This window comes from Schistosoma haematobium, chromosome ZW (assembly GCF_000699445.3).
Source record: "Schistosoma haematobium chromosome ZW, whole genome shotgun sequence".
Taxonomy (NCBI): Eukaryota; Metazoa; Platyhelminthes; class Trematoda; order Strigeidida; family Schistosomatidae; genus Schistosoma; species Schistosoma haematobium.
Genome location: NC_067195.1, coordinates 51,253,151 through 51,325,239, shown reverse-complemented (window position 1 = coordinate 51,325,239; position 72,089 = coordinate 51,253,151). Strand labels below are relative to the sequence as shown.

At 36.1% G+C, this 72,089-nt stretch overlaps 2 protein-coding genes across 6 annotated transcripts; one reads left to right on the top strand and one right to left on the bottom strand.

Annotated features, from left to right (window-relative positions):
• Nucleotides 1-25,498: 25,498 nt before the first annotated feature.
• On the top strand, nt 25,499-36,323 carry PPP1R7_1 (Protein phosphatase 1 regulatory subunit 7). 2 transcript variants are annotated; one of them, XM_051211684.1, is made up of 3 exons: nt 25,499-26,215; nt 28,817-29,128; nt 35,693-36,323. In XM_051211684.1, exons 1-3 carry the CDS (start codon nt 25,943-25,945, stop codon nt 36,089-36,091), a joined length of 984 nt encoding a protein of 327 aa, XP_051071773.1. In that variant the 5' UTR covers nt 25,499-25,942; the 3' UTR covers nt 36,092-36,323. The 2 variants fall into 2 exon arrangements, with proteins under 2 accessions (XP_051071773.1, XP_051071774.1); XM_051211685.1 differs by lacking the exons at nt 28,817-29,128; nt 35,693-36,323 and adding an exon at nt 29,846-30,438.
• LSM1_1 (SM protein) lies at nt 30,876-48,969 on the bottom strand. 4 transcript variants are annotated; one of them, XM_035730803.2, is made up of 4 exons: nt 38,504-41,493; nt 38,399-38,467; nt 38,250-38,365; nt 30,876-31,323 (listed from the first exon to the last, which is right to left on the bottom strand). In XM_035730803.2, exons 1-4 carry the CDS (start codon nt 38,559-38,561, stop codon nt 31,150-31,152), a joined length of 417 nt encoding a protein of 138 aa, XP_035585579.1. In that variant the 5' UTR covers nt 38,562-41,493; the 3' UTR covers nt 30,876-31,149. The 4 variants fall into 4 exon arrangements, with proteins under 4 accessions (XP_035585579.1, XP_051071770.1, XP_051071772.1 ...); XM_051211683.1 differs by lacking the exon at nt 30,876-31,323 and adding exons at nt 36,910-37,172; nt 47,914-48,081 and having other exon boundaries at nt 38,250-38,467; nt 38,504-38,561; XM_051211682.1 differs by adding an exon at nt 48,883-48,969 and having other exon boundaries at nt 38,250-38,561.
• Nucleotides 48,970-72,089: the final 23,120 nt, after the last annotated feature.

The window sequence follows — 72,089 nt, the reverse complement described above, 5'->3', positions numbered from 1 at the left end:
ACCAGTGATTACTTTGTGATTCCCATTTTCCTAGACCTAGTATTTATGTTCAATTCACATGTTTGTAGACAATTTATTTTTCATAAAAAAGGGTCATATTTCATTAGCATTACAGATCGACACCGATTTTAGTTGACTCTCTAGCTAATTTTGTCTAAATATGTTACATCTCTAACAATATGTATAAACAATAATTTAAGAAAAACATTATGTATTCTAGAAACGCATCTTTGTTTTACTGTGTATAATTGAGTGAAACTACCATTTGATTAAAATTAATGAATATTAGTTGTGTTTGCCCAATAGGAAAGAATTCAAACACTATAGTCATTAAATGTCCACCCAATCAAATTAACTTTTATACAGTGTTAGAAGTTAATACCACTAAATATTGAATATATTCAAAGAGGGATGGTGACTATCAGTAGAATCCAGAACGCGCGTTAAGTTGTGTCTGCATCCCAGAGTTGATGTTCACTTCGGGACTCGAACCAAGTACCGTTCGTTTTAAATGCCATCGCGTTATCTACTTAGATACTGAGTCGCGATACCCACCTGCATGTGCAATGGGGTGAAATTTGTAAATTCACTTCGTATTGTTTGATTGTATCTTCTCATTGTTGTTTAGGACTGCAATTGATGAGCTTGTTATTAGTATATGTGCATCCTGTGCGGATTGCCTTAATTAACGAGCATTATAAGTAAAGATGGATGGTGGCTATCAGCGGAATCCAGGACGCGTGTTACGTCTTATTTGGGACTCGTATAAACAATATATTAATTTTAATTTTTGCCCTGAAAAAAAGCATAAATTAATATGAAAATGAATAGTGCAGAGATGTTATCGTTTTTTTTCATGTAAAAGAATTGATAAATAAAACGTAGCTAAAAAAGGATAATGAAACTTTTCATCAACATTTGATAATTTGGTAAACAGATTGAATAAAACCTACGAATATACATAAATCATTGTGTTTTGTTTAACATTGAATATGAATACAAACTATTTCATATTAAAGTGATATGAAACTCGCCAAATATACCATAATATTGAAAAAAACACAGAAATGAATGATACTTAAATCAAGCACGTTTGAATAATGTACATACATGACACTCTATTACCGAACATATAATGATAACGAACAAAAACGGTTAATAGTGAGATAGAGTAGTATGTTTACCAATTACTCAAGGTGGATAAGTGTCAGATTGATAAGCTGACCATTAGGAGAATGAAATAAACATCACTTTCTGAATGGTGTCAAGAAGTATTATGTAGCACAAATAAAATTCAAACGAATCATTATTAAGACTACTATTACTGAGATTTATTACAGAAAACCACTTATAAAATGACAGAATTTTCTGCTGTAAACTAGCATTCACAATGATCGGATCATTAGACTTTGGTTAAGACCTATGGGAGCTATGTAGATACTGTTCCCAGATCTTATATAATGTAGTCTATTGATTAAAACTGTTACTTGTATGCATTTATTTCCTAATTTTATAATGTTGTCTATTCCGTAGTTTGAAATTAACTGGTGCCTAACATGAGTAGTAAACCGATAGGTGTAGTAGTAAATATAAGAATAATACACAGAATCATAATATGAACAAATCAGTTGTCATAACACTTAGGTCGAACTAAAAGTACTACTCATTCAAATGGTAATCAATAAAAATTACGTAATGGTAAATACAGGTGAATAGTTCTTTTAAGTATACAGATATGCGAGAAGAGGGGAGAAAAAACAAGGGGTAGCACGGACTAGGAATACTATATGTTAGATTCCTTTGACCAAGAAAAGGATGACATAAATTACAAACATTTTGAAACACTAATATTAGAACTGTTAACATGAACCCTTATAGCTTCCGTTCGAGAAACTCGGTGTTCATTAAATAACTACGAATGCTTTGGTTCTATCTACTACATGAATAATAATAGACGAAATATGACAAAGGGTTCTGTGCACTGATTCTGCATAACCTTCTCCAAACCGTGAACGGAGAGATTCGTTAGTTCAATAGCTAATTTGTCTAGTGGGACGTCCGGTAGAGCTTTCTGCACTGGTACAGCTGAATTAACTAGTACACATAAATGTGATAAAACCAGGTAACTTACCCTTAAGTTGAGGAACTATTATTGGCTTATTGGGCCTATTGATAAAAAAGAATAGCTGTTCTGAAATTCCTTTCCAATGATCTAGTTAGTCTGTCATCTAGCATATGTCACCGTTGAAATATAACTTTAAGAAAAGTGGTTTCTAATTTTCTATTCACTAAGAATATATGTTTCTTCAGAAAATCCTATGGGTAACTCATCGTAATCTATATATGCCATAAAAACCCTATTTCTTTGTTTACTGTCCCATTTGATTAAAATGCATCTAATTAAATCAATTTAGTTTTTAAAGTTTTAGTCTGTTTACAATGTCAATGAAATTATTCATCTTTATAATTACAATATTTGATACTGTGGTTATTTCCTTACGAATAATTTGTTTATTATGATTAATTATGTAATACTTTTTTTCATTATCATAACTGACCCCTAAAATCATTATTCTCAACTTATGAAAAAAACTATTTAAGAATATAAAACAAAATCATACACTGTGTTCTCGTTTTAATCTAAACAGAGGACAAGAGAGTAATGACTTTATTGAAACAAAGTTGCAGGAGTGACATCCAAAACCTTCAAATCTGGTTATCAGAAACTGATATCAGTTAGGTGATTATTAAAAAAAGAGTTGGTTAGGTAATTTTAGTCATCTGTTCTGTCTTAGTTTAGCTGTACACATAAGTGAACTCGCACAGGAGGAATGTGCTAATTAGAACTGTTTTAATTTTTATACGAACTAGGAATCCTTGAAGCAGTGCAATTTAAACTAAACAGAACTGTGTGAACACAACCGAACGTATTGTATTTAGAATTCGAAATCAGGCACACATCGAGTGAAAAAGAATCATTAGTTCATACAAACACCACAATGAAACATAAGATATTCATATTTCATTTAGAGCATGTTGGCTATGGATAACTATGTCGAAATATAATGGTTTACAGTTCTGGTTCCGATGATTTTCTTTTCATACATTGAAGTTATTATCCAGCATCACTGATGATTACTGTCTCATGTGACTGAACTAAACCAGATATGAATTCTCAAAAGAATTTCAGAAACACTAAAGAACGTTATATGTCATCAAGAAAAATGAGGTCTCTATGAAAAATCAACAATTAATTATTTAAATTCAAGTTTCCGAACACAATATATGTGGTTAGTAGCTTAAGTTCTTACAATGTACTTAGTAAATGGGTCACTTCAATCATTTTTTAGTTACCGAAATTACATTTACCATACACCCGGCAATCTTATTTATTTATCCAAAAGAAAGCTGTTATTAATTATTCTTTCTAAGAAATATATTTTGGCATTTGTTTTCCTGTTCGCAGTTTAAGATTAGATTTCTGGGGACTGAAAAGGGATAGGAAACTCAAAGTTTAAGTGTTCAAATATCATTATTACTTTCTGATTACTGTTTTACGACTCAGTTCAAGCTCCCTTTGTGTATTCAAAAACAGTTGTTTTTTTCACCTTAAACCTACCCTGGTAATATTAGCTTATTACCCTGGGTGATTAGTTTTCAAATTGTGTTCACATTATTATTATTACTGTTATTTATATCCCTGTCTCCTCTTCCCCATTTCCAGTTTAGTTGACCTTTCATTTTTATATATATAAATGTTCTTAGTGAGTATGTGTGATCAGAGTGTTCGAGATGTATTGCACTAAAATGTCACATAGTTCTGATAATCTTCGTCATATTATATTATCGCAATTATTGTTAGTTTAATGAGCTTTGACAAGGCACTGTATGACTCGATGTTAATATTCATCTGTAAACGATACCACGTCAGACAACAGCCAACGGTAGTAATGAAAGTTGCGCTACATGGGATCTATAGATATTTATTTCATACACATAGTTCCCTTTATCATTTTGAGAAGAGCAAGAACAAAGATTTTAGCAGAATAGCATGAATTCATTTTATTTCGTAGGTTCTCGTCAGCTGCTTACAACCTGTGATATTTAAAAATCATAATTACATAATGGGTTTAAATTACTTACTGAATATTGTAAATATATACCTAATGTGAAAGAATATTCTGCAAGACTAATTGTGACAACAGTTCAAAAGTGGGTTAGAAACAAATGATTACATAAAGAATAAGCATTGATAGGAATATAGTGAGTAGAGTTCAGTTGAAAGATTATTCATTTGAAAGATAGTTGAAAAAATAAAATAACATTAATGATGTAATAAATGCAAAAGAAAGAAAAAAAGGAGAAAAAGATTTTAAGGTGCAGTGAAGGAATATTTGTCACCATGGCAAGGAAAGATTAACCACCGTCTCTTTTTGAATACATAGGTCAGGTTTTTGACGCCTGATAGCAATGGCTTCAGCAAACTTCAGATGACTGGAGTTTAGCTGCCTACTAATCACCCTAAAGGATTGTAAAGTATCCACCTGATGTCCTGTATCAAGGAGATGTTTGGTGATTGCACTGTTCAGAGTCTTTCTTTCCCTTGTTCTAAGACATTTTGGAACATGCTCAAAAAATCTAAGATATGCTCTCCTTTCAGTTCGGTCGATGTAGCTGCTTTGGCAGGTACACGTAAATTTATAAATACAGTTGGCGGTAACATGAAAGGGTTGCTTGTCGATCTTTGATTGGGTTATTGAACATGTTGTTTTATAGAGAGTTAAAAACTTTAGCAGCTGGATACGTTCTGGCTAGAGCAGCGTTCAGTCTCCTGTTGATTATTTATGCGACGTTATCACCTTTAAAGTTAAGATTTATATATACTGGCTTTTTATTGACCGTAGTTATTTCCGTCTTGTTTTCTTTGGACTTTTTATATTTGTTAATAAACCTTTGTGGATAAAAGTTGTCTTTTAGACACTTTTCTACGTTCACTAATTCTTCTTCCAGTTTGTCGTCGGTACATATCTTTTTAACCCTGTAAAATAGTGTTCTAACCAATGCCTTCTTGTAACTAATTGGACAAAAACTATTGAAATTCAGGTAGAGGCCATTCCAATTACTTTTTCTATAAACTGATCGTTGGACTGTCCCATCTCCCCTGCGTTTTATGGCAACATCAAGAAAGTGGAGCATGTCGTTCTGTTCGTGCTCCATATTGAAATGTATGTTAGTGTGAGCGTTATTGAAAAGTTTCAGCAGGCGGATTGCATGCTGTTTATTGTTACAGATAATAAATGTGTCGTCCACATATCTGGAGTATTCCGTTGTTTCACTAATTGCCTGTTTAAGTACCGTGTTTTCAAGATAACCCATAAAAATATCTGCCATAATTGGACCTATTGGGCTTTCCATTGCTACGCCATCGATTTGGCGATATATGGTGTTGTTGAACTGGAATTGAACATCTGTTGTGCACATCAGTAGTAGTTTTTTAATTCTGGGGCTGGTAAAGGTAGGAGGTCATAATTCTGACAAATTATATCAATAGTTTCAAAAAGTGGTATATTGGTGAACAAGGATGTTACATCAACAGAAACCATGAACTTGTCGGTAACATTCGTATGATTTAGTCTATCAGCGAACTGGAATGTGTCTCTTAGCGTATATGTTACTAAACTCCGACGAACCGGTTCTAGTTTTTCTGCTAACCAGCGTGCAACTTTATGATACGGTGAGTTGATCATTGATAGGATAGGTCTGAGTTGAAACTCATATTTGTGAACTTTTGGTAAACCATGCATATGAGGTAGACGTGAACCGCGTGGTCCTAGATCGTTGTAAGTAGAATTATCAATCATTTTCTTTTTTAGGAGTTCTCTAAGCATGCCTGTGATTTGTTTCTCTGTTGAATCAGTCAAATCTTTTATGGATTTATCTACCTTGAACCTCTGTTGATCGTCTAAGATTGACTTCATCTTAGTGACATAATCAGCTGTACTCATTAGGACGACACCTGAACCCTTATCCGGTTGTAAAATCATCACCTCATTATTTTGCTTGATGTTTCTTAGGGCTATTAGATGTTCTTTGGATAGAATATTCGACTTTGGCGTCGATGACACGAAGTATTGGTTGGTAATATCAACTAACTTCATTCATTGGCTGCATATCTTTTAACTGGTCAAACAGATTTTCGAATTGAGCTTCTGTATCAATCCTGTCAGTATTTGTTTTTGGTATATGAAAATTGAGTCCCAGTGATAAGGCTTCTGTTTCTATACTGCTAAGCTTCGTATTTGATAAGTTATAGATAAACTTCAAAGGGTTTTCCGGAAACTCTAAACATAGTTGTTCTTTTATCAGAGTTTTCGATAGAGATTTATGAAACTTTTGAACTGTTGTCACAATTAGTCTTGCAGAATATTCTTTCACATTAGGTATATATTTACAATATTCAGTAAGTAATTTAAACCCATTATGTAATTATGATTTTTAAATATCACAGGTTGTAAGCAGCTGACGAGAACCTACGAAATAAAATGAATTCATGCTATTCTGCTAAAATCTTTGTTCTTGAGCTTTTCAAAATAGATATTTATATAATAAGAATAATATAACAAAATCATTCAACCATTTATTAATAATGAACTATATGTAAGCCTCAAATTTTTAACTAAGAATAATAAATATGGTAATTTGTTTGTATCTTTTTTACGATTATGAACTGTAGTAATTTAATAGTTCAATTCATGAATCGATTAAAGCTAGGCCACCATGGAAAACCTGGAAGCACTGGACGACCGTTTCGTCCCAGTATGGGACTCTTCAGCAGTACGCATCCACGACCTCGCATGCGGGATCCGAACCCAACATCTTAGGTCTCGCGCACGAATGCTTAACCTTTAGACCACTGAGTTGACCAGCATCCAACGGTGTTAATGTCTAACTTCATCCATGAATTACTAAATCTCCACAAAACCCCCTTTCTGATAATAATCACCATGCGCTCACTAATGACTGGCTTCAAGAGGTATCTCCTGGAGATTTAGTGAGAAGCCCTAACCAGTGGAATTCAACCGGGTCTGTCGAAAGGCAGTAACTCACTAAAGACAATGATGGACAGTGGCACAATTTCTTGGATTGGTTGAAATTAGACTGATAAATTATAAACTGGATAATATTTGACACTTTTCACTATATGAAAGTCATGTTTTTACTGAAGATTAATTATAAGTGGTAAAGCGATTTCAAAACTTTTAAACATAAATCATATTTCAAACATAAAGTTTAATGTAATTGATATATATATATGCTATTTGAAGCATACAGTCTACTTGTTACACATTAATAATAATGTTGATTGAAAATCAAATAATAATGAAATTTATATTGCCGTTAAGAAATAATCATTAAGTATCTTGGATTTTCGAATAATCATTACATTGAAACCACAATTGTTTTAATGATCCACTTTAATCATTCGAATTTTCGTCACACTTTGTCATAAATCCACTTAATAATATACTTTTGCTTTGTCAACTAATAATTTTTCAGTGCAATTTTGTTGGTATTTTCGTACATCCACTTATAATTACTAAAAAAGAGAATGTCTAGACAGTTTGTCACACAAAATTGAATAAGACTAAAATATGTATTAATGTGACTTTTCGTATTCATTATCAAATTATTATCATTTATACCTTTTATTTAGAGTGCAATTTAGCTAATAAATTGTTAGTTCAGGATGTTAGTGATATAGTTGCAAGTTAACACTCAGTTTTTCGGGCTGTGACTGACATTTTTTTAGAACTGAATTCAACAAGGAGCACCAACTTACTTAAGATTATGGGCACTTATTACTAATGAGTGCCGATTATCATAGAAATCGGGTCCTGCACCTCCTATTGACTATTGTCAGTCATTTAACATCTCAACATAGTACTCGCTATAGTGAAGCACTTCGACTGATAATTACATAACAACTTGATAAAAACAATTCGATCAACACTGAGAAACTAAACAAACATTTTATCAATCTATAATCATTGATCAATCAATTGTAAGGCGGCCTGCTTAAGCATCTGGGCTACCTGTTCCTGCCATCCAGATATTTCAACAAGTTATCTATTTTTATTTGTTTTAATATATCAATATGTTTATTAATCACATAATGTATTCTGCTGCGTTTCTGAAAAGTGTACAACCTTTCGTTGTCAAAGTTACAAAAAACTCAATAAGAGACAATGTGGTTGCTGGCAATATACAGCGAAAAGAATGCACATTATTCAAATGTTCATTTACTGAACTGCTAACATCTAACTGGCGATCACTCAATATTTATCTCCAGGACCGACCAAGAAGGAAGAAACGGGAACTTGTTGAAATACTTTACGCTTAGAATCCTATATTGTACCAAAATCTTAATATTGAATAAAGCTGATAATAATAATAAATGATTACAAGTAAATCTTAACAAGAATTAAAATCAGCTGAAGAACTAGTGAATAAACAATTGGCACAGGATTTCCTCTCCTGCCTAGCTTTTGACCGTTCAATCGTGTTTTAGGAAATTCAACACTTTTACCGCATAGCTGATTTCGAATTAAATTTTTAATATTTTTGATTTGATTGCAAAAAATTACAATATCACATCCTGATCAATATCATCGAGTTACTGCTTAACTCTACATTTCACTACCACATAAGTAGTAAAAGGAGTGAACAAATATAATCATATATTCAATGAAAATTTGTTCATCTAACCTATTATCATCATTAATATACGTCTTATACACCTCAGTGATATTCCAACCGATTATTCAGTGCTCTAAATGTAATAATACTATGAATTAAACTATAAGAATATAACAGTCACCTTTGTTCTGTCGATAAAAGGTCCAATAAATGTTTGAATTTTTTCGTAAACTTTTTCAGCTAAGACAACAAGTACTCCCTAAATTTCAGTGTTAATCTAAGGCGGCCTGCTTGAATATCTGGGCTACCTGTTTCTACCATCTAGACATATCAACAAGTTGTCTGTTTCCTTGTTTTTTTAACAGGTCATTATGTCAGTTAATTGCATAACCTATTCAGGTGTATTTGTAAAATGTTTACGACGTTTCACTGTACAAGTAACAAAAAAGGATAATCAGAGATATCGTGATGGCTGGAAATATGCATTGAAAAGAATGTATATTGTTTAGATGTCCACTTCTGAAATGCTAATATCGAACTGGCAATGATTAAGTATCGATCAACAAATACGAAACGGGAACTCGCTGAAATACTTTGCTCTGAGAATTCTATATTGTACCAAAAATAGAATATTAAACAAAGCTCGCGCGCGAGACCGACAGGTCCTGGGTTCGAATCTCGGGAGTCGGGATCGTGGATTCGTGTTGCTGAGGAGTCCCAAACTAGGACAAAACGGCCGTCCAATGCTTCCAGGTTTTCCATGGTAGTCTAGCTTCAATTGGCTCATGAATTCAACTACTAAATTAAAGTATTTGTAAAAAACTACATCAAGTAAATTTTCTTTATTATCTTTACGAATCAGTTTCAAAGTATTAAGAATTAGTGTACAAAATCATTTAATCACTTAGTTGTACTTCATTATTTTAAAGAGAATCATACAAGTATACTTCTAATGTGTTATAAGACAAAGGAGGGTGTAGGAAGTGAGAAACATATGGTTAATATTTTAAAATCTTAGTGAATATTCAATTGACATTGTTTAACCGCATTTAATTAGAATAATGAATATTGAATTTAAAATTTTACGTTAGATGTTCTATATTACTAACCATATGTTATTTTTATAACTGTTTCATATTCATAGAATAATAGAATATAATTTATTCAATACTTTAAGTGTATATAAAGTTAGACGGGTTAAAACATGATTTATATAAAGAAATTAACCATTTCTGTCTAGATTTTTATGTATATGTGCAGATAATTCAGTTTGTTCAGTTCAGGTTGATTAGACATAAATGATTATCTTTAAGTATAATATGAACATCTTAATTAATCTTTCTAGTGAGTTCCTGAAATACTATAGGATAATTGAAATAAAAAAGTCCATATGATCCTATCAGTATTATTATCGTCAAACAAAATAGTATTGAATTATACTCTGTGAATAATTAGTGTTAACAAGTCAGTCTATATCAAAGAATCAACAGTTGCTCGATTTAATCACTGACAACATCTCTAACATGAAATGGTATGGGTTTGAACTGTATAGAAAATATCAAATGGTCATCCAGTTCCTTCAGCATAATTGTTAAAGACATTATTATAGCAAATGATTTCAGTTGTACAAAAGATCAGTTGTAAAGCAAATAAAGTATAAATGACGAAAGTAACAAAATAATATAGATTCGGATTCTCTTCAGAGGCGTGTAACCTAAAAACAATTAATTATTTAGACAATAATACAATGTACATACTTCAGCGTTATGAATAAGTCTTCATTAAAATTAGTTTTATCATGTGAATATAGATTAGTAGAAAGTAATAATTGTGGACGAATTAATAGGTTTGCTTAAATAGTTATCTGTTCACAGCTTAAATATATGAATTATCTAGAAGGAAAATTGGGTGAAATGTGAGAACAAAAATGAAATAAAATAATATTGTCATATGTTAAGAAATTTCATACACAAAGTTGATTTCATCATCTTGCCCTGTTTCATAACGTCATAGTTATGTAACAAAAAACTCAAATGAAACTGACTGTTTGAGTACAGATCAGATTACTTACATTGTAGAATTATTTACAACTATTGTGCAATCAGTATTCTTTTGTTATAACTAATGAAGTTTTAGTTTTACTCATAGTTAACTATGATGAAAAATGTACTCAGAGCTTTTATTTTACCACAGATTTATGTACATTTCACTTCAGTTGCACAATTGTAAATAATTATTATAAATTTATGACAAAATGAACTATAATAGCTGTATATCCTTTTCAACTTATTACCTTTTAACTAGCCTTGTTCTTGTAAATAATGAAGTAATAATAATAATAATAATAATAAAATCAGTAAGCTCTCAGATCGTAATATTCAAGTCCCATAAGAAAACTTAACAATACATCGAAATAATTTTTTAACAGACAAGATTCATTTTCCATAACCCCAGCACGGATATAAAGAGAGAAAAAAGACTATTTTCATTTCTTGAATCAACTAAATCTAGAATGTAGTAGTTACGACTGGTTATATTTAGAAAATGGCTAAATAGTATAAGGAAAAGATTGAAGTTAAAAATATCCCACATTAGATTTCAATGAATTGTGCTTGTTGCAAGCCTTAAAATTTTGAACCTTTTTATAAGAATTTGCACTGACTATTAGTTTCAAATTAAGATTAAGCAACTATTCGTTAATTCTATAACTTTGGAAGATCCTCTTTTGATAACAGTCTTTAATCAAACCTTATTTTAGAAAACATATTTCACAACAAACGATCAGAAGATTAGTTAGAGCTCAACGTTTTCTGATTATTACAGTCTTATGATGAATTACACAACAGCTTTGTTGTTATTTGGTTAGCTAAATCATAACGTATAATAGTCATTTTATAATTAATTCGATTAAGGAAATGAAAACAGAATAAATATAATTTGACCTTGATTTTAAGGTTAAAGGTCAAACAAAACTAATCTAGTCGTCATTTATAGATAATTTACAAAAAGAGAGAGAGCTGTCAATTTTATTTTTTTAGTGATATAACCTTATATATGACATGGGTCACTACCCAGTAAATTAAGAATAACTTATTTAAAGATAATTTGACTGAACTTCATACAATTTAATCGGTTTGTTGTAAAATCTGACTTCGTATCGAACAATCTTTACAAATTCCTATTTGACCTATAATCTAGTGACAAAATTATGAATATGGTAATAGTGAATCATAAGTTTGTGAATAAGTTTTCAGGTTTTAATATATAAACTGATAATGATGACATAGTGTTTTTGACACATCAATACCTGTCCATCATACTAATATGACCTATATTTTAGAGGGAAATAGTTAGTCAATTTTATAAAACAAAGCGAATCAATAAGATATTTTGAAACATGAATTGCTTGATAGAAAAACATAATAGTATATCCAAGAATTTGACTAATTAGCTAATATGAAAGACGAATAGAGAGAAAGAATAAACCTAAAACATAATGACGGTCAATAATGTGACCTTTGTTTGATGAATAAATAAAAGTACTTATAACCTATCAATAATAATTAATCTTATTCGTTTAACAGACTAGTCAATTATCAAATAATATGTTTAGTCTGAGTTGAAGTAAATAGTAAATTCTCTTTCCTCAACCAACAATAGAATATTCATGTATATATCTGTAATATTTAGCTCCTACAACAAATATCTCTTCCTCATGGCATGAAATATTATTAATATTATCAGTAATAATAAAAATAACAATCTGTTATACATTCAGAGATTATCTCAAATGTCAATGCAACTTTTTGTACATATCATTACCAAGATTTGACTCGATAACATCGAATAAATTGGGTGTTGGGTAGATTGTCATAAATAGAAATAATATATTTCTAATGGTCCCAATGTGTAGAAAAATTAAATTTTCAGGGAATTATTCTCTGAAGAAGTGGCTTACACTGAGTCACGTAACGTCAGAAAATTCAATATGTTAGTACAACTCATTCAACTTCATTAGATTATTTTGTTGATATATCACAAACGTTAAGCTGTTCAACAACCTTGACCACTAGTTTTCATAACAGAAAACTATTCAACTATTCCATTGGATTCTATTAACAGTTAATATAAAAGTACCTATTAAATGATGACTAAAATAAGTCAGTGTTTATAAATGAATAAATAAATAAATATGTATGTATACAACGTGTCATATTTCATAAATTATGTAATTTTGTCACTAGTCTCCTAAATATTTAGATATTTGATATATTTCAAAACATTGTTTACTACTTTTTTTCTTTTCATATTTCATTGTATTTCTGCTGGTGATTAACATCAGTAATTTTTAAATTTCTTTCAAACTGAACAAACAAACAACGACCACCACCACCACCACCACAACAACAACAACACCAACAACCGAGTTTTACAGGGAAATATTATGTGTATCATTTTGTTTTTCTTTTGTTAATTATAGACATATTGTTATATACATAGAATAATTTAAAGCTAAATATAATGAAATCAAAGATACTGGTAGGTTAGTGAAACTTCTGTTATATATAATGAATCTATGCAATACTTATGATTTTCTTGTATATGTATAATGTATAAATAAATTTAATACAATAAAATAACATAAATAAAAGTATAAAATTTATATTATTCAGACATAATATTTATTTATCTATTTATTTTTAGTCTAGTATGTTTCTCATTGTAATTCTATAACAATTAGTCTAGGTGATAAATGAATGAGTGAATGAATGAATGTATATGTCTTTGTGTAAACCTATGATATAGATAGTGTTTATAGATACAACAATTCATATAATTAACGATGTGTAGAGTTGACAAAAACATATGACATTATCTGTACTAATAATCTTTAGACAAATAATAATAATACCACTAATAATAGTGATTATCCTATAACAACATCAATAAAAGGATTTGTTGGAATTATCAGACTAATCAGACATGAACTTTTTGATTATACAATGAGAATGATTATGATTATAATGATGATGATAATAATAATTATTATTCAATAATGGGTTGATTTATAAGGTCATTTTACAAATTGACCCCTATATGATATTTGCAAAGGAAAAGAAGAAAATTATTAAATAAGCAATAAATAAATTAGAAATTATTTAAAAGTATAAGAAAATCAATAAAATTTGTCCTTTATCAATTAAATAAATAAAGAAACTTATTGAACATCATTTTGGAAGAGAACATGAACTCTAATAACGTTCTTGATACATTCAATAGGTTTAGATGGTGGTGCCCGCAGTGTCGAGTCAACTAGACTGGTGGCCAAATTGCAACATGATCGATAGCATTCGATCTGCACTAATAAGGACTAGACAAGCATGATATTGATCACCACCCAGTGATCAATCAATTGTGATTACATTCAATAGGTCTCGTTAGTGTATAAAGTTCACAATAGAATAAAGAGAGAGAGAGAGAGAGCCAAAGTACACGACGAATGAATAGAAACAAAAAAAATGGTGAAGAGCAGTATTAGAACCGACAAGAGGATATACATAGAATACCTATTAGTGACAGCGGAAAAAGTTGCAAGAGGAGAAAATATCAAACAACAATGACACAGCGAAGAAATTAGCACGGAAATGAAGTAAACCAGAGAGAGTGGTCAGGGATAAAGAAGGTACGGAGCACAGAATACAATGAACGGGTTAGATGCAACTAGATGGTTTGGACTTTGCAGATGACCTACCCCTTCTATCACATACACGTCAACAAATACAGGTCAAGACAAACGGTGTGGCAGTAGCCTCTATATCAGTGGGCCTCAACAAACCAAAGAGAAAAATCAAGATCCTCAAACACAACACATAGAACACCAACCCAATAACACTTGATGGAGAAGCTCTGGACAAGGTGGAAAGTTTCACGTATCTGGGTAGCATTATCAATGAACAGGGAGGATTGGATGCAGACATAAAGGCGAGCATTGGTAAATCAGAGATAACAATACCACAGTTGAAGAACATATGGAACTCAAAACAACTGTCAGCCAGCATCAAAGTCAGCATCTTCAATAGGAACGTCAAGACAGTTCTACTGTACGGAGCTGAAATGTGGAGAACTGCTACAACCATCATCAAAAAAGTACAAGTATTTATAAACAGCTATCTACGCAAACTACTTAACATCCATTGGCCGCGTACCATCAGCAACAACCTTCTGTGGGAGAGAACAAACCAGCTTTCAGCTGAAGAGGAAATTAGGAAAAAACTCTAGAAGTGGATTGGAAACACAATGAGGAAATCATCAAACTGCATCACAAGACAAGCCCTAACTTGGAATCCTGAAGGGAATTGGAAGAGAGGAAGGCCAAAAAACACACTGTGTCGGAAATTGGAAGCAAACATGAAAAGAATGTATATCAACTGGAAAGGGTTACCGGGGACAGAGTTGGATGAAGAATGCTGGTGGGCGGCCTATGGTCATCCAAGAGGGCCAACAGGCGTAAGCAAGTTATATATGTATATCAAATGGATAATTATCTGTTATATTTCAGATTCGTAGATTATCTTCACTTTACTATTTCCCTCTTATCTCTAGATCAACTTTCACGTAGTATTTGAAATCTCCAAACACTTTCTTTCCTTTCTGTTCTTCTACAGACTAATATGTTTGCTAAATCAATGTTATTATAAATGTGTGGATTAAATGAATAATATAGCCGAAAACAAGTTTTTTTTCACTGAGTAGTTTTTGTTTCTTTACGAGCCTGATTTGGTTCAAATAAGGCGACTCAAATAATTATTTTAGTTGAAATTAGTATTACACTATGAACTGTCACCAGTAAAACAGTGGTTGAAATCCATGAAACACTAGATCACCGTTTATTCTGGTATATGATCCCTTCGATACAGCTACATACCGCCCCACTAGCTGTGTGATTTAGGATAAGCTGTGCTGTATTTAGATCTGTAACAGAAAGCTAATGGATTACATTTCTAAGTTTAGTTACTTTATTATTATCAACAAATAAAAAAAAATATAAAATACACCGATTTAGAAGTAATTGAGTTAATAGTCAACAATGAACTCATAAGAATTCTCAGCTTATAATATCAAACTGAATTTCACTGCATATATGTGAACAAATTATTTCGATACAGTTGTGGAAAAGAGAAAGGTTTAGTGGATTATCAATAAATGAGATCTCCAAGTGATTTTTTGAGCTATAATACCTGTTATTATCACCATAGCTATATGTTAAACAAAGTTCGCTTATTTTCTTATACAGAATGATTCTGTTTGAGTGATTAGATACTATTAAAGTAGAGCGATATTTGATGTATTTAAGTAGTATTTTATGTATATACGATGAAATAGTGAACGATTAATACACAACAAAATATCTTCTAAAAATGAGTGGATAGTTAAAGTAAGAGTAGTCGAAGGATCTATTTTTAAGGTAGTCCAGGCTTATTAAAACAGATAGCTACAAAATGTACAAAGTATGGTATTTAAGCGTTAATAGTAATGAATGTGATATGATTGAAAGAAAAATCAATTTTCGATTGATTAACTCGTTGTGAGTTTTATTCAACATTACATCCATTCTAATTCAATGTGATGACCATTCAATGTATTATTTGTTTTCTTTTGTCGCATGATATTTTATTCTGTATGATATACGATATTCTTGTATTCCATTGACACGAACTACAATCAGTCTGTGATTTGTTATTACTCTAAGTATTTTCCATATATTTATACGATTGTACAGCTTGATAATAAATTCGTTGAAAAGAGATCCCTTTGCTGAACTTCGTGTTTTAATCCAAATTATTAATCAAAAATGGGTGTAAAATCAATAAATAAACCAGTGTATTTTAGAATAGTTTGATCATCGTCGTCGTGTTTTGGGGCTAATAAATCTTCATTTGTACCAGTCTTTGTGTTCTTGCTTTCGCATCGCGGGAATTGCCTTGGTCCCTCGTTCCGAGTATAAGTGATCAGCGATCTTTTTTCCGGCACAACAATTGCGACGACATAATACAACAGCATGGTAACCAAGCTGAAATTTATATACTACTTTGGACTATTTATAAGTAGTTAAAATATAATACTAAATTACTGCATGCATTAATCCCTTAGATTCATTTTGTTTCACTAAATCTATAATATTTAAGTCAAGAAAATAACGTGACATGTAGCAGATATCATGTTGATTCAGTGCTTTATCTCTAGTATGTAAAGAAATAGTAATGCCAAAGTTTGTAAATGTATTCCACATGGTACTCGAATCAAAGAATAAAAAAATATACTTTTGAAATTGACGGAAGGTAAACTAGTATATTTTATATTGATCACAGAGAAATAAGATATGCAAAGAGTGCTGAATTTCGGAGTTTTAGCTAAACGTTCCTGATCACTATCATCAGAGATTTGTAGTTTTTAGTAAGTAAAAATACAGAATATTAAAGTTACTAAATTCTAGACGCAGTTTATAATATTAAAATTGTTTTGATAAATGTCGTATCGGAAAACAGGTTTCATGAGGTAGTCATTTAACAACCTAGGGTTGCTCACTTAGGTTTGAAAATTTAATAATAATGGGTTTTCGGAGGGTAACGGCGAAGAAAACTATGGCTTACACAAATAGGGTTAATGTAATGTCACTGAGCCCTAACCAAGCCATCCATCAAGTAAATCAGTGAATTCCAAACAGTTTAACTGTTATGCAAGCTCACCTTCTCATATTTATTTTATATCCGTTTTTTTAATGATGATATGTGCGTGCTTTATCTATATGTACTTCCTTACTAGCTTTTATTTTATATCCTGTCGATTGTTATAAATAAGTTGATTCACATTTCATTAAACATCATTGACTAGCAATGGAAAAAATACATTCTATATCCATTTATTCATTCTCATAGTCTGTCTCCCGAAGCATATGCATGAAATATTAATGAAAAAATAACGAACGTGGCAGGATTTGGCAGTAGTGGTGTCCGAATCTTATTTATCTAGATGTCTCCAAAAAGATTCATCAATAAGTCTAGAATAACTGAGCGGAAAGATTTATTTGGATTGTAGTCTGCATCGAAGGTTATACTGTTTTAGTTGAATAGTGACCGGAAGAGCAGTGCCCTAAGACGAGTTGAAATGAGATCTTGCATTTATCCTTAGCCAGGCACCTTTGGTTAGTGATGGCCCCTGTAACACAATATGGTCAGCATAAACGTTGAATGGTTCCAAACCTATTTGTGGAAAACTACTTCCTTCTACATATGCATCATTAACATTATTCGCATTCGACATTTCGTCTTTTTTTACTACCAAAATCGGTAGAGAAAATATGCATGAATGATTTATATTTCGTTCGTCATTACGAATTCATCATTAATAGGTGAGCGCGACGATCGATCATAAGGCATTTGATTACAATTTTAATGCATCAACTGTGTAGCGGTAAATAAATCCCCAAAATAAATAGCTCTGTAAGTTTTCGACATTGGATGCTGACCATATGTTTTAGTGGACTCATCTAGCTGAAGGCGCTCGGTCAGGCATCCGCACCAGATCACGTGTGGTAACGCCGTGCTCAACATCAACCGCAATCGCTAGCCAGATTAGATCAGAGAATTCCGATATATTGGTCATCGCCAAATATACTCTTCCGATCTCCTCGACTCTGTCTTTTGATTTCTCTGGGTGGGAACGAAATATATTAGAAGGTGTTACTGGTAGAAGCGTTGTCAAACACTGAATACCTGTGACAAATCATTGGTGAAACCGACGTGATCTGGTACACCTAATTGCAACTGTGAGTCTGTTCCTTTTTGGGATTTTTATATATCATTGCCTTATTTTTTTATTTTTTTTTAAACATTGTGATTTTTTTTCGTGTTTTTTCCTGGATATATATATTTTCCCCTCGTTCATTATCGTACTTCATACTTCATAATGACTGAACAGACACCTAAAGTACTCAAGCTTAAGACTTTGTCCCCGCCTTCGTTTCAACTGATGCCTTTCTGGCCCGACAACATTGAAGCCTGGTTTTGCTACGCAGAAGCCGACTTCTCCGATCACGGCGTGATCGACATACGTGCACAATTCCTCGCAGTAGTCAAGGCACTACCGCGCGAATTCAACAGGTACGTAACACCTAGTATGTTTACTAGCGATGTTTCCGATCCTTACGAAAACTTAAAACGCTCGATTCTTAAACGAGGAGACCTAACCGATCGACAAAGGTTAGATCAACTCTTCAACAATATCGACCTGCAACACGGTTCTGCGACGGACATGTTGCGACGGATGAGAGAGGTTATAGGCCCAAGAACTTTCGACGAAGGTCTATTCAAACAACTCTTCTTGTCAAAACTTCCCCAACAGGTGCAAGCAGTTCTGGTCTCGTTCCAGAACAACGCCTTAGACGAGCTAGCTGCATCTGCCGACCGCATTTTAGAAATTACGAAATCTACTACCGAGGTATTTTCAGTCAAAGAAAAACCTCAAACGACTCAGAATGATATAAACGACTTATGTCACACACTCACGCGTTATCTTAGTCTTCGTACCGACCGTAAGAGATCGCGCACACCACGTAGAAGCATTTCTCGCAAGCTATCTGTCTCTAGACCACGAGAGACAGATAACCCCGACTGGTGCTGGTATCATAACCAGTATGGAAAGCTTTCCAGAAATTGCAGAAAACCCTGCAATTTTCCCAACACGAAACCGACTGATTCGAAAAGCAATTCGGGAAACTTCCAAGCCTGCACGCGTTAACGGCAACCGTAGCCGGCGAACAAAGCCGTCTGTTATTCGTCACAGATGTGACAACGATAGTTCGCTACCTCGTCGACACTGGCGCAGAAGTTAGCGTTCTCCCAGCAAATCCTAACGACCGGCTTCAGGAATCGGCTTTTAACTTACAGGCGGCAAACGGAAAACCGATCGCTACGTATGGCAAAAGGTACGTTTACCTTAACGTGGGTTTACGCAAACCCATCCACTGGATTTTCGTTGTTGCAGATGTTTCTATGCCAATCATTGGTATGGATCTTCTACAACACCATAATCTGACCATCGACACGCGCAAACGGAGGCTAGTAGACGGGAACACTAATTTGTCCGTTTGCGTAACTTCTTTTACTGGTTGTAGAGTATCCCCAGTCACAGTTAAACATATGATAGACCCACTCTATCAACCACTACTCGATAAGTACCCTGGGATACAACAAACTCAACCGAAACTACCGTGTGTAACCAGCAACGTTACACATCACATCACGACTACAGGACCACCTGTATTCTCTAAAGCACGACGACTAGCTCCTGAAAAGCTAAGGTTAGCGAAAAACGAATTCGATCACATGATGGACTTAGGAATCATACGACCGTCAAGTAGCCCATATGCATCTCCGTTGCACATGGTCCCTAAAAAGGACAGCAACGATTGGCGTCCAACTGGTGACTATCGGCGATTGAACGCGAAAACCATTCCCGATCGTTACCCCTTGCCTCACATTCACGATTTGACAGCTACCTTGAAAGGTACAACTGTCTTTTCGAAAATCGACTTGGTTAAAGCGTATAACCAAATCCCTATGGCTACTGACGACATACCGAAAACAGCTATCATAACTCCTTTCGGACTCTATGAATTTTTGCGAATGCCTTTCGGTCTAAGGAATGCTGCTCAAACATTCCAAAGATTCATAGACGACGTTTTTCGAGGTCTCAACTTCGTACACGCGTATGTTGACGACTGTCTAATCGCAAGTCCGGACAGAGAAACACATCTCAAGCATCTGGATCTTGTTTTCGAACGACTTCAAAAACATGGCATAACTGTAAACGTTCAGAAATGCCAGTTCGGAACCGACTCGTTAGACTTTCTGGGACACACTATCGATGCTCAAGGTATCCGACCCCTTAGAACCAAAGTGGCGGCCATTCTGGATTACCCAGAACCGACCACCGTCAAGCAATTACGCACGTTTAACGGCCTCGTAAGTTTCTATAGACGTTTCATACCGAAATGCGCATTGCCTATGAAACCTCTGACCGACCAACTTCGTGGAAATGCGAAATCCATTAATTTGGACGACACCGCACGAAAAGCATTCTCCACAGTTAAGGAACTGATTGCTAAAGCAACAATGCTCGCATATCAGGACACCCGAGCACCCATTAGCATCGCAGTAGACGCATCCGACTCGGCAGTCGGAGGAGTCTTACAACAATGGGTTAACAACTCCTGGCAACCCTTGGCATTTTTCTCTAGAGGGTTGCTAGACACCGAATCGAGGTACAGCACATTCGGTAGGGAACTCCTAGCTATGTATTGTGCTGTACAGCATTTCCAACACTACATCGAAGGTCGTGAATTCACTCTTTTCACGGACCATAAACCGCTCACTTACTCGTTAAGCTCTCCTTCTGACAAGTACTCTCCCCGTGAGTCTCGACAACTAGACTACATTTCACAGTTTACTTCAGATATTCAACACATCTCTGGAGCAAACAATGTAGTTGCAGACGCTTTATCTCGTATAACTTCCTTGAACAGTTTCCAAGGAATCGACCTTCTTAAACTCGCCCAGCTTCAAAAAGAAGACAGTGATCTTCAGCACGAGTTATCGTCCACAACACTTAAACTACGCATCAAACAGATGGGAACAGGTAAGGAAACCTTACTTTGTGACACATCTGCAGGTAGGGATCGCCCAATCGTGCCGAAACATTATCGACGCAATGTCTTCAACACATTGCACAAACTTTCGCATCCAGGTGTTCGTGCAACCATCAAGCTTATAGCAGAAAGGTTTTGCTGGCCTGGAATGAATAAAGACGTGAGGGAGTGGGCACGCTCCTGTGTAAGCTGCCAAAAATCTAAGGTTATCAGACACAATAAATGTCCCTTAGGCTCGTTTAAAACTCCCGATGCTCGTTTCGACCATGTTCATCTGGATTTGGTAGGACCTTTACCAGATTCAAATGGATACTCTTACCTCCTGACCTGCGTAGACCGTTTCACTCGATGGCCAGAAGCAGTACCTATCAAGGACATCACTGCTGAAACAGTGGCCCGCACCTTCGTCGAACGATGGGTAGCAAACTTCGGTTGCCCTTCAACCATCACTACAGACCGCGGACGTCAGTTTGAATCTGATCTTTTCCGTCGTCTGACCACACTTTTAGGAATCACTCGATTCCGAACGACCGCCTACCATCCACAAGCAAACGGGTTGGTAGAACGTTTTCACCGACAACTGAAAGCTTCGCTATCAGCTGCAAACGTTTCACAATGGACCGACGCTCTTCCACTCGTCTTACTAGGTATCCGCAATGCAATGAAAGCTGACATTGGATACACTGCGGCTCAACTCGTTTATGGAACGACACTTCGACTTCCAGGAGAATTCGTGGATCCTTCATCCTCTTCAATGAACATGGATCTAACCTCCTACACGAACAGGCTTACAAACGCAATGCGTTCAGTTAAACCTGCTTCCACTCGACCTCAATCAACTGATGTTTTCGTTCAGCCTGACTTACGATATAGTACACACGTTTTCATTCGTCGAGACTCGCATCGACGACCATTCGAATCAGCATACGAAGAACTCTTCAAAGTTCTTCAACGTGAATCTAAGTACTATATAGTCGATAAGAACAGAACCAACGATAGCATCAGTATCGATCGCTTAAAAGCAGCGTATTTAGAAGGAAATCCTATCTACGTGGATTTTCCTTCGGTACAATCGAACGACACGACTCCGACACTTATAATACCTCATCCGACAACCAACACACACGATGATACTTCGACAGTATCCGAAAATAAACTTAAAACGACGCGTTCTGGAAGAAGGGTGAGATTTCCAGAACATTTAAACGACTATTGCACGTAAGGCACTTCTCGACATTTTATATTATTTTCTTAAAAAAAACAATTTCAATATGCTTATATATTTTTATTTCTATTAAAAAAAAACAAAAAAAAATTTTTTTAACGCTATTACGTGTTCATGAGTTTATTTTCCGTTTTTTTCCGCCGACATTGTGTTTTTACGCACATACGAGTGTATTTCGACATGCACTTACATTTTCTTTTTCCTTTTCCAGGACGGCTGGAAAAGAACGATGACGTTTATGAGGATCCGAAATTTGCATTGTACATTTTCTTTTTTTACTATGTTGTACCTCCGTCCCATATAGTAAGGAAAGACGACCAGACGCTGCTAAATTTAGTAAGCTATCAGAAGAGTGTTTACCAACGACAAACTCGTTGGGTTTAAACTTCTGGCTGGCCACGTCTTAGGGTCGTCACTGCCCCACTAGGGGGAAGTGGTCTGTAGCGGTAAATAAATCCCCAAAATAAATAGCTCTGTAAGTTTTCGACATTGGATGCTGACCATATGTTTTAGTGGACTCATCTAGCTGAAGGCGCTCGGTCAGGCATCCGCACCAGATCACGTGTGGTAACGCCGTGCTCAACATCAACCGCAATCGCTAGCCAGATTAGATCAGAGAATTCCGATATATTGGTCATCGCCAAATATACTCTTCCGATCTCCTCGACTCTGTCTTTTGATTTCTCTGGGTGGGAACGAAATATATTAGAAGGTGTTACTGGTAGAAGCGTTGTCAAACACTGAATACCTGTGACATCATCAACTGAATGTAACATGTTACAAATTCGAAAGAACTAGAAGCAACTTACAACTTAGTTGCAAATAAAACAGCCTGAAAAATGAACGATTCCGACGCAACCTACGAATTCAACCCAGATGGTAGAGAATAAAAATACAGATAAACTACTAGATATACATGAAAGCACAACACGCCATTTCTAAAAATAATGAAGAGGATTTTAGCGATGCATTAACTATTTTACTCGGTGAAATTACTGTACGCCAGATCGCTATTATTTGATTAGTTAAATTAATCACCCTTAAGGGTGAAGAAATCAAGTTTCGACGATTCAAGTTTCTGCTAGTTAGAAGCATGTATTGATGTTAAAAATTTTGGTAACAGTTTAGATTTAAAGTATTCGGCTATTTCTTTCTTTTCTTATTTGTATCCGAGACCCATATCTTGCCGTAGTTTAAGTGAAAATCCATGGTCTCATTTTAGTTTAGTAATTGATATACAAAAACAGTCGATTGGATTCACCTTTTGGAATCCTGTTTTTCGTGCCGTTTAGTGGGAACGTTTCAGAGCTTTTGCCTTTATTTCAATGAACAGTGAACCTCATGGTTTATCTAGGTATAGCCACAGATTTATTTGAAGCTGTCTAGTTTATGAACGTGTGACTCCAGAACTCATTATCTTCGATAACCCTGAAACTACAGATGGAGAAAATAAATTTTTCTATATCACATATCTACAGTTAGGTTTAATTTAATCTTACCATAACTTTATGGACACAACGTCTTCAATACGTTGCACAGACTTGCTCATCCAGGTGTTCGAGCAACAATCACAGAACAACAATTTTGTTGGCTCAGTATGAATAAAGACGTGAGGGCGTGTCTATGTTCCCCTGTAAGCTGCTAGAAATCTAAGGTAAATAAATTCACCAAATAAACAGTTCTTTTAGTCTTCAACATTGATGCTGACTGCATCAGTTTTACCAGCTACACTTAACTCAAGACTACAGGTCACGCATCCTCACCAGATCACAAACGGGAACGCTGCGCTATGCATCTGTCGGAACTACTAGTTAGCTTAGATTAAGCGATACTCAGTATATATAACTTTCCGAACATATCTTTGAACTCCTTTACTTCCGATTTCTGATTTGACTAGGTTACTATACCTCGATTATAAAGGTTTCACGTGTAAAAGAGTTGTTACACTCCCACAACCGTTTCATCTTTAGAGGTTTCTTCTTCGTTTTAGATTCCTAGAAACTAAGGCAGATAACTTTTAGTGTTATTCCACAATTCATCCTCACCTAATACCTCTTAGATGGAAATCACAAGGAATGGGCATTTCTCTGATTCTGTCCATGTGAAGTTTGAGGCCTTAATGTGAACGCCGTTTATTGTGCGAAATAGACTACTGTGTCACTTTAAGAGACATTGTCTCTTTAGATAAGTTTATGTATTTCCTCGTCTAATGTAGGAGTTAATAAACCGTTATTGAATAATCCTAGACGGCAACAATCTAAGTGGTTAACAGACGAGCGTTATATATTAAGAAGCAGATGTACAATATGTATATCCCAAGGGGAATAAGTTATCCACATATTGTCAATTTTGAGTAACATGAATGACTAATTTCTTCGGGTACCTTTAGTATACACTTCTCATAGGCATCTATACCTTTTAGCAACACCGGTCCCCCTTCCAATTTTGTTGAGAATATAAAGAGTAATTAGGGATTATCGAACAATGGTTATCCAAAAGTACATTCGATTGTATGTCACGGTTAAATGTGTCCATTTACTTCAGCTTCCCTGATAGTCGTTTCAGTATCTGCATAAATAAGATAAACACATTTTAGTGGTAACAACAATTACATGTACAAGTATGCTTTCCTATTATCGGCAGCTGCACCGCTTGTTACCAGGATAGATCCCAGGAAAATAAGGTTCTTACTTTGTACATGGACGTAATGAGTATATGTCATCTTCAACTATTAGAATTATGCTTCTTCTACACTCTGGAGAACTTTCGAAGAATTTTCAAATTCACCTCATATCAAGAATATTTGATAAAGGATTGCCTGACGAGAAGTACCAGTTAGGTCGGCCGAAATACCTTCATGAGTATTTGACGCTACATTAGCACCGAGTAAATGGACAGAAATTATGACAGTTACAGAGAGATGTAATATACAAATTTATCTACTACTAGCTATATTTCAACAGTTATAAGTTCATTCCAGAGGTTTTCTTTATCTGTAAGGTATTTGAAAAACACATGAATATGCGTTATTCGGCGTTTTCCGATAGATACAGGTCTTCTAATCGTAAACATACTACCAAGTTAAACTGGCTCGCAAACGTCTCAGAGACTAAGGATACTTCAAACGTGAAATGACCGCTTTGGGGCGGCTCAAGGTCGCTGAGTGGAAAAGCGGTAATTCTGTACCTTTGCACCAATGTTATGTCTTTTTAACGGGCTGTTATTGACCAGTTGTTTTCTTCACATTGATCACTTAATGTTGCAAGCCCTTCCAGGTCATAGCAATTCAGTATATCATACTTGGTGATTTTCTGATGGATGACCAAAGTAAACCTCAGCTTGAAGACGGGACCGGGGAACAACATCAGTCAGATACTTTCGAAATAGATGAAGTTGATTTGCCTAACGTGAACGATGAAGAAATATACCTTGAACACTGCCGAATCAAATGTATCAGTAAACTAAGTCGGTTCCCAAATGTTCGCTCATTATGTCTTCGAAACAACTTACTGAAAAAGTTGGAAAACTTCGAGCCTATCTCTCAAACCCTTGAAGATCTGGACGTTTATGATAATCAGATCACTAAGGTAAACTTTTCAACCAAATGTGAATGACCATTTTTGTCCCGGTGTATATCGTAACAGTGTGATAGGTCTACCATATACGGCATATAAGTGCTTTAGAATTACTGTCGACTTGTTGGTTAGCAACATATTGGTACCCATTAGTTTATCCATGGGACTGGTCTTCTTACGCGCTGGTTACACAAACGTCTTAACTTACGGTGACAGTGGTTAGCCTAGCATTACCAAATAAGTAATATGTCAGCAGTTCTGATACGACTGAACTAGTTAGACCTTCTCAAAGTAACATGTTTCACCTTGTTATCATTGAGGTAGCTGAATTAACATTGTAACTGGGACTCATTGTCGTTACCCATCCAAGTAATATTAGACAAATATATTTCAATCTGTATTAGAATAGCTTTCTAGGAATCGAAATATGTAGTTTCTCAAAATAAAGGCTGTCATACTGACAACTTAAGTTTTAACAACAGTATCTTGCCTACTAGGAACAACCAGCACCTCTACCAGTAATGAGTATGTTGATTAAATGCTTGATTGAAAGACATGTTATATCCCTAAACAACGTAGGACCTGACTCATATATATCGTCGCAAGTCACCACACTGCAAATCAACGGGATGAAAACTTGGGAGTCGGGATGACATCACTGATAGTGGGGGACTAAATATATAAAATATAGTAAGGAAGAAAGAGACAATAGGAGAAAAAAATGAAAAGTTTGGAATATTATCTAGACTCAGGATTTAGAGGTTAAATAATGAGAGCAGTTACGGTACTGTGACTAATTTCAACTCATTCCAGTCGGGATCTCCAACTATAGATCACATTATTCCTGATCCTAATGGGGAAGTCTGTACTTGACCCTACAATCGATGGACTCATGTTCCATTCGTCTTCCTGAAACGACAATGTGTGATTAGTCTGAGACATTTTTCTAAGACTGTAGATTGTAAGCATGTGTACATTATACCTATTTCCAAACCCTTGATTATTCATTCAACCTTTACTTGCCGGTGTTAAGATTACGTTATTCATCTTTGGGCATCCTTAAATCCCTTGAGTCATTTATATAAATATTCAGGTATGGTAAAGTTAGGTGCATAATGCACTCATCGACTAGGTCTCGTAAACATTTAACAAATAGGTTGCTTGGAGCATTTTACGTATCCTTGGCCGCTGCGCACATTGATACGAGGTGAGTTAAAGTCGAGGCTGATCATGTCAAACTTCAAGTGGTTAAACAAAACAAATTTATTGACTGGCAAGGTCTACAAGACAATAAAAATTAAGGGTTAATTATCGGGTGGTGTAAATGTTTCGTTGTTTATGACGAATGTATTCAACATACTCGTTCTTTTTCCACCAGTGTCCTCAGTATTATCATAACCATCATGCTTACTATTATTTGATTGCCTTCACCCTCACTGTTATGACCTTGGATGTCTGACTTTTCGATCACACGATTTATCTACCAATCCGAATACGACTTATACGAATCTTCACACTAGGCCAACCAATGACGTTCAACCGGTGTGGGCAGTTTAGCGTCCTTATTGGTCCTATGTCCTACGAGCCCTTCCACTTGAGTCCAGAACAAGATACCAGCTTCCGAATCAGAGCAGATCGTTTATTTCAGGCATACTTGGTTTATATAACAATCACACAGACCGCAACGTACCATAAAATAGGAAATAATATTTGTACACAAATAAGCCCAAAAAGTGGCTGTGAATGTGGGAGGCAGTAGTTAATAAACTGAACATAACTTAAGAACCGTAAATCGTACAATAATAAGTTATAGGTCAAAATAAAGCTTATCATAAAAGGAATATAAATATACATAGTGTAATTGTTGAGTAGTTATACAATAAGAATATTTATAGAATATTAGTCCATGAATAGTCCTTGGAATTTACCTGTAATTTAATCTTCACCGGATATAACACTCACCATTATGTTTACAAAGTTTGTCATCATAAACGAATAAAATGAACTCAGACTTAATTGCGATTTTATTTACTTATTTAAACACATAAACATTGGTACAAGGAGGCACCAAGTAGATATGCGCCACATAAATCATTCGATTTGTGTGAGGGTTGTGATACTGCCTGGGTGCCCAAACCGAAGCAGGTGGTTTTCTCAGGGGGCCACACCCCGAGCCTTTGACCTATAGGTCTGACCCACAAGGCAGTGGAGCATCGTGAGGAGATGCAGTCCCATGGTAGCCGGTGACCAACGATTGGTTCATACGCCATTTGTTCCCGCAGGATACTGGAACCCATGTGCTTCATTGGTTTGAAATCCGGTTAAAGCGCCGGACATTTGCTTTTCGTCCTCCCAATTTCGTAAACAACACCCCCACCACGAGAAGGCAGTGGGTAGGACTTCCCTGGCAGGAGCTGTATACACGTGGCCGTGTGAGTGCATCCCGAGAGGGAGGGCGGGCCCACCCACTCTCGGCCATACCAGGGCATTTGGGGGCTAATCGCGATTTAAACTGTTGCAAGTCAAATATATATTCCATAATACAATCATGTAAGGCTACTATAAGCCTTACTATGAAGATTCTTGTAACGCTTCTATGTATCTTATTTTCAGATTGAAAATTTAGAGTGCCTCACAAAACTGACTAATCTTGATTTGAGCTTTAATCGGATAAGACGTATCGAAAACTTGGAGAATCTAAGTAATCTCCGGAAACTGTATTTCGTAAACAATCATATCTCAAAAATAGAGAATCTGAGCAACTTGCAAGACCTAGAATTGTTGGAACTTGGTTCAAACAAAATAGGGAAGTTAGAAAATTTGGATGGATTGAAAAAATTGACTGAACTTTATTGTGGTAAAAACAAAATACCAACAATGGAAAACTTGGATAACTTGACTAATCTAACCATTCTTAGCATTCAGGTGAGTATATTTTCTCATATTACATACGCCAAGATATATTTTGGACTTGAGGTATAGCTTATACAAACTTTAGAAACAAACAATTTTGCTGGTAGGCGCGAAATAGATAAAGTCACAAATACAAATGAAACTGAAGACTTTTAAACAGGTTAGTAAAAATGCAGCAAATCTAGGGTCCGAAAGTGAGGTATTATTGCTGATATAGTAAGGTATTTTCCATAGATAAACAGAACCCCTAGAAATCTGGCCCGTTGTTGTTAAACTCATGTCGGTTGTAGTCGCCACTAATGGAAGATCTGTCCAGCCTTCGTGAGATAGTACAAATTAAGAGACAGCCACCCTAAATAGTACCGTCCGACTTGATCATTGCAAATGTAAGAGTAATAGCTTTCACTCGAAATTAAACAATTTGTCTGATTTTTCCAAAACATGATTAATGGTAGCTGTATGGTTAAGTCCACTTTTAAGGAAACCCTTATCACAACACAAGCAAACAATAGTCGAGCATCCATGAGTATAAGACAATTCAGGTTATGTATACTAAACTTGTAATTCTCAAACTTGTTCTAGTTGACTGAAGGCAAAGCTTCAGTTACTACAAAATAATGTCACAAGGAAGCAGTATTACAAGATTCACTAAGTATCCCTTTAATTGTTATGATTGTCAAACTCGACTAACGTTTTTTGTCTTCATCTTCCATTTAATTAATTATATAGGGTAACAGACTCACCAAAATAGATGGATTAACCAGTCTTGTTAATCTGGAGCAACTATATCTGAGCGAGAACGGGATAACAGAAATTGAAGGCCTTGAAACATTATCAAAGTTACAAATTTTAGACCTGGCGTACAACTTCATATCACAGATTCAAAACATGTCGAATTTGGAAAATCTAGAAGAATTTTGGTGCAATGACAATAAGATATCCGATTGGGAGCAGCTAGAAAAGTTAAGTGTATTAAAAAAGCTGCGAACTTTGTATATGGAGCGTAATCCAATCTATTTTCTAAGCACAGATCGTACAAAACATGATTCTAATTACCGACGAAAAATACTGTTAGCTCTACCGAATCTTCAACAACTGGATGCAAATCTTACAGGGGTTGGGATCTGATTACATCTTTGCTGTAATTGATTTCCCAATTTTTCCTGCGGCTTCAGATCTATTGTTTTTAAGCTTTGCAGGAAATTGTGACTGAATTTAATGTACTTTTTATACATGTATCTGTGTTATATATTAAGATCTTAAAATATGCAACTTACCAAACCAACGTGCTAATAAATTTCCTACTTAGCGATGATTAAAAACACAACAGTCTCTTAGTGTCTACATTTATTCGTCTTTAAAGCAATGTATGCCGTTAAAAGAATGTATGGGTCGTGGCCAGATTCAAACAGAATCCACTCACGGTGAAGATACTTTACTGAAACTTGACGTTCAATGATGAGTGCACTATGCACAACTGATGCAGAGCAATGACGCGCGAAAATCCTTAGTCGAACCCTATATATGTATACCAAGTGACCATCTTGAAAGCAGTAAGAATACATCTAGTTTGTTGTGCTTATTGGCGCACTACAAAGAGGGCATCGTTGGGCTACTAATAAAAAATGATGTAATTAGATTTTAACCATAGTAAAGTAATAAGTACCGTTGTTTCGACAAACATTCACCTTTGTAAACATGAACCGTACGGAACAAGTTTATTTAGCCAAAGTGGGAATTCGATATAATCATTTATTTTGTAAGCAGTATTTTTGCCAATTCCAAAGACATTTAATTTATTGCAAGTATCCTAAACTGATGTAATATCACTACTTGGAGTCATTTAGTCACAAAAACTACTGTACTAATTTATTATTTGAAAGATATTTTTCGTATAACAAATTTCTGCATAAATATGGATATTATTCATAAGCATATGTATAATTGATTTAAGCAATGTTTTATTATCAATTATTGACACAAACTATGCAACTTGCGACAACTTAATGAGCATGGTAGAAAATGTGCAACGATTATGTGTCGTCAATTATATCTAAGAAGTCTGGAAAACCTAATCCACGTATCGCGAATAGTTCAGCTCGCTTCTTGGCTAGTTCTTTGCGCGAGGCTGTCTGTTCTTGCTGGAGCTTATAAATCTCTTCTTCTGAAACTCTTTCTAGCTTCTCGTCGATGTTTATTTCCGGATTCTGTAAAGGAGGGAGAAAAATGCACTTCCTTAACAAATGTGCAAATGAATTCCTGTCTGTTGGGCAAATCGTTTGAGTTCTTAACTTGGGCAACTGGGTTGTACTCGTAGCCCTCACTTAAATTGCAGCTTGGAACATACTACATAAGAGTTCACTTTGTCAGTAACGCTCACCTTGCTGATAGTTTAATAGTAATTGGCTTTGTGCCACTGTCACATATAAACAAAGTGGGTAAGATAAAATGAAATATTTCATTCAGAATGTTAAGCAGATCGGGATCCAAGCAGGCTTTTAACATCCGAGTTGAAACTATTAACCACTGATCTAGACCACAAAACAATTTATTTAACCAAGGCACTAACATGGACCAGTCTTGGAGTATGCGTCACTAATAACAGCATGTAACTGTTCTTACCTATGTTTATGTTCAGGTGACTGGACATTCCTGCGACATTTTAAGTTAACCAAACTATTACATGGCTTCATCAAAAGTTACACAAATGCGTGGGAGATCGACCTATGGAAAGTTCTACTTGCACAAATCAATGGCAGATGTTACTGTGGTTCTTTGTTTTGAGTGATTATGATAAGTTTCAACAAACATCTTTTGGTACCGCATAGATTATTATTATTAACAAACAGACCAGTAGAAACTGTTGAATGAGATTCGGATGAGCATTACTTTTTATACCTATTAATTTAGGCTTATTCCAACAAAAAGTTACTATTACCAAATTAAGATTTTCGTTTATGCGGAGTAAGTTGGGAAATAGTGTTTTTGATCAGCTCTGGCTAGTGGTTATCACTGAATTTATCAGAAAGTCCATCTGAACTAGGAATGCGATTACAGGACGACGAACATCTGTTTATATTCTTAACTATCTAATTATTTGTACACTTCTTATTACGTAATTTCGACAATGTTTTCTGATTATTATTTCAAAGTTGACTTATCTAAGTTGAACCTTATTATGTCGAACTAATATATATATATATATATATATATATATATATATATATATATATATAATTAAAAAGTTTACTATCTTACCAGTTCCCCGATAATTGTAATATTTTCACCTCTAATTAAAAGTATTCCCTGGGGAACGTCACAGAATTTTTCGCCACATGAATACGTTCCACAGCATTATGAAGGACGACGTTGCCTACCGATATATAAATTGGATATGATATCTTACCGAACTGGTCAATTATTCGAAGAAATCCAATAAACACACGACCTCCTCGTTCAATAATCGCCATTTTTTCTACAAAAGATCGTTGGGTCACCAATCACAACGAACTTCCAATATCCTGAATTAGACTAGCAGCTCCTGGATAGTTATTTTCAGACGACGGCATCTCAAAATAAAGTGAATAAATGAAATAGTAATCGGAAGTAAATTAGTGAATTGTGTTACGTTGTGCGACGGTTAGTAGAGAATAAAAAATACCAATAGAGTCACACAGGAGTTTGTATATTATAGTGTACCTGCTTCTCAGGACAAACTGACTATGTATCTCCATTGGGTCATTTAGAGGAAAGATTGAGTGAAATACTTCCTGAAATTGTCTAATTATAACTAGGCGCTATATTAACCTATAAGTTATACAGATAACACTGAAATATTAGTGATGTGGCAAGTTAGCCATCATTATGAACGAAGATATCCAAAAAATTAAAATACAGAAGAGCTATACCACTGAGCCAATAGTATAAGTGTAAACAAACTCAGCGTAACGAGGAGTCTATCGAAACAGGGTTGAGAATTACTAATGGGAGTAAGAGTATTCATCATGAACTGATATCAGTTATGATGCGAGAATCTAAACTCCAAATTAAGTCCCAGCAGTATAATATATCATTTTAAAAAATCTTTACTGTCTCTTGGTAGACTTTGTCGCGATGGACCAACCAGTTTATACTGGCTGGAACAATCGTTCTTTAAGATCCTAACATGCCAAGCAGATCGGCTGAGGGACAGCAAGACTAAAAGTAGCAAATCTAATGTCCGAGGGCGAAGTCGTACTGCTGACCGTAGAGGTGTAACGGCAGTAAGTTGTTTCCCTCAGACAACCAGCGTGATGGCGGTGCTACTTTCCCACAAAGGAAGAGTTGGGTTAGAAAAGGTCAATCATAAAGATGTATACCTCGTCTTATCTCACGAATATCCGTCTCCGTCTCAACGAGTACGGAGCTAGAACAAAATTACTCACAAAATGGTCGTGTGTGACCGGCCTTAAACAGTTGTCCCTTGGGCACTGCGGTCACGCTCTCAGGTCACTGAGACCACCTCTAATCCAAGTTCCTTTTCAGATACCTTGAGAAGAGCCCTTCCACGGTGTGAGCAACCGGGAAGTGATAACCACCCTCATATCTCTAACAGGACTCAAGATCACCGTATTCATAGTCAATTTCCCTCCTCAATTCCTACTATTCCTCCTATCTCGACTATCAACTATAAACTTCCTCCTCAGATGTCACCATGGCCAACGATTCTATTGCGCGAAGTACCGTCCTAAGTCTACTGAAACCTCGCTCAAAACCACACATTAAAGTCTTCAACGTACGTACTTTATGTCAAATCGGCCAGCAGGTCTCCTCAGCTAAGATCGTAGAATCTCGTATGATTGATGTATGTTGTGTCTCCGGAACACACATACAGGATCCTAGTGTGGTCACACACATAACTTCACCTAGTTAAAACAGGGAGCCAACGGGATACACCCTCCGTTTATCTGGCGACTCGACGGAAAGTCCTCGTGGACTGGTGAGTGTAGGTATAGTACTAGGTATGAGGGCAGAAGAAATACTTCTAGAATGGATCAATGTTAACAGTCGCCTATGTGCTGTTCGGACGAACGGCTCCGTAAGAACTCGGAAGGATAGGTATATACGTCAATGCCTTTGCGTCATTTCTGCCAACGCCCAAAATGATTGCAGCCCGGGTGAAGTGAAAGATGAATTTTACAGAAAGCTTTCTGAATTCCTTCAAAAGCTAAACGCTCAGACATAGTACTCGTCTCAGGTGCGTATCTTGGTAGTCTGGTTCAGTTTCTTACGATCACTAATTTTAAGCATAATGAGAGACCCCTGCACCAAACCGATGGTAGACTTAAATAGACCATATTGCCATCAGTCATCGGTAAAAGACCGCCGCTCTTTCTGGAATACATGTTGAGAAACTGACCGTGCCCTAATAAGAGCATGCATTAGCTTGAGCCTCACTGGACGCAGAAAAGCCACATTAAAAGGACCCGTTATGATTGAATTGAGTACCCCGACCGTTGTTGCTACCTTGACGTGGTGGTTGGGCTTGCCTATCGTGATGAAGCAACCGAGCTATACTAGCTGGAACAACCGTTCCTCAAGGTCCTACCATGTCAGACAGGTCGGTTGAAGAGCGGTAAGACTAAAAGCAACAAACCCAAGGTCCGAAGGCGAAGTCGTACTGTTGACTGTACAGAAGTGTGACAGCAGTAAGGTGTTTCCTTCAGACAACCAGCATGACAGCGATGCTGTCTTCCCACAAGGAGGGGTGGGGTTAGCAAAGGTCGACCCTAAAATGCACACCTCACCTTACCTCACGGATTTCCGTCTCCGGCGGTAAGGCCCTTTGAAGAACGGAGCTAACACGTCAAAAACCTCCCACGAAAAGGCCGTGCGCGACCGGCCTCAAGCAGTTGTCCCTTGGGGACTGCGGTCACGCTCTCAGGTCACTGAGACCACCTCTAATCCAATTTCCTTTTCAGGTACCTCCAGAAGAACCCTTCCTCGGTGTGGGCAACCGGGAAGTGATAACCGCCCTCATACCTCTAACAGCACTCGAGACCACTGTATTCATAATCAACCTTCCTCTTCAATTCCTATTATTCCTCCTACATCGACTTTCCACTCTAAACTTCCTCTTTCGGCTTCCTCCTCAAGTGTCACCATAGCCAACGATTCTGTCCAGCCTTCGTGAGATAGTACAAATTAAGAGACAGCCACCCTAAATAGTACCGTCCGACTTGATCATTGCAAATGTAAGAGTAATAGCTTTCACTCGAAATTAAACAATTTGTCTGATTTTTCCAAAACATGATTAATGGTAGCTGTATGGTTAAGTCCACTTTTAAGGAAACCCTTATCACAACACAAGCAAACAATAGTCGAGCATCCATGAGTATAAGACAATTCAGGTTATGTATACTAAACTTGTAATTCTCAAACTTGTTCTAGTTGACTGAAGGCAAAGCTTCAGTTACTACAAAATAATGTCACAAGGAAGCAGTATTACAAGATTCACTAAGTATCCCTTTAATTGTTATGATTGTCAAACTCGACTAACGTTTTTTGTCTTCATCTTCCATTTAATTAATTATATAGGGTAACAGACTCACCAAAATAGATGGATTAACCAGTCTTGTTAATCTGGAGCAACTATATCTGAGCGAGAACGGGATAACAGAAATTGAAGGCCTTGAAACATTATCAAAGTTACAAATTTTAGACCTGGCGTACAACTTCATATCACAGATTCAAAACATGTCGAATTTGGAAAATCTAGAAGAATTTTGGTGCAATGACAATAAGATATCCGATTGGGAGCAGCTAGAAAAGTTAAGTGTATTAAAAAAGCTGCGAACTTTGTATATGGAGCGTAATCCAATCTATTTTCTAAGCACAGATCGTACAAAACATGATTCTAATTACCGACGAAAAATACTGTTAGCTCTACCGAATCTTCAACAACTGGATGCAAATCTTACAGGGGTTGGGATCTGATTACATCTTTGCTGTAATTGATTTCCCAATTTTTTCCTGCGGCTTCAGATCTATTGTTTTTAAGCTTTGCAGGAAATTGTGACTGAATTTAATGTACTTTTTATACATGTATCTGTGTTATATATTAAGATCTTAAAATATGCAACTTACCAAACCAACGTGCTAATAAATTTCCTACTTAGCGATGATTAAAAACACAACAGTCTCTTAGTGTCTACATTTATTCGTCTTTAAAGCAATGTATGCCGTTAAAAGAATGTATGGGTCGTGGCCAGATTCAAACAGAATCCACTCACGGTGAAGATACTTTACTGAAACTTGACGTTCAATGATGAGTGCACTATGCACAACTGATGCAGAGCAATGACGCGCGAAAATCCTTAGTCGAACCCTATATATGTATACCAAGTGACCATCTTGAAAGCAGTAAGAATACATCTAGTTTGTTGTGCTTATTGGCGCACTACAAAGAGGGCATCGTTGGGCTACTAATAAAAAATGATGTAATTAGATTTTAACCATAGTAAAGTAATAAGTACCGTTGTTTCGACAAACATTCACCTTTGTAAACATGAACCGTACGGAACAAGTTTATTTAGCCAAAGTGGGAATTCGATATAATCATTTATTTTGTAAGCAGTATTTTTGCCAATTCCAAAGACATTTAATTTATTGCAAGTATCCTAAACTGATGTAATATCACTACTTGGAGTCATTTAGTCACAAAAACTACTGTACTAATTTATTATTTGAAAGATATTTTTTCGTATAACAAATTTCTGCATAAATATGGATATTATTCATAAGCATATGTATAATTGATTTAAGCAATGTTTTATTATCAATTATTGACACAAACTATGCAACTTGCGACAACTTAATGAGCATGGTAGAAAATGTGCAACGATTATGTGTCGTCAATTATATCTAAGAAGTCTGGAAAACCTAATCCACGTATCGCGAATAGTTCAGCTCGCTTCTTGGCTAGTTCTTTGCGCGAGGCTGTCTGTTCTTGCTGGAGCTTATAAATCTCTTCTTCTGAAACTCTTTCTAGCTTCTCGTCGATGTTTATTTCCGGATTCTGTAAAGGAGGGAGAAAAATGCACTTCCTTAACAAATGTGCAAATGAATTCCTGTCTGTTGGGCAAATCGTTTGAGTTCTTAACTTGGGCAACTGGGTTGTACTCGTAGCCCTCACTTAAATTGCAGCTTGGAACATACTACATAAGAGTTCACTTTGTCAGTAACGCTCACCTTGCTGATAGTTTAATAGTAATTGGCTTTGTGCCACTGTCACATATAAACAAAGTGGGTAAGATAAAATGAAATATTTCATTCAGAATGTTAAGCAGATCGGGATCCAAGCAGGCTTTTAACATCCGAGTTGAAACTATTAACCACTGATCTAGACCACAAAACAATTTATTTAACCAAGGCACTAACATGGACCAGTCTTGGAGTATGCGTCACTAATAACAGCATGTAACTGTTCTTACCTATGTTTATGTTCAGGTGACTGGACATTCCTGCGACATTTTAAGTTAACCAAACTATTACATGGCTTCATCAAAAGTTACACAAATGCGTGGGAGATCGACCTATGGAAAGTTCTACTTGCACAAATCAATGGCAGATGTTACTGTGGTTCTTTGTTTTGAGTGATTATGATAAGTTTCAACAAACATCTTTTGGTACCGCATAGATTATTATTATTAACAAACAGACCAGTAGAAACTGTTGAATGAGATTCGGATGAGCATTACTTTTTATACCTATTAATTTAGGCTTATTCCAACAAAAAGTTACTATTACCAAATTAAGATTTTCGTTTATGCGGAGTAAGTTGGGAAATAGTGTTTTTGATCAGCTCTGGCTAGTGGTTATCACTGAATTTATCAGAAAGTCCATCTGAACTAGGAATGCGATTACAGGACGACGAACATCTGTTTATATTCTTAACTATCTAATTATTTGTACACTTCTTATTACGTAATTTCGACAATGTTTTCTGATTATTATTTCAAAGTTGACTTATCTAAGTTGAACCTTATTATGTCGAACTAATATATATATATATATATATATATATATATATATATATATATATATATATATATATATATATATATATATATAATTAAAAAGTTTACTATCTTACCAGTTCCCCGATAATTGTAATATTTTCACCTCTAATTAAAAGTATTCCCTGGGGAACGTCACAGAATTTTTTCGCCACATGAATACGTTCCACAGCATTATGAAGGACGACGTTGCCTACCGATATATAAATTGGATATGATATCTTACCGAACTGGTCAATTATTCGAAGAAATCCAATAAACACACGACCTCCTCGTACAATAATCGCCATTTTTTCTACAAAAGATCGTTGGGCCACCAATCACAACGAACTTCCAATATCCTGAATTAGACTAGCAGCTCCTGGATAGTTATTTTCAGACGACGGCATCTCAAAATAAAGTGAATAAATGAAATAGTAATCGGAAGTAAATTAGTGAATTGTGTTACGTTGTGCGACGGTTAGTAGAGAATAAAAAAAATACCAATAGAGTCACACATGAGTTTGTATATTATAGTGTACCTGCTTCTCAGGACAAACTGACTATGTATCTCCATTGGGTCATTTAGAGGAAAGATTGAGTGAAATACTTCCTGAAATTGTCTAATTATAACTAGGCGCTATATTAACCTATAAGTTATACAGATAACACTGAAATATTAGTGATGTGGCAAGTTAGCCATCATTATGAACGAAGATATCCAAAAAATTAAAATACAGAAGAGCTATACCACTGAGCCAATAGTATAAGTGTAAACAAACTCAGCGTAACGAGGAGTCTATCGAAACAGGGTTGAGAATTACTAATGGGAGTAAGAGTATTCATCATGAACTGATATCAGTTATGATGCGAGAATCTAAACTCCAAATTAAAAGTCCCAGCAGTATAATATATCATTTAAAAAAATCTTTACTGTCTCTTGGTAGACTGTCGCGATGGTCCAACCAGTTTATACTGGCTGGAACAATCGTTCTTTAAGATCCTAACATGCCAAGCAGATCGGCTGAGGGACAGCAAGACTAAAAGTAGCAAATCTAATGTCCGAGGGCGAAGTCGTACTGCTGACCGTAGAGGTGTAACGGCAGTAAGTTGTTTCCCTCAGACAACCAGCGTGATGGCGGTGCTACTTTCCCACAAAGGAAGAGTTGGGTTAGAAAAGGTCAATCATAAAGATGTATACCTCGTCTTATCTCACGAATATCCGTCTCCGTCTCAACGAGTACGGAGCTAGAACAAAAATTACTCACAAAATGGTCGTGTGTGACCGGCCTTAAACAGTTGTCCCTTGGGCACTGCGGTCACGCTCTCAGGTCACTGAGACCACCTCTAATCCAAGTTCCTTTTCAGATACCTTGAGAAGAGCCCTTCCACGGTGTGAGCAACCGGGAAGTGATAACCACCCTCATATCTCTAACAGGACTCAAGATCACCGTATTCATAGTCAATTTCCCTCCTCAATTCCTACTATTCCTCCTATCTCGACTATCAACTATAAACTTCCTCCTCAGATGTCACCATGGCCAACGATTCTATTGCGCGAAGTACCGTCCTAAGTCTACTGAAACCTCGCTCAAAACCACACATTAAAGTCTTCAACGTACGTACTTTATGTCAAATCGGCCAGCAGGTCTCCTCAGCTAAGATCGTAGAATCTCGTATGATTGATGTATGTTGTGTCTCCGGAACACACATACAGGATCCTAGTGTGGTCACACACATAACTTCACCTAGTTAAAACAGGGAGCCAACGGGATACACCCTCCGTTTATCTGGCGACTCGACGGAAAGTCCTCGTGGACTGGTGAGTGTAGGTATAGTACTAGGTATGAGGGCAGAAGAAATACTTCTAGAATGGATCAATGTTAACAGTCGCCTATGTGCTGTTCGGACGAACGGCTCCGTAAGAACTCGGAAGGATAGGTATATACGTCAATGCCTTTGCGTCATTTCTGCCAACGCCCAAAATGATTGCAGCCCGGGTGAAGTGAAAGATGAATTTTACAGAAAGCTTTCTGAATTCCTTCAAAAGCTAAACGCTCAGACATAGTACTCGTCTCAGGTGCGTATCTTGGTAGTCTGGTTCAGTTTCTTACGATCACTAATTTTAAGCATAATGAGAGACCCCTGCACCAAACCGATGGTAGACTTAAATAGACCATATTGCCATCAGTCATCGGTAAAAGACCGCCGCTCTTTCTGGAATACATGTTGAGAAACTGACCGTGCCCTAATAAGAGCATGCATTAGCTTGAGCCTCACTGGACGCAGAAAAGCCACATTAAAAGGACCCGTTATGATTGAATTGAGTACCCCGACCGTTGTTGCTACCTTGACGTGGTGGTTGGGCTTGCCTATCGTGATGAAGCAACCGAGCTATACTAGCTGGAACAACCGTTCCTCAAGGTCCTACCATGTCAGACAGGTCGGTTGAAGAGCGGTAAGACTAAAAGCAACAAACCCAAGGTCCGAAGGCGAAGTCGTACTGTTGACTGTACAGAAGTGTGACAGCAGTAAGGTGTTTCCTTCAGACAACCAGCATGACAGCGATGCTGTCTTCCCACAAGGAGGGGTGGGGTTAGCAAAGGTCGACCCTAAAAATGCACACCTCACCTTACCTCACGGATTTCCGTCTCCGGCGGTAAGGCCCTTTGAAGAACGGAGCTAACACGTCAAAAACCTCCCACGAAAAGGCCGTGCGCGACCGGCCTCAAGCAGTTGTCCCTTGGGGACTGCGGTCACGCTCTCAGGTCACTGAGACCACCTCTAATCAATTTCCTTTTCAGGTACCTCCAGAAGAACCCTTCCTCGGTGTGGGCAACCGGGAAGTGATAACCGCCCTCATACCTCTAACAGCACTCGAGACCACTGTATTCATAATCAACCTTCCTCTTCAATTCCTATTATTCCTCCTACATCGACTTTCCACTCTAAACTTCCTCTTTCGGCTTCCTCCTCAAGTGTCACCATAGCCAACGATTCTAGTGCTCAAAACCCTGTCCCAGGTCTACTGAAACCTCGCTCCAAACTACACATTGGAGCCTTCAACGTACGCACTCTATGTCAAATCGGTCAGCAGGCTTCCTTGGCTAAAACCCTAGAGTCTCTTTCCATTGATGTATGCTGTGTCTCCGAAACACGCATACAGGATTCCAGTGTGGTCATTCACTCGACCTCACCTCGGCAAAACGTACAGCCAACGAGATACACCCTCCGTGTATCTGGTGACCCGATGGCCAGTTCTCGTGGACTGGCAGGTGTAGGCATAGCACTAAGCATGAGGGAGGAACAAGCACTGCTAGAGTGGATCCCCGTCAACAGTCGTCTATGTGCTGTTCGGTTAAACGGCTCCGTAAGAACTCGGAAGGATAGGGATACACATCGTTGCCTTTTCGTCGTTTCTGCCTACGCTCCCACTGACTGCAGCTCAGATTATGTGAAAGATGAATTTTACAGAAAGCTTTCTGAACTTCTTCAGAAAGCTAAACGTTCAGACATAGTACTCATAGGGGGTGACTTTAATGCTCAGATAGGTAGCTTAAACCAAACAGAAAGGCATTTAGGTGGATATTTTAGCATTCCAGCACAGCGAACAGATAATGGTGACCGTCTGCTGCAACTGTGCTCAAACAATCGCTTATTTTTAGCAAACACAAATTTTAAGCATAAGAAGAGACATCGTCTAACATGGCGACCCCCTACACTAAACCAACGATGGACTCAAATAGACCATATTGCCATCAGTCATCGTTGGAGAGGGTCGGTAGAAGATTGTCGCTCATTCTGGAGTACCTGCTTGGACTCCGACCACACCCTAATACGGGCACGCATCTGCTTGCGCCTCACTGGACGCAAAAAAGCCTCAGTAAAAAGAACAATTAGAACTGATTTGAGTAGCGAGAAAACCAAAAGTAGGTTCCAGGAACAACTGAGGTCACACTTAAATAGTTCTGAAAACGAGGCTGACCCAGATGTTGCTTGGAAAGCTATACAAACAGCCCTGGAAACAGCAGTGACATCTATTAGTGATTTAAACCACAGGGTCACAAAGAACCAATGGATTTCCTCAAGGTCTATTGCACTGATGGATTCTCGTAAACTCATCCCATCAGGCTCTGAACACGATGAAGAGCGACAACAAATCAGATCTAGGTTAAGCAAAAGTCTAAGAAACGACCGTGAGCAGTGGTGGGCAACGAAAGCAAAAGGAGTGGAAAAGCCGGCGGCTGTAGGTAACACAAGACAGCTCTACAGACTAATAAAAGAAACTGGAATTAATAAGTCAAGTGTAAGTGAGACGATTTTGGAAAAGACGACACACACATCTGCTCTCAGTCCAGACGTTTAGAACGATGAGCGGAACATTTCAGCTGGCCTTCAGCTACCCTACAACTACGCACCATTGCCATACAGTGTGAATAGAACATTGAAGTAGGTCCCTCGACGCTAGCTGAAGTTCAGAAAACTATAGATAATCTGAAACGAGGAAGGGCAGCTGGTCCAGATTGATTGGCTCCAAAGGTCTTTAAGGATGGTGGTCCAGTTTTAGCGATTAGGTCGACTAATATTTTAGCTAAAATCTGGGAGTTAGACGTTATCCCATCTAACTGGTCACAATCACTTATCGTCCCAATATATAAGAAAGGGTCAAAATCATCTTGTGACAACCACAGAGGGATTAGTTTAACTAATATAATATCTAAAATACTAGCCTCAATAATTATCGGATGCCTAACAAAGACTCGTGAACTGCAAACACGAGAGACTCAAGCTGGCTTCAGACCTGGTCGTGGCTGCATCGACCACATATTCACCATTCGTCAGATTCTAGAACACAGGCATACTTATCGGCGTCCGACAATGGTGGTCTTTCTCGACTTAAAAGCAGCATTTGACTCGGTAGACCGCGAGATTCTGTGGCAGTGTCTGTCATTGAAAGGCGTACCACAGAAGTACATAAACCTTGTGAAGGCTCTTTACTCGAACACTACTAGTCAAGTCAGAGCTTATGGCGAACTGTCACCTACTTTTGCAACCTCAAGTGGTGTCCGTCAAGACTGTCCACTTTCCCCATTTTTGTTTAACTTCATCATAGATCTACTGATGGAAATAACTTTCTCGTCGACTGAGTTCTCGGGTATTGATCTCCTTCCAGGAGGTCCACTTATCGATTTAGAATACGCAGATGACATAGTCCTGTTTGGTGAAGACGCTGATAAAATGCAGTCTTTTGGTAGCACTGAGCAACGATACCAGGATGTTTGGAATGCGGTCCTCCCCCTCTAAATCCAAGTTGTTGCTTCAGGACTGGTCTGCGTCAACACCTGAACTAAGGATAGGGAGTGAGATGGTCGAACGCATTGACAACTCCACTCATCTTGGAAGTCTGGTCAGCCCTAATGGGTTGGTGTCTGATGAAATCTATGCGCGGATTCAGAAAGCTCGTCTGGCCTTTACCAACTTACATCACCCATGGCGAAGGTGGGATATCCATCTATCAATTAAAGGACGAGTCTACTGCGCAGCAGTTCGTTCTGTTTTACTTTACGGCTGCGAAACATGGCCATTAAGAGTCGAAGATATTTGTAAGCTACTAGTATTTGACTACAGATGCCTTAGAAATATTGCTCGCATCTACTGGGATCAACGGGTAAGTAATAGTGAGGTAAGACGTAGGCTATTAGGAAGTGATGGTAAATCAGTTGATGAGATTGTGAATCTTCACCAGTTGGGATGGTCAAGTCGCGTGTTCCGTATGTCTGAACACCGATTACCACGACGTGCAATGCTGACAAGTGTTAGAGACGGTTGGAAGAAAGTTAGGGCGGCCAAACCAAAACGTGGCATCAGTCCACAAAGACACTAACTTTTAGTTGGAGCCATGTTGGTAGATGCAGACTACTTAGTTGGGGTCCGCGTGACTTTCGTAACCAATGGTTAGAGACTCTTGGTGACATGGCTCAGAATCGATCACAATGGCGTCGGTGTATACACTCCCTGTCTTCCCTTAAACTAAGAGATTAAAATCACTTCATATCTTTCCTTCTACGAACCAATTCTTTCTTCTTGTACTATATCTCTGTATGCAATCTTTCTCTTATATATTACCACCTTTGACCTAACCACTGCTGTGAATCCGGTGTTCATCTTGTTGTGCTGATGCGGTATGGCAACCTGGACCGATGCACATATGTGCCTGGTCTTACGTTGTAGCTGACTGACTGACTGACTGAATTGAGTGACGAAAAAACCAAAAGTAGGTTCTAGGAATAACTGAGGTCACACTTAGATAGTTCTGAAAACGAGGTTGACCCAGATGTTGCTTGGAAAGCTATACAAACAGCCCTGGAAACAGCAGTGACATCCGTTAGTGATTTAAACCCAAGGTTCACGAAAAACCAATGGATTTCTTCCAAGTCTAGAGCACTGATGGATTCTCGTAAACTCATCCCATCAGGCTCTGAACACGACGAAGAGCGAAGACAAATCAGATCTATGTTAAGCAAAAGTCTAAGGAACGAGCGTGGGCAACGAAAGCAAAAGAGATGGAAAAGGCGGAGGCTGTAAGTAACGCAAGACAGCTCTACAGACTAATAAAAGAAACTAGAACTAATAAGTCAAGTGTGAGACATTTTCGGAAAAAGACGAAATTCTTATCTGCTCTCAGTCCAGACGTTCAGAACTATGAGTGGAACACTTTAAGGGGTAGTTAAGCTAGTCTTCAGCTACTCTACAGCCACACCATTTCCAAACACCCTGAATGGGACATTGAAGTAGGCAACCCGATACTAATACTACTTGCGCCTGTTACTCCTCACGAAGGAGCATAGGCCGCTCACGCGCATTCTCCATCCATCCCTGTCCTGGGAAATCCTTTCCAGATCCTTCCAGTCATTATTCATCCTTTTCATATCTGCTTCGATTTCCCGACGTAATGTGTTCTTTGGCCTTCCTCTTTTCAGCTTCCCTTCAGGATTCCAAGTTAGGAATTGCCTCGTGCTGCAGTTTGATGATTTGCGTAATGTATGTCCTATCCATTTCCATCGTCTTTTCCCAATTTCTTTTTCAGCTGGAAGCTGGTTTGTTCTCTCCCAGAGAAGGCTGTTGCTGATGGTGTCCGGCCAATGGATGTTGAGTATCTTGCGTAGACAGCTATTTATAAATACTTGTACCTTCTTAATGATGGTTGTTGTAGTTCTCCAAGTTTCAGTTCCGTACAGTAGAACCGCCTAGACGTTGGTATTGAAGATTCTGACTTTGATATTGGTTGAAAGTTGTTTTGAGTTCCTTATTTTGTCCAATTGTAGGAATGCTGACCTTGCTTTGCCAATCCTCGCCTTTACGTCTGCATCTGAACCTCCCTGTTCATCGATGATGCTTCCCATGTATGTGAAGGATTCTACATCTTCCAGAGCTTCGCCATCAAGAGTGATTGGATTGCTGTTCTCCATGTTATATTTGAGGACCTTGGTTTTTCCCTTGTGTATGTTGAGGCCTACTGATGTAGAGACTGCTGCTACACTGGCTGTCTTTATCTGCATTTGTTCATGTGTATGCGATAGGAGGGCTAGGTCACCTGCTAATTCCAAAGCGTCTAGTTGGTTTTGAGCTGTTCATTGTATGCCATGTCTTCCCTCAGATGTCGAGGTCTTCATAATCCAGTCGGCCACCAGAAGAAAGAGGAAGGGAGAGAGTAAAACGTTTTGTCTGACTCCGGAACTCGATACTAATTGAAGTTTAAAAAGACATAGCTAATCTGAAACGATAAAGAGAAGCTGGTTCAAATGGATTAACTGCAGAGGTTTCTAAGGATGGTGGTCCAGTTTTAGCGATTAGGTCGACTAATATTTTAGCTAAAATCTGGGAGTTAGACGTTATCCCATCTAACTGGTCACAATCACTTATCGTCCCAATATATAAGAAAGGGTCAAAATCATCTTGTGACAACCACAGAGGGATTAGTTTAACTAATATAATATCTAAAATACTAGCCTCAATAATTATCGGATGCCTAACAAAGACTCGTGAACTGCAAACACGAGAGACTCAAGCTGGCTTCAGACCTGGTCGTGGCTGCATCGACCACATATTCACCATTCGTCAGATTCTAGAACACAGGCATACTTATCGGCGTCCGACAATGGTGGTCTTTCTCGACTTAAAAGCAGCATTTGACTCGGTAGACCGCGAGATTCTGTGGCAGTGTCTGTCATTGAAAGGCGTACCACAGAAGTACATAAACCTTGTGAAGGCTCTTTACTCGAACACTACTAGTCAAGTCAGAGCTTATGGCGAACTGTCACCTACTTTTGCAACCTCAAGTGGTGTCCGTCAAGACTGTCCACTTTCCCCATTTTTGTTTAACTTCATCATAGATCTACTGATGGAAATAACTTTCTCGTCGACTGAGTTCTCGGGTATTGATCTCCTTCCAGGAGGTCCACTTATCGATTTAGAATACGCAGATGACATAGTCCTGTTTGGTGAAGACGCTGATAAAATGCAGTCTTTTGGTAGCACTGAGCAACGATACCAGGATGTTTGGAATGCGGTCCTCCCCCTCTAAATCCAAGTTGTTGCTTCAGGACTGGTCTGCGTCAACACCTGAACTAAGGATAGGGAGTGAGATGGTCGAACGCATTGACAACTCCACTCATCTTGGAAGTCTGGTCAGCCCTAATGGGTTGGTGTCTGATGAAATCTATGCGCGGATTCAGAAAGCTCGTCTGGCCTTTACCAACTTACATCACCCATGGCGAAGGTGGGATATCCATCTATCAATTAAAGGACGAGTCTACTGCGCAGCAGTTCGTTCTGTTTTACTTTACGGCTGCGAAACATGGCCATTAAGAGTCGAAGATATTTGTAAGCTACTAGTATTTGACTACAGATGCCTTAGAAATATTGCTCGCATCTACTGGGATCAACGGGTAAGTAATAGTGAGGTAAGACGTAGGCTATTAGGAAGTGATGATAAATCAGTTGATGAGATTGTGAATCTTCACCAGTTGGGATGGTCAAGTCGCGTGTTCCGTATGTCTGAACACCGATTACCACGACGTGCAATGCTGACAAGTGTTAGAGACGGTTGGAAGAAAGTTAGGGGCGGCCAAACCAAAACGTGGCATCAGTCCACAAAGACACTAACTTTTAGTTGGAGCCATGTTGGTAGATGCAGACTACTTGGTTGAGGTCCGCGTGACTATCGTAACCAATGGTTGGAGACTCTGGGTGAAATGTCTCGTAATCGATCACAATGGCGTATGTGTATATACTCTTTATCTTCCTTTGAACTATGAGATTAAAATCACTTTATATCTTTCTTTCTGCGAACTAACTCTTTCATCTTGTACTATGTCCTAATATGCAATCTTTCTTTTATATATTACTACCATTGAATTAACTACTATGAATTTGGTATCCATCTTTTTGTGCTAATGAGGTATGGCATCTTGGACTAGTGCATATATGCACCTGGTTCTACGTTGTAGCTGACTGACTTGATAGGCTTAACATGGCTATTTCTCAAGGTCGCTTGGCTGCAAGAGTCGGTTTTACAGACCTTACCTGTATACTCACTATGTACTGTTTACACAGACTACATAATCGAGTTGTTAAAGATTATATCATATACAATTTAATGTGTTTTCTGTATATTTATTCGCTGTGTTAAGGAGAATCAGGACAGCTAACAAGCCAAGTATGACTGTTATTTACGGATAAACCACTATCCACAGAACTTACTTCCGATTATTTTTGAGCTATCGAGTGGTTTTTAATTGATCTTTCTCCTGTCCATAAGAACGGCTGTTTATCGAAAGATGAATACTGCAGAGGATATTTATGAAGCATAAGATAGGAACGGGGTCAATATTAGGGCCGTATGCACAAAACATGGCCTTGAACACGTAGCCACAAAATAGGCCAAGTATTACATGGTTCAGTAGTTTTCTACAGCTAGGCTCTTATTTTTTACAGAATTATAAATCAACAAGTTTTCATGAGGGGGTGTGAGATCAAGCCCACTATTAAACTGGGTAGTCGAAATGTATTCTTGGTAGCTAAGAGATATTAGATCTTGTGATCATCCCAGAAACAGTGAGACTATAATTTATGGACGACCTTTTAGCGACGCTGAAGTAGCTTGAGGGAAGAACTTCGAATTCTCATTTATAGTTGATGGTTAGGGCTTAAAATTAGATTTAGGGTTTTCATCACGAACTGACATCAGCATTAATGCCTAAACTCTATTTAGCCAAATGTATGAGCGAATTCCGCGCCAAATTCGTGAATCGTTATCTTATATCTGGTTGGTGCGTCCATAAATTAGTCTCGCCCTGGAAACTAAGCGATTAAAGGAAAACTTTGTTAATAATAGAAGTGAACGAGGAGCAAGAATATGAATAGTCCACCTTGGTGCCCACAGGACTGAAGCAATCGTCCTACCTACTTTTGAAACAATCAGGGGACAACTTCGCAAAATACGAGCTGGGAAGGGTAAATAAATCTGTGCTCCAAATACTTCTTGGATAAAACTTAAAGTCATTCCCTAATTTTAGCTTGTGAAACAAATCAACTGATGATCATATGTTCATCATTTCATATATATAGAGTGGTATGGTCAGACGACCGTAGATATAGCGATATAGGAATATGTACTTAATGAAATATGGCGTGAGCCAAATCTCAATAAAATCAATTGAGATAGCTTACATTTACAGTTCAGACTGATGACCGATTGAATTTAAGTTATACACTCAGTTATAACACCACCAGCTTATGTACCTCACCATTTGAAGTAGTGTCGGTTTAATATTCATTGCCTAAATAGATAATATACCGTTTGGTGGGTAAGATTATTAAGGGTCAATTATATAGTAGATAAGTAGTCTCATACATACACATACATACACACACAAAAAGTTGCATTGATGCTATCCAAACAAGCACAAAGTGAACTTGTAGGATGGAAATCTCATGAGCCGTGGGTCAGTTTCAGTTTGGAAAAGACAAAAGGCTTGATGGTCCGTGTTAGTCCTGGCAACGGTGGTCTCTCAGCTGATTCAACCTCCTCTTGAAAGAGTCGACGGATGGAGCTTCAACCACGTGCTGAGGTAATGAGTTCCACTCCTTGATGATTCGCTGGGAGTCGATGGCGAGCTGACAAGTAATTTATTCTGGGCTTGTGAACCTTCTCGGAGTGTCCCCGCAAATCTTTTGCTTTGGAAGATAAGAAAAATGAGGACATATCAGGTGCAAATTTATCACTAAGCATTTTGGAAACTGTGCTCAAGTCGCCTCCAGTTCTACAATATGACAACGGGAATAGGTTTAGCTTGGCCAGTCGAACATCATACGGAAGCTTCGCTATTCCGGGAACCAGCTTAGCTGCTGTTCTCTGAATCTTTTCCAAAAGCTCACTGTCTTTTTTTAAGCCGTGGCTAGCTGCTTGTATGCAATATTCAAAGCCCCCTTCAAAACAAAGAAGGAAGACTTTTCAATGATCGTCACCCAATGCTATGCATATCTCAAAGACTACAATGAAGATGTTAAAGATCAATTCTACAAAAGGCTGCAGTCAATCGTCATGACGTTCCCAAAAAAGTACTTGACAATTGTGATGGGCGACCTAAATGCCAAGTTTGGAATGGACAACACCGGATATGAAGATATCATGGGACAACATGGACTGGGAGAAAGGAACGAACGTGGTGAGAGATTTGCAAACCTATGTGCCTTCAATAAACTGGTCATAGGCGGCACTATATTCCCATGCACAAAGCCATACGAACCTCACCAGATCACAGTACACAGAACCAAATCGACCATATCTGCATCAGCAAAAGTTCAGAAGGACAATGGAGGGTGTGAGAACCAAGAGAGGAGCTGACATAGCCTCAGAACATTACTTGCTGGTCGCTAAGATGAAATCGAAACTCAAGAAGCACTGGACAACGGGGCGGACAATATCACAAAAGTTCAATACGGCCTTCCTCCAGGATACTAACAAACTAAACAAACTCAAGATAGACCTCAGCAACAAGTTCCAGGCCTTTCATGATCTACTCAATGGAGAAGGAACTACTGTGGAGAGCAACTGGAAGGGGATCAAAGAGGCAATCACTTCAACATGTCATGAGGTCCTGGGTCACAAGAAGCACCATCACAAGGAATGGATCACTGTTGATACACTGGATAAATTTCAAGAAAGAAGGGACAAGAAGGCAGCAATCAATACCAGTCAAACAAGAGCAGAAAAAGCCAAGGCACAAGCTGAATACACAGAAGTTAACAAACAAGTGAAGAGGAGCATCAGAACCGACAAACGTATATATGTGGAAGATTTAGCAACGGCGGCGGAAAAGGCTGCAAGAGAAGGAAACATGAGACAACTTTATGACACGACAAAGAAACTCGCTGGAAATTACCGTAAACCAGAACGACTAGTGAAAAGCAAGGAGGGTAAAGTAATCAACAACATCGAAGAACAACGAAACAGGTGGGTAGAACACTTCAAAGAACTCCTGAATCGATCAGCCACACTGAACCCACCCAATATCGAAGCAGCACCCACGGACCTCCCAATCAACGTTGGCCCGCCAACAATTGAAGAAATCAGCATGGCCATCAGACAAATCAAGAGTGCCATAGCAGCAGGACCAGACAACATTCCAGCAGGGAAACTGAAAGCAAACGTAGCAATAACGGCAAGGATACTCGACATTCCCCTCAGCAAGATGAGGAACAAGTACCAAAAGACTGGAAAGAAGGATTTCTGGCCAAAATACTAGAGAAAGGCGATCTCAGCAAGTGTGATAACTACAGGGGTATCACCGTTCTCTCAATACCGGGAAAAGTCTTCAACAGAGTATTGTTAAACAGGATGAAGGACTGCGTAGACGCCCAACTTCGTGACCAACAGGCAGGATTCCGTAAGGATAGATCGTGTACAGACCAAATCGCAACTCTACGGATCATTGTGGAACAATCAATTGAATGGAATTCATCACTCTACATCAACTTCATTGACTACGAAAAAGCATTTGATAGCGTGAACAGAACAACACTATGGAAGCTTCTTCGACACTACGGCGTGCCTCAGAAGATAGTCAATATCATAAAGAACTCCTACGATGGATTAAACTACAAAATTGTGCATGGAGGACAATTGACAAACTCGTTCATGGTAAAGACCGGTGTTAGGCAAGGTTGCTTACTCTCGCCATTTGTTTCTCCTGGCGATCGACTAGATCATGAGGACGTCAGTATCTGAGGGGAACCATGGGATACAGTGGACAGATAGAATGCAGCTGAACGACCTGGACTTCGCAGATGATCTGGCCCTTCTATCGCAAACGCAACAACAAATGCAGGAGAAGACAACCAGTGTAGCAGCAACCTCAGCAGCAGTAGGTCTCAACATACACGGGATGCACCAATCGAAGCATACTTGATGGAGAAGATTTGGAAGATGTAAATCATTCACATATCCGAGCAGCAACATTGATCAACATGGTGGATCTGATGCAGATGTGAAGGCACGAATCGGAAAAGAAATAGCGGTATATCTACAAGTGAAGAACATCTGAAACTTAAAACAAATGTCAACAGACAGCAAAGTCTGAATTTTCAATGAAAATGTCAAGACAGTTCTATTGTATGGAACGAAAATTTGGAGAACTACGAAAGCCATCATTCAGAATATATAAGTGTTTATTAACAGTTGTCTACACAAAATACTTCGGATCCGTTGGCCAAACACTATCAGCAACAACCTACTGTGGAAGAGAACAAACAAGATCCCAGTGGAGGACGAAATCATGAAGGATCGCTGGAAGTGGACAGGACACACATTGGGGAAAGCACCGAATTGTATCACAAGGCAAGCCATCACATGAAATCCCGAAGGCCAAAGAACACATTACGCCAGGAAATGGAGATAGACATGAGAAATACGAACAAGGATTGGATGGAATTAGAAAGGAAGGCCCATGACAGAGTGGGTTGGAGAATGCTGGTCGGTGGCATGTGCTCCGTTGGGAATCACAGGCGTAAGTAGGTAAGTAAGTGAGAAGTCTCGTCTCTGTTACTAATACACTCATGATTCATTTTACCAACTGAACAGATTTTAGTAACGTAAATAGCATGTAACATTGAGTCTTTTTCACCATCAATAACAACCCTATTTTCTTCAAAAGAAATCATGACTTTCAGGACAAATACACGTCTTATTTCTATGTCCTTGTATTTCTGCACTGATAAGCCTTGTGTGTGTTTGTCTGTCACTCATTATTATATATTTGCCGCACTACGCATTATCTATTTTAAGCTAGATTAACACTTGTAACGAATAGTAAAGCGAGTTAATATGTGTTCATTATCCGGTCAATCTCTCCGCTTTGTTTTTTATTGTCTATCTATGGCAAGGAGTGCATGAAATATATATGTATCCAAAATTCTTTCTCAAACTTGACTTATATTATTCCGTTGTTCACTAACGCAAATTAAGTCGAATGCTATATACGTAGTAGACGAAACATTTATCTCACTAACACACCTCATACTCGAACGGAGAATCCTTCCGTTTAATAATTTTAATGGAGTGCCTTTGGTCACAGAATGTTTAACATCTCTTTATTGCAGTAGAAATGTGTCTGTTATCCCCTCCGGTTAATCAAAATTTGGAGTGGCAATGAAAGGAATGGTATATTTATTTATAGACTGGAAATCTACATTTGGGATTGCTATCTTGTCCTTTCGTGCAGCATTGAGCTTAAATCCAAAGTATCGACAAGACTCTTTGATTAGATCTGGACAACACACTGGTAAAGGTCCTACTGATCAACATACTGACACTGACGTCGATACTGGTAGTGTGATATTTAATTAGGCATAAAATGTTGAAGTTCATTATTACATCTTAATTATTTTGTGTTATGTGTATACAGAAATGTAATTTTAAATTTCACGTTGTAGATTGTTATTTATTTCATAATATTACTTCTATTATTTTTGGTATTTACATGTGTAAATTCTTTATACGTGGGCGTTGATAACCGAATGGAAAAAATAAATTATACAAAAATCCGTTCATTTTCATTTGCTTAGTATCATTTCAATTTTAATTTATTGAATTAGCAACATACAAGCACGAAAAAGTATTATTGTACATTAATATAATTTCACAGAAAGTTTATAGGGGGGTTACATTACAAACTAAGTTTAGTTAGCCGATCATGGGAAATCAAAACTCACTAGTCATATAGTTCTTTCTAGTATTATTATTATTCCACTTAAATTACATAACTTCTCTTAGACAATTCATACGCGAGCATTGTTTATATTTAACAGAAGCATATGCGGTCTGTCATGTTCTTTTTTATTTCGAAAACGGAAAAGGGTGGAGAAATCCTTCCATGATAATGTTCATGTCGATTCATTTTCAGTCGGTCCTGATAAACACGTCTTTAAGTTATCCTACGCTTTATTCTCAGCTCACGAAAATTAGTCACTTTCTCTTAGTTTTAATTTTTCTGTCTCCATAATACAAATGTCTGAATTGGTAGTAGATTCCTGATTTAGAAGTCTTTATGATGAACTGAGTACTCACGCTCTTAAACCATTAAATAGTCAAAGTTAGAGTGAAGCCAAACTGTTGGATACGGGGTATCAAAGATACATACTAACTTCTCGACATTTAAAATCACTAAAGGAATCTCGGTTGCGAAATGTGGCCATTAAGAATAGAAGCTACTAGTATTTGACCACAGATACCTTAGAAATATTACTCGTATCTGCTGGGGTCACCGGGCAAGTAATAGCGAGGTTAGACGTAGGGTATCTGTTATAACTTGTGACTGCAAGATTATGGAGCAGCGTATTATCGATCGGACCAAAGACGCGTAAACACGTAAGGACGGTCTAGAGTTCTGATTGGTCTCGCTTCCCTGTCTAGCCCAGCCAGTTGAGTCCAGAACGCAAGCCTCAGCGATATGAATCATTATATTTCAGAAATACTCTGTTTATATACCAATCAAACAGACCACATCGTACCATAAAATAGAAAACAATACTTGACAAGTGGAATAAATATTGACCAATAGGAAATGCCCATTTAAAGTCCAAGGACACCATTATACTTAACAAGATAATTATTGGGATAATTTTCTGAATATCCCAACAGTATCAGGGAATGATGGTAAATCAGTTGATGAGGTTGTAGATCTCCGACTGAGATGGGCCACGTGTTACGTATGCATGATTGATTTGGAGGATTTAGTGTCATCTGGTGATTATTTTGTCATTTTTCGACATAGATCTCTCAGTCTAATAGCACTAGACATCCACCTTTATTTGGGCACGTTACAATCAAGCCCCTGTTGTTTCTAAATGGTTTTAGTTGATTTCTATGCTCTTTTGTCAAAGGACTTTTACCTGTTAGTTTTGCGCTAATATACTAGTTGCAGCTGTCGATAAGAATGAATTTAAAACGTTGGAATTCCTGGTTAGAAACTAAACTAAGACCATTTGTCCGTTTGGTTAGATTTTCTAATCGATCATGCGTGTGAATTGCGTTAATTGTTTCATTTGTCACAGAATTTTATCCCTAAAGATAAGGGTTCTAGTTGTACATTTATTAAGGATACTGAAGAATAACTAAACACATATCTCTCAGGATTTAGTCGGAAATTTATGTCGTGCTCCTGTGGTTTTTAAACTTTTAGTGAGTTCCGATATTAACTTTTTATACTGTAGTAACTTATTCGGTGAAAATATGTTGTTCATCAGGTGATAACTCATATAGTACAGGAGATCTTTGTGAAATTTTGAATTCTAATAGCGAGATGTGTGAACGAATAGAATCGATATTATTTTTTGCATGGCGTTTAAGAGTAAAGTAAAGCTCCTAACCGAAATATTGAAGACGACTGTCTATCCGTAAGCCGATGTAAAATCTGCAAAATGGTGAGACTTACTACTCTTCTGGCACCTAGGTAACTTATCCATATTATTCAAAGTGGTCTTATATCGAAGTGAAGTTAAGCTAGCAATAAGTAGGGCTTCACACAGCCCAACTCATACTTATCGAGGTTGACGTTTTACCAAAATACATGTTAACGAGTGTGCCACATCCCACCTCATCTGTCAGTTTACATGCATGTGCAGACACACATACATAGGGAAGAGCAATTGTGGTACGCATGTCAGAGTGATTGGACAAATTAATTCCAATGGTTGAACAAGAGCACACAAGATAGAAAATCATCTTTCTCCATTATGAAACATTTAGTGCGAACGCGTTATGTTGTTGATATCAAATCAGTCTTTGTAGTGTTGTATAAGTGCTCAGGGGTGCATACTAAGATCTAATGGAACCCTCTAGGCAAAATTCAAACCCCTTTATGTGCTCAGAAATATTATGTTCTCACCTTGTACCTACCCTGAAAATATTGATTTATTATTGATTATGGCGTGATAACATTGTTTTTCTTGTGTTTGACTAATTTGACCTTTAATTTTTCGTAAATAAATATCTTAATAAGTATGTGCGGTTAAATTGTTCACAATGTATTACACAATTATGCATCACATAGTTCTGATAAACTTCGCCCTTTCGTTGCACCATTCAAATCATACAGTAAGAAATTAAGTCAAAAAATATAAACAAAACCAATATGAGGGTCATTAGTACCATGGTAAACAAAGGGTTTGGTCACACCGTATCTGGGTATAAAAAGCAGGGTTGGAATCATGAACTCCGATAGTACAGAAAAGTCAACAGATTAATTGCTGAACGTCTGGTCAATTGTGGTCATCTACCTCCACCAGAATCTTCATCCAAAATTATTTTTAAACATAATTTTCTGAAGTGAAATATAAAATTACTGTCTAGTTGAACTTTGTTTTCAGTTAATATTATATCTTCGCCTTGTTAATAATGGCTATGACGTCGATGAAAAACACCTTAATTTATTTGCTAACGGCATTTATGTTAAGCAAATAACTTAAACCATGTCAACTAACTGTTACTTGTTCACGCCCTTCAATCAATATGCTTTTATTTGTACATGTAAATGACTATACCCACATTCATGTGAGTCATCAAACAAGGAGGCCAATTTTGTATAGAACAAAGTTGTTCATAGTTGGAACTTATTAATTATGGTTATTACCTTCGTAATCATTTTAAGTTATTTGGCATTTTACATGAGGTATATATTCTCAACATCCATTTAATTAACCAGTGACAATAGTTTAAGTTGTGATCCTCCTTCAAATAACTAACCGGAAGAGAGTTTTACAGTAATAGTTCTTCTTGAAGATTGATTAGTATATAGATGATTGTTTAGTTGATTTCTTTATGCAATGCTACATGGACTTATTAATCAGTATTTTAATTATCAATTAAACTGATAAAAAAACGTCAAATTTACACTTGTTTAGTTTGGCAGTTATTTTATACTGTTTTTAATGTTTTATAACCCGCTTTCCTTTATATTTATTTATAAATAAATGTCCCCTAAGATTAATATTGTCTGCAAGGTTTTACGACTCTACGATGCCTGTCATCATAGCAGCTAGTGCTTCAAGTCAAAGTGGAAGCGCAGTTATATCATTTTACATGAGGTATATATTTACAATATTCAGTCTATTAAATTTATTTACACCCTTGCTATACTATACTAATGTATCTTCAACATAACTTCCAACTAAACTCATGTAAGTAAATTAAACCCATTTTGTAATTGGTTGTAAGCAGCTGACGAGAAGCAAAGAAAATAAACTGAATTCATGCTATTCTGCTAGTCTTAGTTCTTGCTCACTTCAAAATAGATGATTGAACAAAATTCCCACATTTTGTGGAGGTATTTTTGTCACTCATCAATATCAGTTATAAAATTACTAAAAATAAAGGGACATTCTTTTCTTCATAGTTTTCTCCTTATTAGGAATGCCAGTATATACGACACCATACGGACCGAATCCATTGTGCGTTGGTAAGTTCCATTTTAATATATATAATTGATATTCTTTCATCTTTGAACGGACCTCTTAGACTAAAACTACTTTCAAATGAGACATACATATATGATAAGATTTACGAAAATGATCTTTCACCTTTACTCTGTAAATAAATAAATCCTAATGCTTTTATGGGTGAGGTTGAGCGGGTGAATGATTTAAGTCAGTTAAGTCTGTCCTAAAATAAAGTAGTTTTAAAGTCACTGTGATCAATGTATAGATGCCGTTTTTACAGATTATTTGTCGTATCATTCATGTTTTAACTCCGCCCACTCACTTTAAAAAAGGTAGTGTATAAATCATAAAAACATCAACCTGTTTGTCTAGACTATCCCTACTGTTGAAATATATCCAACCCACACTTAAAAACTTATGGTTGTTATTTGGTGAGTCACCAATTCAATATGCATAAATAATTAAATGTAAATCATCAGGCTATCTATCATGTGACCAACATTTGTCAGTCACAAAATGTTGAAAAATGAGACTATACAATCACAGTTCAACCAGTCCTTTGTACTTTAAACTGAAATGAGAGAAAACATCAGTAGTATGTCACATATATTGACGATGGATCCTGTGAGCTGAGCGTTTGAAGCACTACATTTCGATAGCACGTAGAGATGATGACTTCTCCCCACGTTAAAATTTCACTTTAGTATTAGAGATCAATCGGTAATACCTTTATAGTGTAGTAGCACACCTTAGTAGTTCGATGTCATTTGATCCACTAAAGTGGAAGATTCGGCGAGACTATGATTTATGGGTAATCTTTGAGCAAGACCGAAGTGAACTTGCGAAACTTCGGTCACTTGCTAATGTCAGGAAATTGGAAGCAGTTTGGACTAGAAGTTAGAGTGAGAAATAAGGATTAGGAATTAGAATTATAGTGTCCAACACGAATTCACATAAGCTATAATGACAAAATGCTATGTAGCCATACAAATGAATGAATTTCGCACCAAAACCAAAGTTTCTTTGTCTCAAACCTGATGAGTTCGAATAAAAATTATAATCCCACCAAAGATTCACTAAGAAAACATTATTTCATTGACAAATTTTCATTTATTCGCTTACTCATTTCCATAAAATACAATAATAAAGTGAGAATATATAATCAGAAAAATGTTACTACTAGGAGGAAATACATGCTAATAAATTACCATTAGTTGAGATCATGAGTCAATTGAAGCGTTCATTTTGAATTTTATGATACTATGGATAGTATGATCACTTACAGTTAATAATCCGTCTATCTTCAACATCGTCTTATTGTGAACTTTGCTAAAAAACAAAAAGGTAAACAGGATTACAGAAGAGAGACGGATGGATGAGATTGAAATATAAATGCAAAAGTGTACAATTATTCTGGGAAAATAGAAAATATTAAATGATTGAAGCGATGGTAAATGTATATCATGTCTCTCATTAATACCGTTGAAAAGGTATATTACACGAAAGTTGTGTAATCACTAGGTTAATCACTAGGTTTCAGTGCGTTTTAAATTGCAAAACAACATAGTAGAGAAAATAGTTAAAGTTGTCTTAAAATATTCTCATTAGTTACATTCTGAACCGTTGCTACAGTAAGTTATTCAGTAATTAAAACTCTATTGGGGTGGTTAGATTTGGTGATATCGAAACCCTATTAAAAATAAATATCGTTAAATAGAAAACTTCAAGATAAAATGAATAGCCAATGAACATGAATCGGATATAGGTTTAATGGGTTGATAGAGAACTAGAAATTAAGGCTCGTAACTTACAGCAGGCTTACACATAAAACCATGTAAATTAGTGAGGACAAGATTACTTATTTATTTACTTACGGCTGTTACGCCACGTGGAAGTATAGGGCGCCGACCACGATCAATCAACCAACTGTGTCTTAGGATCTTCTTTCCAGTTGTTTCCAGTTGAAATTCATCCTTTCCATATATTGTTCTCCTTCACAGTAAGCTGTTGCTGATGGTATCCGATCAACGGACATTCACTATCTTGAGTAGACAGTCACTTATAAATATTTGTACATTTTTGATGATGGTTGTAGTAGTTCCCCAAGTTTCAGCTCCGTACAGTAGAACTGTCTTGACGTTCCTATTGAAGATTGTGACTTTAATGCTGGTTAACGGTTGTTTTGAGTTCCATATGTTCTTCAGCTGTAGAAACACTGTCTTTGCTTTGTCAATCCTCTCCTTTACGTCTGCATCCAATCCTCCCTGTTCATTGATAATGCTATCCAGATTTGTGAAACTTTCCACCTTTTCCACAGTTTCTCCATCAAGTGTTATTGGGTTTGTGTTCTCTGTGTTGTATTCGAGGATCTTGATTTTCCCTTCGTTATGTTGAGGCCTACTGATATAGAGGCTGCTGCAACACTAGTTGTCTTCATTTACATTTGTTGATTTGTATGGGATAGAAGGGTCAGGTCACCTGCCAAGCCAAGATCATCTAGATTCATCCAACCTGTCCATTTTATTCCATGCTTTCCCTCAGATGTCGAAGTCTTCATAATCCAGCCGACCACCGGAAGAAAGAGGAAGAGTGAGAGTAAGCAGCCTTGTCTGACTCCGGTCCTCACTTGGAATGCATCTGTCAATTGTCCTTTGTATGAATAACGTATAATGTTGACGATCTTCTCAGGTACACCAGTGTCGAAGAATTTTCCATACTGTCAAATGCTTTCTCATAATTAGTGAATTTAATGTATAGTGACGAGTTTTATTCAACCGATTGTTCAACGATGATCCGTAATGTCGCGATTTGGTCTGGGCATGCCTGATCCTTACGGAATCCGGCCTGTTGATCTTGAAGCTATGAGTCTTTCACCCTGTTAAACAACACTTTGTTGAGAACTTTTCCTGGTACCGATAGTTGTGTGATGCCTTTATAGTTAGTTCTCACACTTGCTTAGATCTCTTTTCCTTGGTATCTTAATGAGGTATCTTTCTTTCCGGTTTGTCCGTGGCACTTGTTCTTCTTCCCAAATCTTCTTGAATAGAACGTGGAGCACCTTTGCAGTTACCTCTGTGTCTGACTTCATTGCTTCAGCTGGTTTGTTGTCAGGTCCTACTGCTTTCCCGCTCCTGATTTGTCTGATGGCCATGCTGATTTCATCGATCTTTGGTGGAGTGACATTTATAGGAAGGTCTGTGTGTGTTGTTCCGATGTCCGGTGGATTCAACGGAGCTGGCCTATTAAAGAGTTCCTCAATGTGTTCTTCGCACCTGTTCCCCTGTTTTTGAATCTCAGTGATTTGCTTGCCTGAATGGTCACTTTGGTTTAATATATGTACAGAAGTCATGCGTATATTTAAACATAGTACTTTTGTGATCCGAAGATATGTGGGTGGTGACCTTGGTTACGTGAATAAGTCGCCTACTTCCAAAAGGCTGTGTACAACTGTATTTCTCACTTCCGGGTGTAGTTGAGATTTGATGAGTTTTTTCTTTGAATTCAGCTAAGATGAAAACACATCAGTTTGCGAGACATTACTGCTTTCAAATCAGTGTTTTAGGGTGATGATCGATAGGGTATGAATTTCGATATGCACTGCTACATGGTTTGAATACCATCCAGATAACGTGCTAGATACGACAATTCATAAAAAGTTGTGGTAATGCTTGAGAAAAAGTAGTAAACTAAACATTATTTTAAAGATGCGTATTCATATTTCGTATATGTAAAATGCTTTAAAAATAACGAGGGATGAAATTCGTTTCTCCTTTTAACCAATAAAAAAGAGTGTGTAACAATTTCAGAGCATTTATCAAATAAAGTGTCAAGATTATTTAGATTGAGAAGGCCTAATGTGGATCTGAGTCCTAGAGACTCTATGGAGGACCTTGGACAGAAAAGAAGTACATTAAAACTGTGGACGCATAACAAATTCGCTGGATAAACGTTTTCAGAGTGTACAAATGAGTGAAAAAATAAACACTTATTTGCATTCCAATTCTCAATGTTCACTTTATTTGTGTTCTTTATTCGGTATGTTAAACTGTATTACACTGGTATGTTTACACCAGACAGTTGTGAACATCTTTAAATGGTTAAAATGAAATGTTCAATGAAAATAACACACCAATATGCAGAATTCATCTAATAGGTGACCAGAAAAATGACCAGAAGTCCCAGACACAACAGACTTGCTAAAGTAAAAGCATTAATACGTTTTTCATTTTTCACGATAATTCGAACAGGATAGTCCAACTCTGTAAGCTTTGTTGGGTAAAATTCAATATTTAGATTGATTTATCTAACTGTAGATTATTTCAGTAAATAACACACCAATTTCTTGTTTAAAAAGGAAGCAAATATCAATAAGGATAGTTAGCTAAAATGAAAGGAATAATAATAAATTAATTATTTTGTCAGAGTATATGTTAATTCATTCAATTTTTCACTCCTGGTCATTGCATCATAAATATGTAATTGATAGAGCCATTTCTGTATAAATTACATCTTCAATCAATGATTAAAATACCAGATGACAATAAATTATGTGATAACCATTTGATAGTTAGATATACACAAAAAGAAAGTAAACTGATAGTATCATCAATGAATGGAGTACGTAAATTTCATTTGTTATTTATACTACTCTCTCTCTCTCTCTCTCTCTCTCTCTATATATATATATATATATATATATATATATATATATATATATATATATATATATATATATATATATATATATATGTAATCTCTTCTTTTACTCTTAATAATTCTGGACAATTAGTTGGTCAGGTTTATCATTAATATAATGTTAAGTTATAAAATAATATACTATGAAAGCTGTAAAATTATTTGCTCAACTGAATGGTATTATTGAATAACAATTTCTTTGTTTCAAAATCTGTTGATCTTGAGTCCCATGTCGAGTAATAATTTAAAATAAGAATGAAAAGACTGTTTAATATAATACTGTTCAAAATGTTTGATCTAGGTACTATTAGTGTATATTGAAATTCATTTTGTAATAGGTAAGACTGTAGTTAGAGTGAAAAGGTTTGATTAAGTAATTGGCAAAATTCAAAGTATATATCATAATGTGATTATTCCCAATCTGGTCAACCAGCTAAGCACTAACATTTTTTATGACTAAAAAGAGAACATGAACTCCAAATCTGATTATAATAATAACTTAACGATAAATTATGGAAGTTTATTTGGTTGAAGTACACAAAATTTGACTTGAAAAATACTTTGATGGTTACTTACTATCACAAGAATCAGTTAGCTTTTTCAGGGTATTTTATGGTATTGCAGAATGAATTAACTCGTAACTTTATAAAATATTCAGATAAAAATCTACGGGATATGCTCTTAATATTCTTTTAAGTTCAAATCATTTTGCAATTAAGAACAATCTTTTGACAGGTTTCGTCTTACTGTTAATCGACCTAAACTATATCTAATTTCTTTCTTCAATATTTAAAATAAACTGCCTCTATAATCACTGATGCTATCCAGTAGTTAGAACTATCAAGTTATAGTATCCGCAACTCTTTATCAAAAGTTGGATTGTCTTCTAAATCTGCTTTCTATATGAAGTAATTTGCAGGTAAATTTTCGAGGCTTTGAAATAATTTGTCACAGTGTATTTCTGAGACAAAACTATTGTCATAGTTTGTACGTCATATCGACGTGTACCTATCCTATAAAACTGCCTTCGAAATATTCAAATCAGTAACTATATCTCACTCCATTGGTGAAATTATAAGTATATTATGTGTTTGATCAGTATTACTATTGAGTATATGTAGTAAACCTGCCCTCTTGATGATGCTATTTTACAATTACTCTTTCGTTAATTTGATTAATTTGAATGAAATCCATCCAAATCAGTAAGTTACAATACGATCTGCAATATATATGACCACAGACCTATTACAGCAATTTTTACCGTTATTGATCCGTATTTATTGTTTTCATTTCTTTCTCTCTAGATGTAGGTGATTATCAGTACCCTATAACATCACTGGGAATGCTCTTCGATACATCAGTTCGATACATTCAGTTCAGCTATCAAGAAAATACCGGTTCTCAAATGCCTCATCACATTATTGCAATACGTGACAAATGACCTTTCAAACCAATTTATTTATCATGTCTTTTTAGACAATTCATTTATATATCTCTGTCCTTCGAAACAAAGGATCTCATTCTGAACATACTTTTTGACATTTTTCTTTGCATATGAGTAAACAATTTTTCATAACATCTGTTTTGTGATTAGCTAAAAATTGGATCTCACAGTAAACCAAGAATCATTCACATTTAGCATTACGGTTTCATTTCATCAAAAGTTTCAATGGATGTTGGAAAAAAAATTGACAGACTTACAATCTACATTTGTAATTTTTTGTGTCAATAAAAAAAGATCAACTTTTCATTTCATGTAATTATTACTACTGATAAATAGGACTATAACAGATATTTATTAAGTACAATTTAACATTGAGAGAGCCGATGAAAAGACATTTCAAGCTTAATAGCATACATAATCAATTGTTCACATATCAGTTATAACCATGTTTACCAAATAAATAAAAAAAATAATAATTTATGAAATCAATGTTGACGTCACGTAATCTAATAAAATGTTGATCAGTTAAATATAAGTAGTATAATAGAGATATGAATGAATTATCAATATCCTACTTCCTCAATCATTATAATATGGTTTTATTTCATTTTTTAAAAATGTCTTCAAGCGTTATAAAATGGTGTACGTGTTGTTGCCCGGCTAGGTATCATATGATTTATCCACTAATCGAAATACGACTTATTCAGTCCTAGTGCAGTGAACGAGAACACAAATGGGGACAATCAAACATATTTGAGCACAACATTGCAGAACATCTTAGTAAAATCTGAGAACCATACAGTAAATACTTCATTTGTAAAATGTCAATCAATAGTCTCAAAATTGACTGTTCCTTTTGCAAACATCAGTCAGTCGTCTCACATTTCATTGTTCCTTCATTTTCACACCAATTGCTTTCTGTTTCCGTTCTTTCCTTGTCGACCTTCTGCTGCCAGACATTCTAATCCTGACTATCTTTATATACTACTCATGTCGATATAAGCAGCACAAACCATATTAGTACTGTACTAAACCAATGACATCCAACCGGTATGAGCAGCCTAGCGTCCTTATTGGTCTTTTGTTCGCCTAACCCATTCAGCTGAGTCCAGGACGCCAATACCAGCTTCCATTATGCGAATCATTTATTTCAAACATACTTGGTTTATATACCAACCAAACAGACCCCATCACACCATCATATAGGAAATAACATTTATACAAGATCGAGCCAAAAATTGGCTGTGAACGTAGAAGACTGTAATGAGTAAACTGAACATGACTTTAGAACATTAAATCTTATTTTAAGAATCTATATGTAAAAATGAAGTTTATAATACGAGGAAATATAGATATACATAAACTAGTTGCTGAACAGTTATACAATAGGAATATAGATAGATAGATAGATAGATAGATAGATAGATAGATAGATAGATAGATAGATAGATAGATAGATAGATAGATAGATAGATAGATAGATAGATAGATAGATAGATAGATAGATAGATAGATAGATAGATAGATAGATAGATAGATAGATAGATAGATAGATAGATAGATAGATAGATAGATAGATAGATAGATAGATAGATAGATAGATAGATAGATAGATAGATAGATAGATAGATAGATAGATAGATAGATAGATAGATAGATAGATAGATAGATAGATAGATAGATAGATAGATAGATAGATAGATAGATAGATAGATAGATAGATAGATAGATAGATAGATAGATAGATAGATAGATAGATAGATAGATAGATAGATAGATAGATAGATAGATAGATAGATAGATAGATAGATAGATAGATAGATAGATAGATAGATAGATAGATAGATAGATAGATAGATAGATAGATAGATAGATAGATAGATAGATAGATAGATAGATAGATAGATAGATAGATAGATAGATAGATAGATAGATAGATAGATAGATAGATAGATAGATAGATAGATAGATAGATAGATAGATAGATAGATAGATAGATAGATAGATAGATAGATAGATAGATAGATAGATAGATAGATAGATAGATAGATAGATAGATAGATAGATAGATAGATAGATAGATAGATAGATAGATAGATAGATAGATAGATAGATAGATAGATAGATAGATAGATAGATAGATAGATAGATAGATAGATAGATAGATAGATAGATAGATAGATAGATAGATAGATAGATAGATAGATAGATAGATAGATAGATAGATAGATAGATAGATAGATAGATAGATAGATAGATAGATAGATAGATAGATAGATAGATAGATAGATAGATAGATAGATAGATAGATAGATAGATAGATAGATAGATAGATAGATAGATAGATAGATAGATAGATAGATAGATAGATAGATAGATAGATAGATAGATAGATAGATAGATAGATAGATAGATAGATAGATAGATAGATAGATAGATAGATAGATAGATAAAAATATTTCTAGTCAATTTAATGCTTACGTCAATTACCTTTTGTGGGTATAAAACACCAGCTGTATTATCGCGTTATTTGTTTACAATTCAAGATTATTTACTATAAATATCCGTCATTGGTAGGTTAAAATGATGCTATGGTGTGGGCTACTTATATTGACATAAGTAGTATATGATTTTAGTCGTGAACAGAAGGTCTGGCAGCAGAGAGACAAGAGGATCGAACAGTAAAGAATGGAAGCAGGGTGCAATTTGTATGAAAATGCAAGAACAATGAAGTCTGAGTCATTTTGAGACAATTGGTGAACATTTTGAAAATTAAGCATTTACTTTATGATTGTTAGATTTTATTAACAAGTCCTGTAAATCTGTGTTAAATTCGATTGTCCCCTCTGGTGTTCTTGTTCGCTACACTGATATTAAGTTTACTTAGTCTTTTCAAGTATAAATGATTTCATAATTTAATTGTAAGTATTTATAACTTTTCATTGTTCATGTTATAGACTTCGATTGATCAATTTCACTAGATTAGTGATTGTCTATCTTCACACAATTATAAGTGAATTTTATTGCATATTAAAATGATCATATCAGATAAATGACGGTTACTTTGAACTTAATGGTACCTCTAAGTCTTTTTGAATCTCAAATTAATGACTTTAATAGTAAGCATAAAAATAAACTAAGAATATTGACGAACTCCTTCAAAATAAATAAAATGTAAATGACATAATTTACAGAATTTAATGAATTCACTAAATTGTATTGATTTTTTCGACTACATACCAACCAATAATTTTAATTACTCTAAAATACTTACATAATTTGGGATTAACTGTTCATCAATCAAGATTATGTTGTCTAAAAAGTACTTATTTATTTACTTAAACCTGTTACCCCCAATGGAGCATAGGCCGCCGATCGGCATTCTCCAACCTACTCTGTCCTAGACCCTCCTTTTTACCCCATTCCCAACTCTCTTCCTGTATTCGAGCTTGGGACAGACAGTAGCCTCAGAGGGGCTCCAGGCGGCGTTGTCCAGAAAGTAAATGAAGTTCAAATTTTCAGTTTTAATAAGAGCATAATGAATAATTCGGTTGGTAGTTCTAAAATATTTAAGATTATTATTTAATCGAAGAGTATAGTGAAAGTATAGAATATTTTAAATCAAAAAGACATCTTCAAATCAAACTCTCCTATTACAAAGCCAGTAGTAAATTAACTATTAACTCTTTAAACATAAAAGTTAGCTTTAAATAAATAATATATTTTTAAAATCCCAATGAGTAGAAAAATTAGATTTTCTGACGCTTCGTGACTTAGTGTAAGCCACTTCTTGAGAGAATAAATAACCAAATTAAAATTAATCCAAGTTTAAATAGTACAACGGAATAATATGAATAATATTAGCCATATCAGTGTTCTTTTTTTTCTTTCTTTCTCTATATGATTATCTATTTACATTGTCATTGATGAGGATTTCTTTCGCAATTAACTAATTATCTACAAAAGTATTGCATTTCAGTAGAAATCAACATGCTTGAATATCAACAAATTATCAATCCTACAGTATTGTACATTATTATTAATAGTTACCTTAAAATTTTATGCCTAAGTATAAACAATTGAAATATTATAATCAAGAAAACAGTATTAGTTTAATAGATATAATAAATAATACTTATCTAAATATATTACATTTCATATATGACTAATACAGAAAGAAAGGCAAACACATTACAATTTGTGCATGTAAGTACAACAAAAATATTTCTTATAAAAACTATTACTTATTTGTGAAATAATGAGTGATGACAAAAAATACCCGACACAATGACTACATTTCCAATATTCTCATTTACTATATGTAAATCTCAATCATCTCGTTGAAATTAACAATCTCATTCTCTATATTACAAAGTCATACAAAACACTGTATACTCAGTGATTTTGTCAAGATGACTGATAGATTAATTGGCATCACGAGCTGTTTTTCAATGACTCGTCATTCTAATCTATCCACTTCCATCATTGTTTATCATTGGAGTTTCTTTATATTTCCGTCATCTGTCCTCGAAAACTAGTATTTGTGTGGAAACTCTTTCACTACACTTGTACTATCTGTGCCAGCACATATCATATCAAACGAACAATCTTTATTTAAGGCTACTATAACTAGGTTGCATGTTGATGGATAACACTTGTCAATCCAAATAAGCTCAACCTATCATGTATTAAACTTTTACGAACTATCACCTAGACAACACTTCGCGACCTATCAAAAAACAAACGTTATAAAACCCATCTAATCTACTTCAAAGTCCTCTGTGTTCACTTAAAACGCAAAATGAAACATTTTTTTAAAACATTTTCACATTTATAAATAATGCACGAGTCTATTCCAATAATTAGACTGATTAAAAGTTCTATGTAACCAATTCTTTTCCAGAGTGTAATTTAGTGGTAAGATGAAAAGAAAAAGCGAAAACATATACATAAAATGCAGATTAACATTTTACAATACACTGTTTATCTACCACCAGTTTGTTTAATCGTGTTGAACTTTCATCTTGGCAACAAAAACCAAACACTTTATTTGCTATCATTAAAAAGAATAAATAAAACGATGATTGAAATGAAAGCAAACAACCGATTAACAAATTAACATGTTTTTTGTCACCATCAGTAGCATGTAATGTACAGTGTTTGGTAAGTTTGTCTGTTAGGGAGGAGGTGGAGAGTATGTATTGGAGAATGATGAATTGTGAAAAAACAAGCGAAAAAGTGATCCGACAACTAATTAACACATGCGACGCACTTAGATTCAATGATGAAAACAATTGACGACAATTCCCTATATCCGTTCTGTTCACTTTACCTAACAACCTAACCAACATTTTGCGTTTTAAGTGAACACAGAGGACTTTGAAGTAGATTAGATGGGTTTTATAACGTTTGTTTTTTGATAGGTCGCGAAGTGTTGTCTAGGTGATAGTTCGTAAAAGTTTAATACATGATAGGTTGAGCTTATTTGGATTGACAAGTGTTATCCATCAACATGCAACCTAGTTATAGTAGCCTTAAATAAAGATTGTTCGTTTGATATGATATGTGCTGGCACAGATAGTACAAGTGTAGTGAAAGAGTTTCCACACAAATACTAGTTTTCGAGGACAGATGACGGAAATATAAAGAAACTCCAATGATAAACAATGATGGAAGTGGATAGATTAGAATGACGAGTCATTGAAAAACAGCTCGTGATGCCAATTAATCTATCAGTCATCTTGACAAAATCACTGAGTATACAGTGTTTTGTATGACTTTGTAATATAGAGAATGAGATTGTTAATTTCAACGAGATGATTGAGATTTACATATAGTAAATGAGAATATTGGAAATGTAGTCATTGTGTCGGGTTGTTTTTATCATAACTGAGTTTACTGAGAAAGCTTAGTCTTTTTATAAGGATAATAATTATTTTTTATATATGAGTATTTATTACTCTCCATATAATAAGTAGATTGGAAACATTTTATTAGCTAATTTATTTATTCTATAATGATCAACTGATAGTCATTCATTGTGCTATGAATATTCTCTTACATGCTTAGCTGAAATTAATGAACTGATCCAATCTCGTGGATATTAATCTACCCACTTCAATGATTTAAATGATTTTATCAAATTTGTTAAATCAACATTTTACTTAGTTGATAAAATTATCTCATGAACTTTTAACTGTTGTTCCTGTATGTTAACATTATAGAGCGATTAGTATCTTTGAATTCTTTGGAATATGCCATTCACTTTTTATTCATTACAATCAAACAAAGCTAGGTTTATCAGACAGATTTGATTTCTGACAGCTTTATTTGTGGACTAGTTTAGAAGAAATGATGATAAACATTCTTTTGTTTGCATTAAATCTACGTTCTCAGATGATTTGATGTTATGAAAGTAAGAATACTTGATAATGCTTCATATATAAATACCTATGGATCTAATATGAAAATAAGACAGAATCTCACCAATTATGTTATTTAATGCTTGGTTCCTATCGCAAACTGAATGATGTGCAGAACGTAGACTATTTGAACATGACCCAATGACTATAAATTACTCCACTAATTTCACTCATGACTGCCTTAAATGTTATGGGTTAGTGAGAGATCTAGGCTTAGGATGAACTATCTGTTTAATGACTTAGCTGAGCCAGTTTGTGAAATCAATCCTTAAATATTACTATTAATTATGTTTTCATGAATCGGTCCACTCAATAAATCATAATGTGATTCCTTCTTATCATAATTTGTTACTCGTTTATACATGACAAGTTGTTAAAATTCGTAAACCTATGGGAACGACAAAAATAATATCATTTGAATTTGAAGTACGTCAATTCTCATACAAGCTGCGTACTGATATCAAAACATATACACGAATGCAGGGAAACAGAAAAAAATAATCTAAAAACATATAATAACTAGTCCTAGAACTAGGTACCAAAAGGATATAACGGATATGAATTCAGTTGAGTAACAGCTCGAAAGGAATATTAGTAAATGACATGTGTTATTATTATTATTACTATTCGTTTAACTCAATATTGCATTTTTGGTGCAATATAGAATTCTTAGCGCAAAGATTTCAACAAGTTTCCGTTTCTTACTTCATGGTCGATCCTGATGATAAATATTGAGTTATCACCAGTTAGAAGTTAACAGTTCAGTCAACCGATATCTAAAAATGTACATCCTTTCCGCCGCATATTCCCAGCAACCAAAATATCTCTGATTGAACCTTTTGTAACTTGTACAATGAAAGTTTGTACACTTTTCAGAAACGCACCTGAATAGGTCCCGAGATTTAGTTTCAATCCTGCCATCATTTTTCTTTAATTTACTTACTTAAGCCTGTTACTCCCAGTGGAGCATAGGACGCCGACCAGCATTCTCAAACCCACTCTGTTATGGGCCTTCTTTCCTACCTCTATCCAATCCTTGTTCATTCTCCTCATGTCTGTCTCCATTTCTCGATGTAATGTGTTCTCTGGTCTTCCTCGTTCTCTTTGGCCTTGAGGATTCCATGTGATGGCTTGTCTTGTGATGCAGTTCGGTACTTTCCCCAATGTGTGTCCTATCCACTTCCAGCGCTTCTTCCTGATTTCGTCCTCCACTGAGATCTTGTTTGTTCTCTCCCACAGTAGGTTGTTGCTGATAGTGTCCGGCCAACGGATCTGAAGTATTTTGCGTAGACAACTGTTAATAAACACGTGTATATTCTGAATGATGGCTTTTGTAGTTCTCCAAGTTTCCGTTCCATACAATAGAACTGTCTTGATATTTGCATTGAAAATTCAGACTTTCATGCTGCTTGACAGTTGCTTTGAGTTCCAGATGTTTTTCATATGTAAATATGCTGCTCTCGCTTTGCCGATCCGCGCTTTCACATCTGCATCAGACCCACCATGTTCATCAATGATGCTGCCCAAATATGTAAAAGCTTTTACATCTTCCAAATCTTCTCCGTCAATTGTGACTGGATTGGTGCATGCTGTGTTGTATCGGAGAATCTTGCTTTTCGCTTTGTGTATGTTGAGAACTACTGCTGCTACACTAGTCGCCTTCTCCTTCATTTGTTATTGCGTGTGCGATAGACGAGCCAGATCATCTACAAAGCCTAGATCGTTCAGATATTTCGTTTACTATTTCTACTATTTTTAACATTAACAAATTAAAATTATAAACAGTTCTAAATCGCTGATAACTATTAAATATACCAAGTTTAAAGAAAATTGAAAATGTTTATCAACAAATCAATCAATAAAATTTGTTCTAGTCAAATTGTATGTCTGACATTTTGTCTGGTTATAGAATGAATCAATGAAATATATTGTAATAACTAATCTAAAATACTAAATTTGGAAAAACTTTGTTTTCTTTGTTTTGAAAAGAACTACTTATTAATTATTATTTGTATCTGATGTGTTTTCTCTATTTAGCTAGTTATATAAAAGAAATTAGATGAAAAACAGAAAACTACTTTATGAATGAAACTATTTTAGATGATTTCCATTGACAAAAGATATAATTTGAAGAATTATTGAAAACTTAGTAAACACGTGATATCAGAAGGGGTTTTGTGGAGATTTTAGTAATTTCAATAAATGAAATCATGAGTCAATTGAAGCTAGACCACCATGGAAAACCTGGAAGTGCTGGATGGCCGTTTCGTCCTAATATGGGATAATTCAGCGGTATGCATCCCCCCGCAAGATCCGAACCCAGGACCTATCGGTCTCGTGCGCGAGCGCTTAACCATTAGACCACTGAGCCGGAATCCAAC

Excerpts from the sequence above, each read along its gene's own strand:
- LSM1_1 (XM_051211683.1), bottom strand. The coding sequence starts at position 38,561 with ATGCCGTCGTCTGAAAATAACTATCCAGGAGCTGCTAGTCTAATTCAG. Across the intron at positions 38,468-38,503 it reads TCTAATTCAGGATATTGGAA|AAAAAATGGCGATTATTGTA; the intron begins GTTCGTTGTGAT and ends GATCTTTTGTAG. Across the intron at positions 37,173-38,249 it reads TTACAATTATCGGGGAACTG|AATCCGGAAATAAACATCGA; the intron begins GTAAGATAGTAA and ends CCTCCTTTACAG.
- PPP1R7_1 (XM_051211684.1), top strand. The coding sequence starts at position 25,943 with ATGGATGACCAAAGTAAACCTCAGCTTGAAGACGGGACCGGGGAACAA. Across the intron at positions 26,216-28,816 it reads ATGATAATCAGATCACTAAG|ATTGAAAATTTAGAGTGCCT; the intron begins GTAAACTTTTCA and ends TCTTATTTTCAG. Across the intron at positions 29,129-35,692 it reads TAACCATTCTTAGCATTCAG|GGTAACAGACTCACCAAAAT; the intron begins GTGAGTATATTT and ends TTAATTATATAG.